Source organism: Rosa chinensis, chromosome 6, assembly GCF_002994745.2.
Source record: "Rosa chinensis cultivar Old Blush chromosome 6, RchiOBHm-V2, whole genome shotgun sequence".
NCBI lineage: Eukaryota > Viridiplantae > Streptophyta > Magnoliopsida > Rosales > Rosaceae > Rosa > Rosa chinensis.
In genome coordinates, this window is record NC_037093.1 from 35,024,202 (window position 1) to 35,095,802 (window position 71,601).

Sequence of the window (71,601 nt, forward strand, 5' to 3'; positions counted from 1 at the left end):
CTTACACTAGAAATTCCGGGCTTACAGCCTTGAGGTTGATATCCAAAGATCATTAGCATTGGGAGGTCTACAAGAGGGAGCATTCTCTACTCTTCTTAACTATTTTGTTTTTGTTGTTTTTTCTCTTTCCTTCTATACTTAACTATATTGTTGCATGATTATATCTAGATCAAACATTGAGGACAATGTTTAGTTTAAGTGTGGGGGGAAGGAATTTGAACTTTTTGTTATTTTCAATAAAAAAAATTAAAACAAGAATAAACCAAAAAAAAAAAAGAGTCTAGTTCTTAATTAGGTTTATTTTCTGTTGAGTCTTTAGGGGTCTTCCAACTCTATGATGAGCATGAACTTTCAGATTTATATTTTGGTCACAAAAGGATTGCAGGCATGTGTTAGATTCTTGATTTCAAATAATTGTTAATAGATTTTGATGATTATTGTGCTTGATTTATATACATTGATGGTTGGATTAATGTAGCACTTGAGAATTGATGGATGCATGCTATGACAGGTTAAACTTGATTTAAACCCTTGTGAGCTTTTGAGCCTGTATATGTGCTATTTATTTTCTGAGTGCTTAGTATAGAATCATCTTATTTTCTTGACGAGGATTTTGCATGATCTCATCTTTTATTCATCTTGGTTGAGACTCGGATTCGACTTGTATATTTTGTAAGGACAAATGCTAGAACTTGCCCCAAAGCCTCTTGAAGCGTATGGTTGAATTGCATGATGGATGGGAAGGGATAAAGGCACTAGGATTACCACCATAGCCAAATTAACCTGTGTCCCTTTTATGCACACAAGATGTGCAATCCCCTAGTTAACCCCCTAGAGCCTACATTAAGCCTTTTTGTTTCATTACCCACGAATTCCTTAACCCTAAGCTTAGTATAGATTTATCCTTACCCTATTCTAAGGAATTAGTGGAGCAAATATTTTTAGAGATATATGTATGTTCAAGGTACTTTTGTAAGCAAGTGTGGGGGTAAGACTTGTCCATAAAAAAAAAAAACAATATATGTATGCCGAAACAGAAAAAAATATGAAGGAAAAAAAAAAAGTATACGGCAAAAGAGAGAAAAAAAAAAAGTGTGAATGGATTTTAGTCCCCCTCTTGTGAATAAGGAGTTTATTTTGAATTGAAGGCCTGTTCAAGAAAATTTGGCCTTTGTCCTATTTCACAAGTGTTAGAAGAGAGGTTTAGAATGAAGCAAAAGCCCAAAAAGATGACATCTGACCTTGAAAAAAATTATTTGCTTCATGTTCGAAGATTGATTACCTTGAAGAGTTTCAAGATTCTTTTATCTCTTATGTTCTTCTAGTGCTCCACTAGGTTCTTTAGGATCTTTGAATTTCCTATCCTTTCTTTCTTCTAACCTTAACCCTTGGCCCTATTACAACCCTGAATAAAGACCTTGTTGATCTTTGAAGTTGTGCATTCGATTTGTGGAGACTTGTGTGGAGGGGCGAGCATATGGTGTCACTGGCCTTTCGTCCGAGTTTTGACGTTCCAATCATGGGATCATATGTAAAAAAAATTCAGAAAAAGCCTTTCTTTCTTATTATTATATGTGAGCTATTTGTTTGTCTTATTACATCATTCCTCTCACATATAACTTGAGCGAAATATATACTTATACATCAAGTCAGAAAATCATGAGTGAAAAGAAATTGAGAGTATCTTTGTGAGAAATTGAGTTGAAGCGTGTTTGACCCATGAATAAGTTGGTTCTCATTTATTGCACTAGTTTGATTGTTCATGTATTATAACTTTAGCACTATGGTTATCAAAATAAATTAGCTCTTAAGTGAAATTGTGAATTTTGATATGTGACTGCTTGAATTTTGTTGACCATAGTTGTGGGCATTATAAGTTCTCTGAGATGTTTGGAAGATATTAGGTCCGTGTCTTTGTTCTAGTGTTCTTTGTTTGCTAGGGACTAGCAAAGCTTAAGTGTGGGGGTATTTGATAGGAGCATGATTATGCGATATTAATAACGTTAATCTCTATACTTTCTTTGTTAGTTTAGTGTATTTTCTCGTTATTTACATTGTTTACTTGTTTTATAGGTATTTTGAGTAAAGAAGGAGAAAAGAAGTAAAAGAGGGATTGAAAGGCGTACAGATCAGTCAACTTCGACGGATCACTGAGACCAGTTCACAACGATCCAGAGGGTGATCTTTATATTTATGGAAAGCTTTGGATGTCTAGTTTCCGAATCTTTTTACGGCTCGTTAATATCATTTTTCTACAAGAAGTTATGGCTGATTTAGTACAGTAAGGTCGGGCAGTCCGGGAATCTGACACTTTGACGGAAATCCATGATTTGAGGCCCGAATTCCTTTTAGAAGCCCACTGACGAGTATTAACTGAATATCTCTGTTTATTAGAGATATATGACATATTTTTATGGGTGAAAATTATTAGAAATCTTAGAGGAGAAGCTACTTGAATCCTAAAAGGAAAAGAAGTGAAAATTTGCTGACCTAAGCAATAAAGAAGGGAGACGTTCATTGAGTGGTAGGTTCTGCCGCACAAGAAAAAAGGGAGAACGACATCTTCTGCATCTTCTAGCCGTGATCTGACCTCCTTCATTCATCTCTATTTTTCTTTTCAATTCTCTTGATGTATGCTTTCAACAAATTCATGACTATGTCTAGCTAAATACTTTTGTAGCTAGGGGCAATTTCAAAGCCCCAAACATGTTCAATTCATATTGATAACAATTCAGTTTTTGGTTTTCTATATTATCAATTGAGTGTTTGTTTCACCGTGTCTACAAGATGAATCTTTGCTTGTTTGATTAGGTGCGCAACTAAATGAATAGGTTAGGGTTCTAATGCTAGGAGTAACACTAGATTCGTATATGTCGTGTGTTGGCTCCAATTGAGTAGCAAAATGTTTTCTTGAATTACATGTGACTCAAACCCTAGGTTTAGCAAGACTACCAATGTACTTGTGACCCTAGATTTATCCAAACCCTTTTATTGCTTAATGATTTTGATATGCTAAACTTAGCGAGCTTGTGTCTAGGTTGCATAATCGGAAATAGATTAAGTGGTGAGCTTGTATTCACTTAACGAGGAACTAAGAAAGGGTAATGGGTTAATTCGAGCTTGTGAGTTAACTTCGGGTAAATTCAATTGAGATTTAGGATTCCATAACTGAGCTTTGATATGATTGAGTGTGTTTGGTGGTGGAGAATGAGTCCTTAGCTTTGTTTCTATCAATAGTTTAAAGTTTTTTTTTGATCAAATCGAACTTCATTGATAATAATGAACTGCATACATGAAATGATGGAACAACCGTGCAACAACCAACTAGTAGTTGTTACAACTAATTGACCATATTAGACTTCGCACTGGAAATCTATACTGACACACTGATGAAGCCAACAAGGCCCCGACTCCAGACAAAGAAACGGTTGACTAATTTTCAACGCCTCCTTTGCCAAACGATGAGCAACCTTGTTGCCTTCTCGTTTGACAAAATGGCTACTACAACTGGTAAAAGACTGAAATAAAAACTTAACTTCGTCAATTAAATGACCCTCAGCACTATAATCCTCTGAGCTTTCCTGCAAAGCGTTGATAACTGAGAGGGCATCTCCTTCAACTTCAATCCTTGTGAAGCCAACATGAAGCGCAAATCTGAGTCCGTGCAACAATGCCAAAGCTTCTATGGATCTTGGGGCGATGTTACCAATTTGTGGGACAGCCATTGCACCTTTCAAATTTCCTTGAGTATCTCTGAAGACAACCCCCAGTCCGCAAACTCCATTTTTTTCATCATGAGCCCCATCAAAGTTCATTTTAAGGTGCCCTAGCTGTGGAGGTTTCCAACAAACTTGGGCGTGGATCATATCTGGAATCGACTTATGTTTCAACCCTCCCAAATTTGCGAACTCATTCTGCCACTCCATAGCTAACCGTGCAACCTCTATAGGCTTCAAATTCTTTTCCTCGAACCTGGTTAAGTTCCTGTTTCTCCAAATCCACCAGGCCGTGAAACAAAAAGTTTCCAGTTCAGTTGCAGAGGCTGTGGGACAGATGTGATGTACCAAGTCAAGAAAAGTAGGCACCTGCCACCTTTTGCAAACTCCATTGAGAAAGGTCATTTTCCACGTTTTCTTAGCTGTCGGACAGTCCCAAAGAGCATGCATCACCGACTCACTATGCCATCCACATTGCCAACATCTAGAATCTTCCAGAACCTTCTTTTGTTTTAGGTTGGCTGCACATGGTAAGAAGCCTTTCATTGCCCTCCACATAAATACTTTAACTTTGTGTGGTGCATTAACTCCCCATATTTTCTCCCAAACCTTCTTACATTCATTGGTACTGGAACTTGCAATGTCACCACGTTGTCGAAGCATCATGTCCCTAGCAACCCAGTACCCAGACTTCACACTATACGACCCATTCTTAGAAAAGTGCCAGACAAGTTTATCCGGGACATTTCTAAGACCAAGAGGCATGCCCAGGATCATCTCGGCCTCGTGGGAAAGGAACATAGATTGGATCAATGGAACATTCCATGCTCCAGTTTCTGTGAACAAGGATTCGACCTTATGTTGCATCGTTAGAGTCGTCAGAGGAATTGGGCTCACAACTTTAAAGCTTACCGGACAAGGCAACCACTTATCAGCTAACACACTAACTCTTCTCCCATCTCCAATCCTCCATCTCGTCCCCATGTCGATCACTTGTTTTCCCCACATCAACCCTCTCCATATGGCAGAAGGAGTACGCCCTAGGCTGGCATTAAGAAAACACGTACCTGGGAAATATTTGGCCTGTAATAAAGCACTAACTAATGAATGTTGTCCCCAGAAAATCCTCCACACCGTTTTTGCCAGCATCGCTTGGTTAAAAGCTCTCAGATCACGAAAACCTAGCCCTCCATCTTCTTTCCTGTTACAGAGGTTATCCCAACTGCACCAGTGAACACCTTTCGTACCACCTCCCTTTCCCCACCAAAATTTACTTACCTTAGCTTGGAATTTCTTGCACACACCAATCGGTAACTGGAAAACACTCATGGAATAAGTGGGAATAGCTTGTGCCACAGCTTTGATTAACACAAGCTTACCCGCTTTTGAGAGGAACTTTCCTTGCCAACCTTGTAAGTGCACATCTAATCGTTCATTCAGTTTCTTGAAGACATCTGTCTTATTTCTCCCAATTTTTGTTGGTAAACCAAGGTATTTCTCATGGAGTTCAACCACTGGTACACCCAGTATCACCTTAATCTCCTCCTGCATCTGTTCAGATACATTCAGGCCAAACGAAAGAGCCGATTTCTGGAAATTAATTTGTTGTCCGGCTGCGCATTCATAAAGGAGGAGACATTGTTTCAATGAGACACATTCGTCCACTGTAGCACTAACAAATAATAGACTATCATCCGCGAACAAAAGATGTGAAATAGAAGGTGCACTAGGAGCAGCCCGAACACCATGAATCAGCTCTGTTGAATCTGCATGGTGGAGAAGACCAGATAAACCCTCTGTCACCAAAAGAAATAGATAAGGAGACAGGGGGTCTCCTTGTCGTATGCCTCTCGTAGGTCTGAAGAATCCAGCCGGTCTGCCCTTCCATAAAACCGAGAAAGAGACGGAATTCACACACCTCATAGTTAATTCCACCCAACTTTCCGAAAACCCTAGCTTCATCATAACTTTCTCCAGGAAACCCCACTCCACCCTATCATAAGCTTTACTAATGTCCAGTTTGAGTACCATCTTTGGTGACGCAGTGTGCTTCTCTACTCTAATCGTATGGATTGTCTCAAAAGCTGCAATCACGTTATCTTGGATGTTCCTCCCGGGAACGAAAGCACTTTGAGTATAGGAGATAATTTCCGGTAAATACTTCTTGAGCCGATTTGCTACGGTTTTCGAGATTAATTTATAGACAATGGAGCACAAACTTATGGGCCTAAATTCAGTCACACTCTTGGGGCATAAGCATTTCGGAATGAGAGAGATGAGAGTGTGGTTGAAAGTATCAAGACCCCTCCCCTCATTAAGTACCCCAAGGCAAAACTCACACACCGAATCCCCTACAATAGACCAATATGTTTTGAAAAAAAGTGCAGACATACCATCATGACCCGGTGATTTTTGTGCTGCCATGTGCTTCAAAGAGAGCTCGATTTCCCATCTTTCAAACTTCTTCATTAACTTAGTATTCACGTCATCCGAAACACGACAGGGAATTTTATCCAGAACTAAATCGAGGTTGTCACAGCCCCCAGTAGAATATAAGTGAGAAAAGAAAGATATAAATGCATCTTGAACTTCCTGCATATCTTCACACCATCTTCCTTGTTCATCAAAAACCCCAGCAACTTTATTTTGTCGTCCCCTACTTTTCGCATAGGCATGGAAGAACTTTGTATTCCTGTCACCCTCCTGTAACCAATTGATCCTGGATTTTTGCTTCCACATAGTTTCTTCATACCCGGCAATCTTTGCTATTTCAGATTTAATTAAGCTCCGCTTCTTTCGTTCTTCATCATTTTGAACGTCAATAGGGTATTGCTTGAGTGAATCCTTCAAGGTTGCTAATTTCTTAGGTATATGTCCAATTACATTCTTATTCCAAACGGACAACTCCTCTGCACACTTCTGTAGTTTGGTAGCCAGACTATCCACCTGGTTTGCTTCATTTTCCCATATCTCCTTCACAATATCCCCACATCGTTGTTCCTTGATCTAGAAGCCTTCAAATAGAAAACGTCGACTACCTAATTGCTGCTTTTTAATGCCGGCCCCGACCAAGTCAAAAATCAACGGCAGATGATCACTTGCACCAACCTCCACGTGATACTCATGCACTTTTGGAAAAGCCACAGCCGCGTCATTGTTCATCAATCCCCTGTCTAACCTTTCATGCACACGTCCATTACTCCATGTGAACAGAGGTCCCGTGAACTCGATTCCCTGTAGTAAGCATTCATCAATCGCTTGAGTAAATTTATCCATCTGACAAGCTGGTCTCACTCTCCCCCCACTTTTTTCTTCGATATTCATAATCTCATTAAAATCTCCGAACACAAACCATGCACCATATGGATACAATTGAGAAAGACGCTTTAGCACCTCCCACGAGTGATGTCTCTCCCCCGTTTCTGGGTGGCCATAAAACCCCGTCAATCTCACCCGTTTCCCTTCAAGGACAACCAACACATCAATGAAACCCGCAGTTGCATCAATCACATCCACCTTCCAAGAATCCTTCCAACAAAAGACCAAGCCACCCCCCTGCTTTCCAGTTCTATCCACCACCTTACACCTCCCATATCCTAGAGACTTACAGATTCGTTCCATAGCTGCCTTCTTCTTTTTTGTCTCCATTAGGAAGACAAAGTCGGGATCTTGTGCCCTTAGTAACTTCTTTAGGGCATTGAATGTGGACGGGTTCCCAAGCCCGTGCATATTCCAACTTAGTAGACTCATTGTTCGTGGTGGGCCCGAGTTTCGGGTCCCACCACTTTAGTTCCCTTCCCGGAACTAGAGGTCGTCACTGTGCTACTTCTCTTCTTCAGTTGCTTTTTCGGAGAACTGAGCACAAGCCTCTTACTTGGGGAGCAAGACAACGAAAGCCCCTTGCATTTCCTCCCTTTCCCATTGGGTAATAAAGCCTGTATAGAGCCAGTCTCCATCCCAGTAGCCTCCACCTGAACTTTTTTCCCTTTACCACGTTCCTTTTTCCTAAGGGAAGGGCCCGAAATATCTCTACTTGGAAATGTTGCATCACCAATAGGGCGTTCCCCCACTGAACCACCACCCCTGAAGTCAAAGCTACCCGTGGTCACTGGCACGTCAAATAGCAGTGGAAAAACATGAGTCTGCTCTATTCTCTGCTTAGCCTCCACACTTCCACGACCATCCTTCGTACCAACTAGATCAGCCATTGTCACTGTTTCCATCTGGTTTCCCCAATCTAGCTTTCTACGCTTCATTCCACTACAGAATTCGAACATTTTAGTTTTCCGTTCCCCCCTTTCTTCAACATCTCGCGCTAGCTCATTCTCATCCTCTCGGTCGCGTACCACCCCACATACACTGAATTCTGGAGCTTTAACCGACCACATCTTTTTGCTAGGTGATAATCCAAAGGACCTGCCTTTCAAATGTCCATGCAAATCAATCGAATAAACATCTTTAGAGAGTGTTCTCCACCTACCATATTTCTCCTCAGTTAACTTGCCCTCCATACGTGCTTGACAGTGCGACCCAACATGGTCAAGAAGTCCACAATAGAGACAAAAATGCGGTAAGTGTTCGTATTCAAACCTTAGTTTCATCAGCTGTGTGTCCCTTGGATCCAACTGCAAGCTCATCCCTTTCCTTAGAGGCTCCGCGAGTCGCAGTTTCACTCTCAACCTTAGAAAGCTGCCACTGCCATCTCCGTTCACAGTTGAATCCGTCATTATGAACTCCCCGATACTACTACCAATCTTCCGTCCCATTTTATCTGTCAGTAATGCAGGGGGCAACCCTTTCACCCTTATCCAAAACTCCTGACTCGTTAAACCAACTTCCCCTGGGTCAACCATCCCATCAGACGGAGCCAACACCAACATCGAATTATCAAAAGACCAAGGGCTCCCCTGCAGGACTCGTGATCGATCTCCTTCGGATTTAAACGAAAACACAAAACGTTCCGTGTTTTCCCATTCCAATATCGTAAACTCCTCCTTCGTCAACCATAACTTCTTGATTATACGCCGGAAAAATTCCACGTTGATCTTTTTCCCAGTGAGAACTTTCCCCACCAGCCAAAATCTCTCCATGATCAACGATCTCGGGTCCTCCACCGTTATTACTTCCAGTTCATCATCATCCTGAATAGCTAGCCGCCTCGAAAACTCTCCAACTACGTCCTCCATACTCACAATAACTTTCTCGACCACCAACCACACCTTCTGCAGAACGGACAGGAAACCCCACATGCACCTCCGTTGGTCGGAGATTCCCCGTTGCACAGTTTCGGCGGTACTACGGACCCCTAGGAGACTCTAACCCTAACTCCGAGAGAGAAGGGACTTTTTTACTTGTATCAATAGTTTAAAGTTATAAAATCTGTTTCTGCTTTGTTATCTTTCTGTGTTCAGTTTTATGTGAATTATTTAATATATCAAATCAACTCCGATTGTTTTGAAATTTTGTATACGTGTTATTCAATGTGTGATTAGTTTTCTGTAAAATTTATAGAAAATTCCATCTAGTCTAGGTTAGTTAAATAATTTATTTTCGTTAACTGTTCAGTGGCATAGTTTAGAGTAGTTTGTGACATTTGATTAGCAGTTTAGGAACAATCTTCAGCGGGTAATGACCCTTGCTTGATCACTATATTACCAACGATGATATTTGAGTGCAAGGTTTAAGTTGTGCATCTTTTAGACGTACCAACGATCATGGGGGTGCTTGGAGGTTTGACCTTGTCAAAATTCCTAAGCATCTATCAACATGATGCTCAAGTTCCAAACTGAGACATAATCATGTTCTCCCAAAATCCTTCATCTCAAACTCGGATTTCAAGTGTTTAGCGGTTTCCCTTAACTCTTTAAGGGCTTCCAATGAAGATCATGTCCAATATGAACCGCGATAGAATCCGAAACTTGTTATGGAAACGCGTGGGCATATCCCTTCCCAATCAAGTAGTCATCTTAGTGAGCGTTTTAACCTTATTGTAAACGCACTCCGTGGTCTAGAGCCACTTGACTTGGATAAATGAAGTTCACCATGAACCTTCATGTATATTCCTTATCTAGATTCCTATAGAGATACGTAGTGACCACATTCGTAAGTTGCATGTTCAGTTATTCGGAAACTACCAAACTGACAGAGTAGTGGAGTGCAATGACATCCATTACAAGAGAATATGTCTCATCGTAGTCGATTCCATGGCGTTTTGTGAGAAGCCTTACGCCATAAGGCGAGATTGCCATATCCTTTTCTCATCACGCTTTCTAACGAAGACCCATTAATCAATAAGTTTTAAGTTAGGAGGTATTGGTATCATTAGCTCGGAAACCTTCCTCTTCGTTAGAGAATCCAACTTAACCTGGATCGTATCTTTCATTTAGGCCAAATTTCTCAACGTTGGTATTCATTCATCAACGAAGCGTGGTTCAATATCATCAAAGTCAACAAACTCATGCGCAACTACATCATCAATTATGATGGAGTTTCTATCCCACGTCTCATGTACACTAGTGTAATTTTCATAGAGCTTTATATTCTTAGGAATAGGTTCTGACGTTGAGGCGTCCCCCAATGATAACCATAATCCGGAAGATTCTCATGAGACGGATTTTCAGTCTTGATGATCAAAGGATTGGAAGTGCCAAAATATCCTTCGAACTCACGGTCCTCCCAAGCATCCTAGCTGGGGCCATGGCCTATAACGCCAGAGTGCCACTCTCTTTGGCGTTGGCACCATGCCTACCTCCGTGTTGGGTAGCGCTACGTCCTCTCTTAGGGGCGTCCATCCTTGTAGGCATGTTTGCAGCATATTTGTGTGATCTCGTCACTTTAACGAGAATCTAGATGAGACATAGTGGGGACAGACCACGACAATTCCTGTCGTTCCTGCTGAATATTCGTGTTCTTATCTCCCCCTAACAATGGGAAGACTGTCTCATCAAAGTGACAACCCGCAAATCTAGCAGTAAGGAGATCGCCTTGCAAGGGCATTAAGTGGCGGATGATTATTGGAGTCTCAAATCCAACGTAGTTGGCCATTTGTCAGTAAAGACCAAGGTTCTAAAAAACGCTAGGCGCTAGTCAGGCGGTGACCCAGGGACTAGCACCTAGGGGCCTAGGCGGGTTTTTTTTTTAATTTTTTAATTATTTTAATGACATATAATAATATAAATGACAATATTTAAAGTCTAAAAATTAATTATAAATATAAAAATAGTCAAAATATAGAATAAATTAGGGTTTATGACCGCCTAGGCTCCGCCTAGAACAGCCTAGCCCGCCTAGTCCCCGCCTAGCCAGCCTAGGCGGCCTCCTAATAGCCCAGCGCCTAAGGGAAACGCCTAGGCCAAAATCAGAGCGGTTCCTTGCCGCCTAGGCCGTTTTTTAGAACATTGGTAAAGACCCTTCACAAGGCGCTGTGGCGGCCCAATTGGCACATAAATGACACACTCAAATATGCGTGAGTACGATACTTGTACCTAGTCACTAGCTGTAACGCAAAGGTAGATTGAGCGACAGTGGGTTGTAGACTAATTAACATAGCTGCATGCGATATTGCATCACCCCAAGCGGATATAAGGAGATTGGTGCTCATTACCAAAGTCCGGACTACCATCGTAGTCGTTTCTGCGAGACCATTTGGGTATGTTCAATGGAATATGATGTCCAACATCAGTCCTATTGCAATAATCAAAGTCTTCGATGTAAACTCTCTACCATAGTCAAATCCAATTGACTGAATATGATGATTCAGGGAGTGAGCCCGTTGTCATATGATATGTGTTAGGAGTGTAGCATAAGCAACATTACAAGTGGACAATGGCACAACATGTGACCAGCGTGTTTGCATGTCAACCAACATCATAAGATATTTAAACGTCTGCAAGTTGGTTGAATCAGTCCATAGATTCCCCATGGATTCTATATAAGAACAGAATGAGTATTTTTATATCCTTCGCATAAGACGGTCTCAGTCTTAATTTCCCTAAGGAACATGCTTTGTAAAACGAGCGAGAGACTTGAGGAGCAACCAATGAGGATTTTGGTTGGACCTAAGCATCTGAAACGCTATTTGAAGCAAAGTGGGTGATTACAGCATCACCTAGGGCGTCATCACCATGATGTACGCTATCCATGGCGTAATGGATAAGGACTATGCCGGTCACACTTAGTCCAAGAATTAACTTTTGATTCATGCTTCATTTTGCTTGAGAGAAATGATGTCCATGTGAAGTCTTTAGTAGACGGATCATCATATCATGACTAGGATGACCTATCCTATCGTGACAAAGCCAATATGTGTCTAAATCCAAGAGATATTCTCTCATAACTTTATTGGATTTAATAGGTCGAATAGTGACATAGAGCCCACTAGAGAGACACATAAACTTCTCTAATATGTGCCTTTGTTCGCAATCATTAGAGGTATTGCAAAGGAACTCATTTCCGTTCTCTACATGCATTTTCGCATGAAATCCATTGGCTATTCATAGGTGAGATTTGCCCTAGGAGCGTAGAGAGTTTTTGTGACAGTAATCAAGGTGCCATTTGGCAAGGGGAACTTGGGCTATTCCATGTCCTTGAATTAATACTCATGATCCAGCCATCGTAGTCACAAAGTAATATGCTCAGAATCAAAATTGAGTCATAATGAAAAGAACTCGAAAATTTATTCATAAGTCAATGAGATACATCACTATCTCTTAACCATTAGGAGAATCTAATCCAAATGCTAGCTAAAGCAAAATAAAGGTAGTTGTTTGACTTCTTTCGGTAACTCCAAAATAAATATGATCAGGTGAGTAGAGAGATGTCGGTGGAGCAAAGCTCGCTTAAGTACTACTTATCTCAAAACCTTCCTAGACATCACACTCATTTTGGATGAGCCTATGTGAAGAAAAACTAAACCAATGGCATTTACTATAAAGTATATGACAATTGCCTATTACATCTCTTGGAAAAATGAAGACTTAAACAGAATTGACGATCTATTGATCCCAACCAGATTTGTAGTCTTCAACCCTTCACTCTAGATCATCTTCTTGATCTTCTTGTTCCACATAGTGAACTTCTCTTGCTTCACAATATGCTTTGTAAGCGGTGACAATTTCTTCACGAGCTCTACAAATGTGTGCCGAATGACCGGATACTCCACATCGAGAACATACATCTCTTTGCTCAGACTCCATTGATTGAGGTGCTTTGAAAAGCGTCATTTAGATGGCTCTTAGTGTTAGTGGCGCCACCAACATGGCCAGAGGCGTTGCCTCCCTCTCTCTTTACACATTGACCTCTTCGGTTCCGTGTTGGCATATTTTGGCAGTTACCTTCCCAAGTAGAGCGATTATATGGATCAGAACGTCCAGAAGTATCCCTAAGATTAGGGTTTCGCTCTTGGCGTCCTCTCTTTAGGGCGCGACTATAATTGGATTCCGGAATATGCTCTGTTTCCACGGATCTCGAATTATAGTTCTTCATAAGGATGTTGTCATGCTTTTTAGCAACATTCATAGCTCCAATGAGCTCATGAAACCTTGTGATCCGTCCTGCAGTAACATCGATTCGATAGTTCTTAGCAACGATCAATGCAGAGATGGGGAAGGTAGAGAGAGTCTTCTTAATCAACATCGCATTGTGATCTCTTTACCACAAAATTTCATTAAGAATTTAATGTGAAGTGCTTCCGGGTTGTAGTCAAGAACTGACTTGAAATCACAGAAGCAGAGGCTATGCCATCTCACTTCTATGTCAGGAAGCAGGGAGTCACAGATGTTGCCAAATCTTTCTTCGAGTGAGACCCACAGCCTTCTGGGGTCTTCTTCATTCATACACTCGTACTGGAGCGAATCATCCATATGATGTGTCATTAGGATGATGGCTTTCGCCTTATTTGCCTCTAAGGCTGCTCTATTTGCGTCCAAAGCTTGAGTTTGCTCAACAGTTAGCACGTCCTGGCTAGGCTCGAGAATCGTATCCAGGATTCCATCGGCCTTGAGATGCTGGCCGACATCACAAACCCACCTGTGTATTCCCAATGGAGGAAAGTCCAATTTGTTCAAGTTACTCATCCTGAAAAAGAACAAGAAAAAGGGTTAGTTTCGGAGCATAAAAGGCTACCACGAAAACATATAAAATTTCTGAGCGTAATCGCTTCCAAGAAATTCAATTCCAAGAGGTATTGGATTAGATCGAAACAATGACGTAAGTGGTGGATCATAAATTCTCTACAAACTCTAAGTTTGGAGATCTCAACAAGCTCCGAGCTTGGAGTGAGCACGAACCCCCACAGTTCGGCTTAATGATGAAGAAAGGGGGGCAGAAGAAGGGAGCTTGCAAGTTCTTGAGAAAAAGAAGAGAAAATAAATAAAAACTTCAAAAACGGGAACTTTTAGTAAAAAAATACCTAGAAATAGGTCGCTGGAAAAGTGCCCGGAAAAGTCGCTAGAAAGTTGACCGGAAACAGTCAACCAACATTGACCGCTGCTGACGTGGCAGTGGGTCCCTACTACTGACGTGGTGGTGCTGACGTGTCAGTGGGCCTCTGGGCTTCTGGGCTTCCTTATTTTCTTTTCTTTTTTCTTTCTTCTGCCGGTTTTTCTGTAGGCCGGTTCAGCAACTTTTAGACCGGTTTTTAGAGTTCTATTTCCGGTTCTGGGATCCTGGGATCGAGACGCTGTTGTTGGAAAAATTTGGTAGCAATCGGAGGTCCGGAAGGTGGTGAACCGGTGCAGGGATCCTTTTTTTTCTTCTTGGAGGGCTAGTTTGATATTTCCGGTGGCCGGTTCGTTGGTTTTCCGGCCAGTTTTGGACTCCTGGGATTGAGGGCTTCAATATATGGTGCGGTGGTGGCTAGGGTTTAAAGGCTACAAATTTAGGGTTTCTGGGTTAGGGTTTCGTGCTGATAACGTGTTTAAGGAAAACAGAATTGGGAGAGAATTGAGTTGTGCTTTCATTGATAATAGGGGCCTTTTTATATAGAGGATTACAAGACATAGATACAGAGTTGTACAAGGAAAGATAGTCGCACAATTAATCGGATATCTATGAATATTTCCGAGAATATATCTAATTCTAAATCCTCTTACAACTAGGTTAAGTAATCTAAAATTTGGACTAGATACATATTCTGAATTTACTTGAACAAGAAAAAAGATATAGATGGTCTCTATGCATTAATAGACAAAATAGATAGGTCTAATGAAACTCCATGTTTGGGTCGACAGAACTGCGGGGCACAGGGCTTTATCCCAAACCTCAACTCAGGCACTCAAATGATAAATCAGTGTACACGATACGGCAGATAAAGCATCATCCCATCATTTCTGACGAAACCAAAAGAAGCCATGGGAGGAGCAGCAAAGACCCTCCTCACTCTATCTCTCTCCTCAAATCTCTTCACTCTCTCACGTCTCCCAGGACCAGCCACACGCTTCTCTCTCACAAAACTACCAAAACCCACCAGGGTTTTAACAGGGTTTAGGCCTCTTTGCACTGCCACAGCCACCGTTAGTCCCATTCAAGTTGAAGACCAAGACGGACTTCAACCCTTGAAGCATTCCGTGCTTCTTGAGAGGCTTAGGCTCAGGCACCTCAAGAACTCTACTAAACCACAAAACCCAACGAGCACAAAGTCGGTTGGGTATGGGGAGAGGCAGAGTGAGGATAGGTCAGGGAATAAGAAGAAGATTGAGGTTGAGAGTTTTGAGGAATTGGGTGTGAGTGAGGAGGTGTTGGAGGCTTTGAGAGAGATGGGTATTCAAGTTCCTACTGAAATTCAGTGCATTGGAATCCCAGCAGTGTTGGAAGGCAAGACTGTGGTCTTGGGTTCTCATACTGGGTCTGGCAAGACTCTGGCTTACATGTTGCCTCTTGCACAGGTGCTTTTGTTTTCAACAAAATCATTTAACCTATGTGGGTCAGTTAGTTTTTTTTTTTAATATTGTGTTTTGTTAAGATGCAAAGCTCTAAAATTTGGATGAGTTATTCTGGAACTTAGATTCCACTGTTCTCGTTTTATTATATATTTTTGAAATGTGATGCACTCATTGATTTATTGTGTTTTCTTCACGTCTACCTCTGCCAAAATCCATTTCTGGTATTGGGTTGATTGAGTTTCTTTACATTGTGATAACTTGTGTATTCTTCTCTGCTTGCTCATGGTTTCACCAATTGTAGAAACTTTTATGTTTGATCTTATTGATGTTGCTGACACTTATTTATAAGAAAACGGAAATCGTGCCCATGTTACATCAGGATCAATCTCAGTAATGCTGTTAATCTGTTGATTTTTGTAGCTGCTGAGAAGGGATGAGGCCCAAAATGGTATTATAATGAAGCCCAGGCGTCCCCGAGCTGTTGTGCTATGCCCCACTAGAGAGCTGTCTGAGCAGGTTGCTTTTTTACTTGGGAATTTAGAACCACTCCCTCTGGAATCTGCAATTTCTATTGACTGACATCAGGTCTGTGTTCTAGGTGTTTCGTGTTGCCAAGTTCATCAGCCATCATGCAAGATTCAGGTCCACTATGGTAAGTGGTGGTGGTAGGTTGAGACCTCAGGAGGATTCATTGAATAACCCAATTGACATGGTAGTTGGGACCCCTGGAAGGATTCTTCAACATATTGAGGATGGCAACTTGGTTTATGGTGACATCAAATACTTGGTACTAGATTTACTTCTTCATTTAGGACTCTTATTAGATAATATGATAATTTCAAATTTGCACCATCTTCAATAAATGAACTCAGTCTGATGAGTTGTTCGTGCACTTAGTGATATTGTTGATCTCTTAGGTGTTGGACGAGGCAGATACTATGTTTGATCGTGGCTTTGGTCCAGACATTCGCAAGTTTCTTGCCCCATTAAAGAATCGTGCTTCGAAACCTGATGGCCAAGGATTCCAAACTGTTTTGGTCTCTGCCACAATGACAAAGGTGTGATATTGCATTGCCATCTTATTTTGTTCAATTTGGTATGGCATTATCATCTTTTTCAAAGAACCTCAATCTAATATTTGGGCCTATCAACACCAATTGGAAGTCAATTGTTCCTTACCACTTGTCACCAAATGGGACTATTTTGCTTCATAAATCAGCCTAATATACTTTTCTTTTGCTGGACATGTAATGAGTTCTTTTTCATTTTAATCATTCGTGATTACAAATTTGACTTTTAGCAATGGAATTAAAGTTGAGATATTCAGATCTAGTGCTCAGTATTCACTGAGATCATAGTGTTTTTTTAGTGTAGAAGACCGTGAAAATGGGTTGGTTTCTTTTACATATATATGTAAGCATTTCTCTTTTGGGCTTGCTGGGCAGGGAGATATTTTCTTCAACATTTACAATAAATGTGATGGAGGAAGTTTTAATTTCCTTTTCATGAATGTGCAGCCATATCTTTTCAGGTCTTGCTTCTGCAGGGACAGATATATGAGCTGTTTCTGGAAATACCAAGAACCTACCTTTTAGTTTTCTTTTTATATGACTTTTGCATAGTTCTAATACTCTTCCACTTTCAGATATAACTGGCAAAAAGAACTATTAGGTTTACTGGGTTCATTTTCAGATACAAATCCACAAGTCTAACTTGTGCAACTTGCTTTTAGCAAAAAAAAAAAAAAATAATAATAATAATAAATAAATAAATTTAGCAGTGAAGTTTCTTTACGCAAAGAAAATAATGAAAGTTTCAGAGTCAAGCTAATGATGAGTCATTACTAATGTCTGTAACTGCACAGACCTTTAGACTTATAGCTGTGTTGAAAGAGAATCCTTATGGTACTATTCTTGCATTCAATATGTTAATAATATCAGGTTCAATATCCTTTTAAGTGCGGCAAATGTGGAGAGAGATAAACTTGTGTTGTGGATCCAAGGAGAAAACTGTGAAAGACAGTATTAATAGATCTTTAATTAATTAATTACAAATTACATATTGATGCATCATTCAGAAGTAATCATAGCTGCATATGTGGGAAGGGGGTTGGAAATTGAGAAGATACTTGACCGAGACATGCAATGTTTGGACGAAAAAAATGGTTTTCTTCTGACATATCTCTTAGATGTGGTGCCGGACATCCCGGAACCTGTTTATGAATTATGTTAACTACCTGTGACAATTGTAATCTAGCTAACTTCTTCTGCAAAAATTGTTTCTTCAATGGAATAAGTAGTTGACAATTGCGGATTTGGCAGGGAGTGCAAACTCTGATTGATGAGGAGTTCCAAGGAATACTACATTTGCGCACATCCTCACTGCATAAGAAGATTGCATCTGCTCGTCATGATTTCATTAAGCTTTCTGGTTCTGAGAACAAGATGGAAGCATTGCTGCAGGTCCAATTCTACGATACCCTTTTCTCTTTTCCATTCTCTACTTATCTCTACTGCTTATTATTTTCTTTTTCTTTTTCTTTTGGAGAATTATCTCTAGTGTTTATATTCTTGATCTGGATAGGTCATAAAGATTATTAATACCTTTGTTAAGCTAGTGAATTCTTAAGTATTGAGGGGGAGAAGGTATAGTTATTAACTATTTAAGTCATAAAATTGGTTATCTTTTGATGCCATGTATAAAAAGTAATTAAAAAAAGGAACCTGAGATTTTGATTTTGATGCGGACTCTCAATATTTTGATAGTTACTAGTAGTGTTTTGTATGTAACTTGCTCAATGAACATGTTGATGGAATTTCAGTTGTTTTTAAAAATTGAAGGTGTTGATGGAACTTGCCCAGCTATTAGAAAGTTCATTGAAAAACTGAATTGTATATCTTTATAAGAATATTGACACCTTTGGTAAGCTAGTCGGTTGTAGGGGAAATACCATAGCTGACTAGCTTACCAACCGTTATAAGTAAGCCAGTAAGTTTTTAAGAATATCCCAAATGTATGAATCCCTAGAAACTGGACCCCAAAAACTTATACCTTCTTCTCAACCCTAAAATCCAAAATTGAAGCCCCCGAACCCGATTCAAAATACCATAACCTCAATTCGAAATCCCAGAGTCGCTAATTGGAACCCAAAATCCCAAATGAAAACCCAAGACTTCAAATTGAAACCCCACATGTAGCACAATTTGATAACTAGAACCGGCAGAAACAAAGAGGGAGAGGTTATTTGAATTGCCGAAGCCATAAGCCTACTTATTTTCACATATCTATATGCATGCTTGAGTCGATAGACCTTTTCTGTGTAAGGGTCACCAATGGCTCTGATGGATCAGTATGGGTCCTTGACATTGGAAGACAATTGTATCAACCCATATCCATTTCAGTGGGTGTCTTTTAATGGTGGTCGGAATTAATTTTGTTATTTTGACTAAATTCAGTCATATTGCTCATTTTTACGTAACTGTTATTATGAGTGTTATTTTTTTTTTTCCCTTGTGTTCCTGGCCTGGTATCCATGACTTCAGGCAACTTTACCTGATGAATTTAGCATGGCTCATATCAACCGTGTGCCAACAAAATTTTTTGTGCTTTTATGGTGAATCAGGTTCTCGAGCCAAGTTTAGCAAAGGGAAACAGAGTAATGGTGTTCTGCAACACTTTAAATTCCAGCCGTGCTGTGGATCACTTTCTCAATGAAAATCAGATCTCAACTGCCAATTACCACGGTGAGGTGCCAGCAGAACAAAGGTGAGAGGGTAAAAGATTTTACCTCGTATAGCCTTCCACTTATAATGTCTGCTCATTTTATGTGGTATTGATCTCATAGTGAAGATTGTACAAACAGACATTTAGAGAACTAAATACACTTCACCACCGGCCTGGTTCGGCAGTTCGTTTTGAAATTAAAAAAGATGATGGTTTTGATTCCGTGAACTTTTGGATTCTATTATTAGGCAAAGTCAGATGACTGTGGACACAGTAGCATTTAGTTTCCTCATTTTTTTTCTTCCCAAACAAACATGCTGTACTTTCTGGACTTGGAGTCTCTTTTACACCTTTGGCTGAAATTGTTGGCTACATAAGTGGTTGAAATTAAAATTAGTAATTTTGAATCTAAAGCCATATGGAAGATGCTTCCTCTTAACCTTTAGTCAGTTACTCTATTTGCATGAATTCATCATTTCATGGTTTACATCCTTTGCCTTTGCATTAAACTGCCTTATAGATTTCTATTCCATCAGGAGTCTGCTTAGTCTCTACTGTCAACATGCACAAGCTAAAATTTGAATCAATCTACATGTCGGGCATTCAGTTTTCAGTATTTGCCTAACTACATTCTTGTAACACTGTAAAACAGGGTTGAAAACCTCAAAAAGTTCAAGAGTGATGATGGAGATTGCCCAACATTGGTCTGCACAGACCTAGCTGCAAGGGGACTAGACTTGGATGTAGACCATGTTATCATGTTTGATTTTCCCTTGAATTCTGTAAGCATCAGAAAGCCAATCATTTTCAGCGTGCACTAATTTGCTAATGTGAATAAGACTCCCATTTGTTTCCTTTTCTTTTTACGAACCATAATATTTCCCCTCTCTGATTATTTAGATCGACTACCTTCATCGTACCGGAAGAACAGCTCGCATGGGTGCAAAAGGTATACTTTTATTTCCACTAGCATTTTCTTTTAATATTTTTCTCTTTGGTGTAATTGTCATCATCACTACTAGACTTACCAATCCATTTGTAATGTTTTTAAATTTTATTTTTTGTTTCATCTACAAAATTTTACAGAGTATTGCACTGAAGATACAACGTTCTTAAACGTCATTTGCATCACAGTAACGATGAAATTGTAAACCATTGGGTGAGCAAATTGGTTGCAGAATGATAGATTAAGGGTTGGATCTCATTTAATATAATTTAAAATAAAGGCATAATAAGGAAAAGGAAAGAAAAAAAGGTAACACATCTTATGTAAAATGAACTTGGCCCTTATTGTAAGGTCGTGTTTCTCTGTATCATGTCCTTTATCTGTTGGCCATCCGAATGGGACGGTTCTTTGGAGTTTTTTGTTTTTTTCTTCAGTTTGACTGCCAAATGTTCTTCCTTTTCTCTGGTATTGTGCAGCAGTGTTAATTTCTGGTTAGTTATATTCTCATATAATCTTGTGAGTCATTAATTCTTTCTAATACAGGGAAAGTGACGAGTTTGGTTGCTAAGAAGAACCTCATGTTAGCCACTCGTATTGAGGAGGCGATAAAGAAGAATGAGAGCTTAGAATCGCTGAGTGTAGATAGTGTCAAGAGGGATGTTGCCCGTGCCCGCATTACTCCACAAAAAGCAAGCAATCCAAAATTTACAAGAGTCTCAAATCAGAAATCCAAGAGCAGACCATCGGGAACAAAATATGCAAAGACATCTGTTCAGTCATCAAAATCGGTAAAGGCTGTAAAGCCTTCCAACACAAATAACCCTAAGAAACCTTTTTCTTCGGGAAGGAGGCCATCAGAAAGCAGAAGGTCAGCTGCAGTTAAATCATCAGCTTCAAAGTTGAGTGTTGTTGGGTTTAGGGGACGGACTTCTTGGTCTAATAAGAAAGAATCATCAGTGTCCAACTGATTGATCAATTTTGCACTGAAATCCGCTTCAAGTATAGACTGATCATATCAAAATATTGTGATATTAATGTTATTTACTAACAGAACATTGGTAGTATTGTGCTGGCTCTTGACTGGCATTTTTTATTTCCTTTTCCACTAATTCCATTAGGTTACATACTCGATGCATAGTCTACAGTACTATTATCAAATATTCAAATTACATAGGATGCTATTTATCTTGTCAAACATGATACATATCAGTTCGTACTGTTCTTTCAAATTAGTAATTATCTTGAGGAAAACAGAACAAAACAAAACAAAAACAAGAAATCTTGTGAAAGGAGGCATCGCGGTTGTTCTTATTGAAACGGGTCCACAAGGCAGGGTAGTGTTGAAGCATTGCAGCAGTACCTGTAAGCTGTCGTTGGCATTTTGTTCTTCCTTACTTCCAGGTTAAACGAGGAGTTTTGTCAGGCTTGGTGACGTTCCCCTCGGAGTCATAGATTATGACTCCTGAAAAATCTGGTAGCTGGCACTTACCTCCCATGAGTATGTTTTTCTGCCAGATTGGGTCTTCTTGATCACCACTATCATCCATGCTTTCATCATTGTCACCTGGCTGCATATGTTGTATAACTGGACTATCATCGACCAAAAAGTTGGTGCAAGAATTCCACCGACGCCGCCATTTGTGGGAATAAGAAGCACACATGAACAATGACAGGGCACAACATAGAAGGGTCAGAGCAGCCAGGCCGACTTGAAGTGTGCTTGGTAGGGGCTGTGATAGATGAAGCTGGCGAGCCATGAGGAATTTGAAGATATAGTATGAAAGTTCGGAACCAGGGTTTATCTATATAGTTTCAAAATTTCCTGTAGGAGTAGTTGAAATTGGAGGATTTGTTACGGTTTATATACTGTGGTTTTGGTAAAGCTTTGACCTCCATCCTTCCATTATGTTAATGTGCATTTCCCTCCTTGGTTGTTGCTTTTGGTGAGTTTAGGTACTAAACTCATCCACCAAAGGTTTATGAGAGCTGAGTTGGTGTACTGAATATTTTCTTGTTTTCCCGCAATGCTCATTGTAATTTCCGACCCCCTGAATCGACGACAAATAGAACACTAAAACAGTAGACTGAAAGTGAAAGGTATTGCTGAAAAATGCTGCTAAAATGTTCATGGCAACCTTTTTCAGCAAAACATAGCTACTAATGAGGATTCACTCAAGTGAAAGAAGATTCCATTTGCAATTGCTAATTGGTTGCACATGGTATCGTTTTATTGAATAGTTCTAGGAAACTGTTTTGCAAAACGAAAACGAGAAATTGAAGATTTCATTTGCAGTTGCTTATTGGTTGCGTATGGTATCGTTTTATGAGAGACTATTCAGTGTACCGACGTGCATTTGCACCAATATCAATGGATGGTTGGGTAATATTAAGTACATTTTTTTGTTATTAAAAAAAAAAGTTTGCCTATAAATATCAATGGTTGAGATCTGCTGGTTCATTTGCACCGCCAGTGCATGGAAAAATTTTCCTCGTTTTATAGAATTTTTTTTTTGAAACTGTTTTGCAAAACAAAAAAGGAGAAATTGAATTTTTACATTTTCAAGATTTAAAAACACTTTTGGAATTAATTTTTTTTAATGAAAACAATAAAAACGCATTTGCTACAAAAATATACAAAACACAATAAATAACAAGAAAAAGAAAAGACAACCACTAGGGATAGTGGGGTGGTAGAAGGTCCCAGTCTGGAACCCCCAGGTCTGGCTTTCGAATCCCCATGAGGCCTTGGTGGCCAGCTAATGGGTGCTTAATGCACCATGGCGTTCGGAAGGGATTAGTCCGGCTTTGCTGGGATACCCCCCGAAGGGTGTGTGTGTGTGTGTGTTGCTAACTATCTAACGCTAACCTCCTCCAATAAAAAAAAAAGGTACAAATAGAGCAGCAACTGCGCTGGCCTTACAATTGTTAATGAGGTCGGTGAGGTCACCAATTGGTCATTGAGGTCGCCGTATGGTGGATGAAGTCGCTTGTGGATCTGTCGGTGAGATTGCCAGTCAGTTGTTGAGATTCTTGTTTGGGCGGTGAGATCGCCGATGGATCAGCCAGTCGTTGAGGTTGCTGGTGGATCTATTGATAGGAGCATTTTAATGCAACATTTTAATATTTAACTCCCCATATTTTGCTTAGTTATTTCCTTACTAAATCAATTTTAATTTAGTTTCTATTTTCTAGGTACATCGGAGAAAATGACAAGGAAATGAGCTTAAAGACACATGAGAAGGATGTGAGACGTTGGAGATGACAAAGGCAAGGCACAAGGGATGCAAAAATGAGTTGAAATTAAGAAATGGAGTATTCCTGGTCCGACTAGGAATCCCAGTCAAAGTAGGAAACCTCAGAGCACTAGGAGACCATGTGGCTTTAAGATAGCTCAAGAATGTTCTAGAAAACTTGGGATATTGCGGCAAATAAAGAGACCTAAGTATACTAGGGTTTCTGGGATGCAAAAGGAAGGAATTCTAAGTGAAATAAGTGTGTTTGCCATGAGATATTCAAGGGATTCTGGAAAGTGACGTTTTTGGAAATTTGAAGTTATCATGGAGAGTTTTAAGGGATTTACAATATTCAGGAAGGTTGAAAACAGGTCCAGATACATTCCTTGAGCTATACACTCCATCCTTGGCCAAAATTGAGGAGATAAATCAGAAAATAATCATGAAATTAATTCAAAAATAATCTCCCTAAAATCAAGGAGATGATTTGAAGACTTCTAATTGGTTGGATAACATAGCAGAGCTGACGTGGCATTATTTGATTGGTTGAAGCTGTGTGGCATGAGTAGATAATTCCTAGGAAATTAATAGAAGATTCATGAAGACTTGGAGACCAAGTTGCCATCCTCCTATAAATAGGAGTATCATTGACACCACTTCACACACCTCTCCCCCCTCAGAAAATTCCAATGAAAATTCTCTCCATTCTCTAGTGTTCAGAAGCTCTGCGTCTCAACCAAGGAGGAGAAGAAGTCATGCAATACATCAAGATTCTAGCTGCCATCCACCCTTGCATGTGTCGTCCCTAGAAGATTGCTTGCTTTCAAGGATCTTCAAGTTCTTCGTCTCAAGGTTTTGTCATTCATCTTTAATAGTGTATTTCATACTTTCTTTTGTTTTCCTTTGTTTGATTCGTAGAGTTATGAATTCTAGTTAACATGACGTTAAGGGAAAAGTTTAAAGCCCATTTATATGTTTTGAAATAAAGTTGTGATTTCTTTATGTTGATTTATATGTTGCTTATGTGAGATTGCTTAATTGATTTTGGATTACAGAAAACTTTTATATGTATGTGTTCTTTAGTGGCCAACTTAGGATATATGCATGTAATTGGTGCTAGATTTAGGTTAACAATTCACCTAATAGTTTTGTGACCCTAAATCATAAGTAGTAAAGGCTTTGTACAAAAGTCGAAATCAATTAAGGAGGATTGCAAATAGATGAACTTTTTTATACTGGGTTGTGCACTTTGGTTGATATCCTTATTTCTTTGTTCTTCATGCATTGAATGTGTTCTTGAGTAGCTAGCTTTCTAGACTATGATTGCATGTTCAATAGGTTTAATTTAGGTGCTTTCACCTAGATTAAACATTCAAGGAAAGTAAAATATGAGAAATCGTTTGCTTACTAACATTTCACATGGTCAACTTCTTTCTCATGACATAGAGAATCAACTATAAAAATTGTAATTGGATTTCATTCATATGGATGTGGTTTTGATCTTTGTTCCTTGCGTTCCACCCTTGTATATGTGTTTTTACATTTTCTTTATTTTCTTTATTTAATTTTTGATTTAATAATCCTAAACCCCCGTTATTTGTGTTTACTTGTATATATTTTCATTTTTTGTTTTATTTTTGTAAATAATAATTTATACTTGTATTAATTCTTTATTTGTTTATGCAATTACAGGTGTACCCTCAATCCCCGGCTAGAACGATCCCTACTTATTCTATACTAACAACTACATTTTGTAGGGTTAAAGTGCACGCTTGTCCTTAGCGTATCATCTATCTATGCAGTCGCTGATCAGTCGATGAGGTTGCCAGTGGATCAGTGAGATGAGGTTGCCAATAAGTCAGTGAGATTGTCAATAGGTCGGTGAGGTCACGGGTCAGTTAGTGAGGTGGGGTTATTGTATGAAAAATATGAGTTTTTAATTTTTGTATCTTATTTTCCAAAAACACCCTTTTTTTTTTAACAAACCCAAATAGGGCAATTATCATTCATCTAAAGCTAGAAAGGGCCATTACATATCCTCCCACTACCATCATAGGGTAGACAAAGAGTTTGTGGTAGTAGCACAGTGATACATAGATTAGGTCCAATCATTTGACGGTTCCATGCTAAGAATGGGAGCCTATAGACTATTGACTACTACATAGTAAATAGGCAGAGTAAACTAGACTCGATGACGCTATTAAAAAAGAAGCATAGCTCCTTAATCATGTAGGGAATTATTTTAATCAATAGACTAAACTAACATGCAAGCTAAAGGCCCAAACCCCTAGCCCAACTGAAAGTGATAAGACCTGCCCCGGATTTCACCTTGAAATCCGAAGTGGCCATGTGGGGCCTATCTTAGAAGAAATTTTACTAAAAATTTGGCAAAACTTCCCCTAAAAATGGACTACCCAAAACCTGTAGAAAGACATTTACACTTCTAACTTTCTAAGCAATCCATCCTTATTCTCCTGAAGCCACCCTGCTTCCCAAATCACAACATCTTCCAATTCACATTACACAAATCTCAACTTAATAACATTAATTCCACAGGTTATCAGAGCAATTCTAAAACAAAAGGTATAATAGAAATAAAAGTAAAGAGGGTGAAGGATCGATAAAGCCTATAATGCGGAAGCAGCGACAACTATGCCTCAACCCGTGTACGCCCGACCTCAACTAATTTCTCCAGCAAACTGGGCATTTAAAACCGAAGGGCCCAGGGGAAAGTATTGAAAAACACGTTAGTGTGAGTGGACAAAAATAAATAATCAAGATAATTCAAAACAAGCAAACTTGAATACTTTCCCACGTGTTTAAACTTATAAAGCCTCGATGCATGCAACGTTTATAAAACGTATTTCTTTAAACTCAAAATCTCGTGAAAACATACCAGCCCCGCTGGTTAAGAGAAATTGGACTAGCCCCGCTAGTCAAGTAATAATAGGATATGGGGAAGAAATATCACCATACGGGTAAAAGAGCCCATTAGGCTCTACCTACCCTCGACTGCCACTCACACATAGATTGTGTGAGGAGGAGAACTAATAACCTCAACTACCACTCACGTTAGGAGGAGAATAAATCACCTCGACTGTCACTCACAAACACAAAGTAAGTGAGGAGGAGACACAATCCGAACGACCCGAGTATGGTGAGGAAAATAATCGAAAACCAGTAAATCCATAAATCCATAAAGCTTTCCCAATATCTCACGAGAAAAAATAAGTATATTCCAATGACGTGGCCCCGCACGCCAAAATATTATCAAAATCATAACAAATAGGCGAGATCAAATTATAAATCGTAACTCAGAAACAAAACTAAATCCACAATCATCAATAAGGCATTCCCAATGCCAAAACCGAAAGTCGATGAGTAAATAAGAAAAATATCTCCATCGAAATCCCATTTCAAAAATCTTTTAAAAATCTCAAATTGGCAAATAGAAATATAATATATAATTCCAGAAATCACATCGGAAAATAATTCGTCGAAAAATCATTATAAATCGTAAATTCAAATTCGAGCGTAGAAAACTCTCGTTCTAAAATCATGATGGAAAATCCGATCAATATTCCAAATATATATTCCAAAACCAAATAATATATGAAACTAAAAATAATATGCTCGACAAAATATTATGATAATTAAATAAAGCATTAATTCAAGAAACAACGCATGCATCAACATTTAAAACAAAAGTCCACTCACAGTACTATCTAGGTGACCATACATCTTCGCCGAGCGGCAACTCGGTATAGCGCCCTGTACACAATTATATTCCGTGAACAACAATTCGACAATAAAATACGATTCCAAAATCAATCCTCTTAAATCAACATCTCCATTTCCTTCAATTCAACCCAAACTTTACCACCAACACCATTTCATTAATTTACAAGTTCTAGGGCAGATTCGAGAGAATCCGACGGTTGGATTCTCATAAATCGATAATCAAAATTCTAAATCTTCGAAAAATTAGAAATCGATTCAAAACTTCTCCAATCTTCACCAAATTCGCATATATAAGCTCTAGATCAAAAATAGGGTTTATCTAGCTAAAACAGAACCCATAACATTGCCATACGCGCGACCTATAGCCCACGCGCCGCCAACCAACTTTACTACCAAATTTCAGCTATAACATCTACTCAACAAGCCTAACACTTTTCTCAACTACAACAAGTTTCAATTTTACCTTGAAGTGCTAGAATTTGGCCGGTGAAAATTTTTCAGAAATTTCAAAACCCTAGAATAGGGTTTTTGCTTGATTCTTCCTCTACAATGCAAATCGATGCTTAAAGCTTAAGGGGAAATGTCAAATGGCTCGAGGTGCTCCTATTGGACTTGGTTTGGTGACCGGAGATGGCCGGAATTGGAAGAATTGCCCGAAAAGCCTCCAACTGCTACAGTAAACTTCAAGTCGTCGATCCTCACTTCTCCAGCCAAATCGCCGTGACCCATTACCACTGGAGTGTGCAGCGGAAGGAGGCGGTCCTATACTGACCGGCGGCAAGCCGTCAGGTGGTCGGACGACTGCGAATCGAAAGGAAGAAAATGGAGACCGAAAAGGAAAGAGAGAGAGCTTGGGGGAGAGGAGAGAGAAAGGTGGGTTTCCGGATTTGGAAACCTACCATAGTAAAATTCTAATATTTATACCAAATTTACCATGAACAGTAACTTCCGTATTTCACTTATAACTTTAGCATACGAACTCCGATTTTTGACGTCCTACATATACACACACTCGGTTTAACGTCCTCTACAACTTTCATGAGGAACATTTTATCCAATTTTGACCTGAACAAAAAGTCAACTTTTAGGGCCACTAAAAGTATCGAAACATAGTAAAAAGTGAAAATAATTGTCGTTTGCCGTCCAAATGACTAATAAACCGGTAAATTGAGATATGGGACGTAACAGAAAGGCCCATCAGGGAAGCTCAAGGAGAAAGCCCAAACCCCAAGGCCCAAACAGGAGTTGGAATAGGCCCAAAACTGCATCTCCTCATGCATCCGTGCAGCGCCGTCCGCTCTCACATCTGTCCGCCAGAGCTTGTCACTCCGACCACACGTAAGCCGCTCCGGCCCGACCCAGCATACAAGCACCCACCGCTTGACCTCGTCGCGCACTCCTTTAGAATCCCAAGCTGCCTGGACGCATCCTCTAGATCCATCATTGCTGCACAGTTCCACAGAACTTCGCCGCCGCTCAAAACCCTCAGACCCACGCCGCCGTCCGAATCTGCGAAGCCCACGCCGGACTTCCCATCCCTGCACAACTCGAACACACCCAGAGATGTCATTTGGAACCTCACCCAGTCCTGCCCACCCCCTTGAGCCCGACACCTCTCCCTCTGACCTCCCGAGCAAATAGCGTTCAACACCCGTCCGGCAGCGGCCCAACAGCGGCGAGGCGAAACCTCACCTGCCCCGAGAGCCGTTGGACGAGCAGAAGTTCTCAAAACCGCGGTCTAGGGATTCTGGGTTTGTTGGAGCTCATAGGTTTTTGTCTCTGAGATTAAAGTTTTTCCTTAATGTGTGGTATTTTCCAAAAACACCTAAAACTTACAGAATACATATCTGATCTTTTTTATTTTCTAAATTAATTTTTTCTAAACCAACTTACCAAATGAGTTTTACATCTATTTTTGTATTTGAAAAACGAAAAATTGTTTCACAAAACAATACCAAACATGCATTTGTCAAATTTCTCACTTATCTATAGGGTTAACTAAGTTAGTAAAATAGAGAACATTATATAATATGGGAAAATACTTCGGCCAATTTCATCTATTAATTTATTGAAAAGTTCGACAAAACATTTTCAATTAATTAGTTAATTTCAAATTCTAAATATTGATTTATATTTGATCCAAAAAAAAATATTGATTTATATTAATTTTTGCTTAATAATGTGTATAATATAGGAAAAAAAAAACCATGAAAAGTCTTGTATTATATAACTTTGAGCGGACATATTAATGTACTGATTGAAGCAAAACTACACATTATGACCCATCCTTTAGAGACATGATAAAAAAGAGTCAAAACCAAGTAATTCACATATCAATGATGAATTTTTGCTAGTTAGTGGCCTTGTTTTTGCGAGGTCATCAATTGTCATGTAATGAGTAGTGTGGGTGAACGTAACATGAAACCTCTTAGTCCGAAAACACCTTGTAGAGTAACAAAAGTCTACATACCATCTAATTGACACAAAAAATAATCTCCTTGTGCGCCATGACTAAACATTTATATTTAAATGCACAACAACTAATTTTTTGTGAGTGAAACTCACAACCTCTTACTTACGAAGAGAAAACTTTTGCCAGTAGATGAAATTATTTTACGATAATTGATTTATTATTATTATATCTTTTTGTGATGTAACTGTTAGTTTGATAAGTTCTAAGCGTAGTAGAGTTTTTCTTCTACTGCAGTTGTAACTCGGTTTCGAGAGAGCAAAACGGAACAATGCATCGACGATCGATTTGCAAATTGCTTCTGAGGCATCAAGGCTTCTCCAAGCTCTCTACCCTCAACTTCTCGACTCAGCGCGTTTTGCAGTCCACTCCATTTCCAAAACCCACCACAAGTTTCCAGCCTACTCTCTCAAACTCACCGACCCAGTTCATAACTCGCCGCCAATTCAGCGGTTCAGGTGATTTCGATCAGAATAAAGAGGTGGACATGATCAATCTCAAGTTTGCAGAGGCAAGGGAGGAGATAGAGATGGCCATGGAGTCCAAAGAGACCGTCTATTTTGATGAGGAGGCTGCTTGTGCTCGGACTGCTGTCAATGAAGTTCTCGATAGCTATGAAGCTTTGTTGGCGAAGTTGACGGAAGACAAAAGGGCTGCACTGCAGAGGTCTATGGGCCTCAAGATTGAGCAGTTGAAGGCTGAAATCGAACAGCTGAATGAATGATAATGAGGTTGGTCCGTATCGGCATTGATGAACTTTCAATTTGTATTTCGGATTTTTTGTTCACAATTTAGGTCAAGTGCTTAGGGATGAACTTTTGAACCATGGGTGTTTTCTGTTTTTCCATGAAATAGATGACTACACATGTTGCTAATTAATTCTGGAAATTGGTGTAGCTTATATTGTCAATTGCATTTTTGGGATTAAAGAAATTGCTGATTGTCCTGTGAATTGTTCAGTAACATTGTCTATGATGCTTTTTGTTTGTTTGGCGATTATTGTTTTGTCTAGAAATACTTGAAACCTGTAAGTGAATGGTGGTTTGGTTCTTAACTATTGGACTCATTTGTGTTATGGTACTTGGCATGGTTGTGGATGTGTCATTTTTGTATCTAAAAGCGAAATCGATGAGACCGGAGCTTTCAATGTTATCTTACCAGTAAGGTTAGTTTCTGTCAGTCTTATGTAAGAAGCAAAAACAAAAAAAGAGAAAAAAGAATCATATATAAGACACAAGGCTAGAAGGAGGGCATGAGAGGAAGGTAGAAAAGTAGTCGACTAATGCACAAATCAGCCCTAAAGGAAAAGTACAGAATAGAAGGAACTTTTTCAGGCTAAAATGGAACATTGATTTATCTGGAGATAGTTCCTACCTTATTTGTTGTATAAATTTTTTTGAGAACTGACCTTGTACAGTGCAGAAGACCCTAAAGCTCTGCAACCTCACAGGTTCACAATAGTACCACTGCTTAAGCTGCCACTCTATGGAGAATTGGAGATACATTGTCTTAGCATCAGCCACTACATTTGTCAGTAGAATATCTTCTGAGAATTGGAAATAGTTAAGTTCTTGCATTTCTTTTCATAATTCAATGGCAAAACTTATATGTTCGTTAAGAGAGTTCAGCAATCTTTAAGTGGTACATGGAGGTTGAGGATAGTAACCTAAGACTCTTAAGTTATCTTTTCCTTCATGTTTAGGGGATTTAGTGAATGAAAGAATATGCTTCAAGTTAAGATCCTCCAAATTTCTAAATTCCAACTCCAGCATGGTAGGCACGATCTCCAAAAAGATTCCATGGACCTCTTTCTTCAAAATGGGCTAAGCACATCCCCTGAACTTCTCACTTAATGTAGGTTATCCCAATTTCAAGTCTTTTGTACTGCCAGAACAAGTGTTAATTCTTCTAGCTTTCCTGTAGCTTGAGATTTTGCATTTCAGATGAACTTGAATGGTTGAGAATTCAAGGATCTGTCAATCTGATGTCTTTATTAGCTAAATTAGATGGTGTGGTGCTGGTCTTTTCTAGGCCAGATAGGAGAAGATTGTTGCTGGAATCTGCACGGAATTTTTGTTGCACCTCTTATTCTAGATACTTGAATGAACAACCCTTGTTTTACTAAATTATCCCCTCTACTGCAATCTGGAAAGCCATAGTACCCCTTAAAGTATGAGAGGTAGCATGCAAAGACCTAGCTGCGATATTGTTCAGAGGAGAAGACCTTATCTTTGTTTTTCTCCCCACTAGTGTGTGATGTGAGCTGCAGCCGAGAGTGGAAATCACCTGTTTTTACACTGCCCAATTGATTTAGTCTCTTGAACAAGACTATTTTGGTAAGCGATGGTGAATTGGGATAATCCAGCTCTTTAGAGCGTCAGGCACAAGGTTTGTTTGTGGGAGGAAGAGGGGAAGAGAACTGGAAAGATGGTGCTTTTATGGCCATTTTTGGGTTCATTGGATGGAAAGAAACAGAAGAGTCTTTGAGGACGGGAGGGTGGAAGAGCTGGATAGGCTTCGCTTCTCAGCCTCCATGGGTGGAGTTTAGGAATAGTGTCTTCCTTTTTTTGAGGCAGAGGGGTAGCTGCTGTTGTGTAGTTTATTAGAGTATCGGTTGTTTAGCCTTCTTTATTTGTTTGATGGATTTCTAATCCACTGCTACGCTATCATTTAAAGAGGATGATTGTATTACATAAGTTTAGACCTCCAGTAAACATAGCTAGTCAAGTAAGGTCATCTACAGTTGCTAGTGGATCTTAACAACCAGATAAGGAGTAAAATTTTGGAAGAAAGAAACGCAGGAACTAATGATCTAGTACAGAGATGGAAAAGAAAGAGTTTTGTTAAGAACTAACAACATATTTAGCTAAAGTTGACAAATGTATATTGGAAAAATGTTGCCAGAATTTATCTGATGCTGGAGGTGCGGGTTACAAAGTACTCATTTTTCACCCTTTCTTCAGAAGCATGTTTTGAGTTTAGTTTGTTAATAGCTGTTTCTTTTTCATGAATAGGTTCCTTTCTCATTTGGTATTATGCTCCAAAATATTTTCATGTAAGCTTTATTGAATAAAATAACAAAAGGGGCTCAGCCCAAGTATACAGTTCTACTATGCTTCTAGTTTTTCATATGCTTTATTCAACTCACCTAGATGGTAACATTGATCAATATAAGCATAGCTATAAACGGGGATTCCTTTACGTCTAGCCCTCAAGGTGAAGTCCATAATTGAGTTATCTATCCAAACCTGTTTGGTAGTTATTATGAGCATTCATACTTTAGACAGAGCCATATTAAGTGAAGAAATTGCTGTTAAACTAACTGTAATGTCTCGGATAGTTCTGCCAAAAACTTCCATCTGATTTATTGATTACAATGCAGTGAGGAGTTTCTATATGCAAGTTTTTGCGTTTAACTTAGAATCTCAAAATTTGATTTTACTTACTGCTGCATTATTTCATTATCTTCAGGTTTTTAATTTATATTGGGCTTTGCTATAGTCGTTATTGTGATCTGATGGAGTATATGGATGTGTGTGTGTGTGTTCCTATATTATATATATAGGACTCTTCCATTAAGGGATCCATTTTTTTGGTTATTGCAAGGGATTCCTTGTGGGATCTACTTTTTTTTATCACATTTTGGCTTCTCAGCTGTTCAGTTTTTAGGTCCCAATATGTAGATTACTTATGTAATTTTTCAGCTAAATTGATGTTCGTTAAGATATTCATAATCGTGATTTATGTTTTTAAACATGAACAGTTTAGGTTGAATAGATTCTGTTTGTCCATTGATTTGATTTAGTTCAGTACCTTAACGATTATCGGCTGAAAAATCGCATAAGTGATATATTCATGGAGACCTAAAAACTGAACGGTCGAGATGCCGATATGTTATCGAAAAACGGGTCTCATAAGCAATCCCTTAACCAACAAAAAAAAAGAAAAAAAAGCAATCCCTCATTAGAAAACCAAGCCTAAAAACTAACATTAATCGGGTTTTCTAATGAGGGATCCCTTAATATAACCAACAAAACAAAAAAAAAAAAGGAATCCCTCATTAGATAGGCTACCTTTGACATTAAATGGGTTTTTTTTCTCTCTCTTTTTACGTTTTTTGAATAGGAAGACAAGAATGTAAAAGTTAGTGTTTTAAAAAGGGTTTTTGTCCATTTATCCAATTTCTAGGGATTTTTTTCCCACTTACCCCATTAAGTTTTTTAATTCTTTCTTACCCAAAACACTCTAAGGAGGTCTTCCCTAATACCTCATTAAGGTATTTTTTTTTAATACCATTTTACCCTCAGAGAGAGAGAAAATGGAAGAGAGAGAAACCATAGGAGACTTTGCCGGAGCTGGTCACCGGCCGCCGGATTCCTGTCACAGGCCGCCGCCCACCGGATTTTTCTGAAAACCTCGCTGGAGATCCCCAAAGAGGTGGTCGAAGGTTTCATAGGTCGCCGGAAAGATTTATTGGCCCAATAGACGTCTATTGCTCCCTATTGCCCCCAAATAGACGTCTATTGCTCCCTATTGCCCCCAAATAGACGTCTATTGCCCTCCAATAGAACTTTCGGTAGCCGGAATGGAAACTAATATTCCTAAAATTAGACAAATAAAACTTTGATTAAAGAAAAAACGAAGAGATTATATCAATTTTAAAACATCTATTGCCCCCCAATAGACATTCAAAACTTTTTTTTCTTTCCTTCTATCCTGAACCTTCAGCCGGTTTCTGAGAATTTTTGGTGACTGACGACGACAATCATTGGCGAGCACCGAGAGAGAGAGAGAGAGAGAGGAGGGAGGGAGGGGGAGAGGGAGAGGGAGAGGGAGAGAGAGAGAGAGAGAGAGAGAGAGAGAGAAAGAGAGAGAGAGAGAGAGAGAGAGAGAGAGAGCTGGGGTAAGTGGGATAATTTTGTCTAATTTTGGTGCTTTGGGTCAAGGACCCTTTTAAAAATCCCTCAGGAAGGCAAATATAATGATAGATATGCTTAACCCACCCCGGGGAGGGGGGGAGGGCTATTCTAGGCACAAATAAGACCCTGCTTCTATCGTGGGAAATTTTGTTATTGCTTTCATTGCCTAACTAATACGGATAGGTTGGTCTATTGGTCTCTATTTTTTGCTGGTTATGAAATCGCTTAGCCGTTATCTGTGTCACTATGTGGCATCGGATCTAACATGTCCGACCTTCCCCAGCTTGAAGTAAAATGTTAGTTCCTTTAAGCTCTTCTTGAACAACATATTCCTATAGTGTATTATGATTTCCTTACACTCTAGCTGAGGGAGAGATTGTACTATCAAGAACGAAAAGAAGGATGGGAAGGAGCAGGAATTAGATCGCCTAGGCGTTAGAAGGTGGCTAACTGCCTCGACTAGTTTAGGCGACGCCTAGGCAATGTTGGGTCTAAGAAAAATATTCATAATTTTTATTATTTGGAATAAATTCAGTTTAGTCCCTCAAACTTTAGGCCAAACATAAGTTTGGTCCCTTATCTTTTTTTTTTAATCAAACTCATCCCTGATCTCCCCAACAACCTCGTCCAAAATTTGAATTTGACTTCGAAGATAACGTCATGCGCTGAGTTGGAACTGACAAGGAGGTCCCACATTTCTGATTTTGAACCCACAAGAAGGGCAAAATGGACATTTCAAATTTAATCTAATTTCTAATTTTTTTTTCTTCTCTTATTTTCTCTTTCTTCTACCTCGCACTCAAATCTGAAACCTCCACTCTCTCTCTCTCTCTCTCTCTCTCTCATTCATGGTGGCTGGCCGGTGTTCATGGTGGCTTGGAATGAGAGAGAGAGAGAGTAGAGAGAGAGAGAGAGTGGAGGTTTCAGATTTGAGTGCGAGGTAGAAGAAAGAGAAAATAAGAGAAAATCTGAAACCTCCACTCTCTCTCTCTCTCTCTCTCTCTATTCTCTCTCTCATTCATGGTGGCTGGTTGGTGTTCATGGTGGCTTGGAATGAGAGAGAGAGAGTGGAGGTTTCAGATTTGAGTGCGAGGCAGAAGAAAGAGAAAATAAGAGAAGAAAAAAAAATTAGAAATTAGATTAAATTTGAAATGTCCATTTTGCCCTTCTTGTGGGTTCAAAATCAGAAATGTGGGACCTCCTTGTCGGTTCCAACTCAGCGCATGACGTGATTTTCGAAGTCAAATTCAAATTTTGGACGAGGTTGATGCAATTTGGGAGATCAAGGATGAGTTTGATTAAAAAAAAATGAGGGACCAAACTGATATTTGGCCTAAAGTTTGAGGGACTAAACTGAATTTAGTCCTTTTTTTTTTTGGATCAAATACTTAAAAGCTAACTTTTGATTTGTAAGTACTCATTATATATATAAATTTTTCTCCATGTTTATAATCAATTATTGCTAACTATAGTTTTTTGTTTTAATTAAACACCTATTTATATGTTTTTTTTTTATTGGAGGAGGTCAGCGTTAATAAGTTTGCGACACACGCACCCATGCAGGGTATCCCAGCAGAGCCAGACTAATCCACTGCACCGTCTGTTGAGAAAAATTCAGTCACCGTCCCCAAACTATGCTGTCAAGGCCAATTTGATACCTGAACTCTCAAAAGTACCAATGTGATACCCAAACACGTATTTTGACATCAAGGTGATACTTCCGTCAAAAATTCCTAACGGGGCCGTATGTTTGCTGACGTGGCAAGCACGTGGGGTCCTATGTGATATTTTTATCAAGGGCAGAATAGTCTTTTACTACTAACTAATTTAAAAAATAATAAAAATAAAAAAAACGAAGCACAGAGCTCCATCTCTCCCCCCCCACTCGATTCTGGTTTTCAGGTTTCTGGGTTTTTATGGCTTTGGAGGCTATCAGTCTCTCGCTCTCTCTCTTTCTTTCGACCCCCATCTCATCTCTCTCACCAACTTCATCCTTGATTTCTTCACTATCCACCATGCCTCCATATCCATAGTACCTATTGGTACTCCTCCACGACCAGCCGATCCGAACACCAACATCGACGACGACGATACCGCCGCAGCCTTCGATTTCGAAGATGACAAGGATCACCATCCCCAAAACAACGCCATTGTTTTCCCACTCGCAACTGCTCCCCAATGGCGAATTGTGAACCAGGGGCAGAGGGGAGTGTCGTCACTCAGATTAAACGACGACGACGAGGGTTATGAGCGGCTACTGGCGGAGGTGGCGTCGGAGTCGTGGTGGCGGAAGTGGTCGAGCGGCCTTGATGGTGGCGGTGGCCGTGCGTTCATCGACGACTTGGGTAAAGATTAGATTTTTTTTTGGTGGTAAATTCTGGGTGTGTGATATTGAGGATGGTTGATGTTATGGTTATTGGGTTTGTGATTGTGATTGGGTGTGTTCACATTGAAGAGAAGCAAAACGGCTAGCTTGTGGAGGGAGGACCAGCCGCTGGGAGGCTCGGATAAGGCGGCGGAGACAAGATCGGAGACGACGAAGCAATGTTCTAATCAATCTGTCTGGGCTTTTACTTTCTAGGTTTTCAATCAATCTCTCTCATGAACATCTCCATTACTTTCTGGGTTTTCAATCGAAGAACCTCAAACTCTTGGTTGCTCTCTTCCTCAAGCAGCAAAGCAGAAACTCATGGTTATTTTCTGGTTCGATTTCTGATTCTTCAAGGTTAAAGTCTCTCTCTGAAACTCTTGGTGAGTTACTGAGTTGAAATTGGAAGTATGTAGCTTCATACTATGCCTCAATTTATATTTAGGGATCAGATTTTAAAATGGCTTTGTTTTCGATTCGAGTCATGCAAAAATCATGTATGTAATCTAGCCGAAATTATTTTTGTTTATGTTGTTTGTCTGGAAATTGAATTGCAAAGGTTATGGGGTGAGGCAAGAGGTTGTGGTGGCATACGGTGCTCTTTGTGCTATGGTTTGTTCAATTCCTATAACTTCAAATGGAAGACAGAACCATGTTATGCTTGGGAGCTTGGTTGACCAATTCGTTGGTTGGGCGCTGCTGTTGCTTAGCAATTTCACCATGATTAGATTTATCGAGCTATCGAATTGTATTGGCTTGTATTGTACTATTGTATGATTAAAATCATTAAATTGGGGTGGGTGGCTGGTGGCTGATGACGTTGTCAGGTAAGTAAGGAAATGTGGTGGCGGAGCTTGCAGCGGAAGTTGCGGCGGTTTGGCTAGAGGAAAATCCCAGAAGAAGAAGAAGAAGAAGAGAAAGAAGAAAAAGAAATGAAAAGATGAAGAAGAAGAAGAAGAAGAAGAAGAAGAGAAAGAAGAAAAAGAAATGAAAAGAAGAAAAAAGAATTAAAAAGGGTAAATTGGTCATTTTACTTTTTTTTTGGGCCCACGTGCTTGCCACGTCAGCAAACAGACGGTCCCGTTAGGAATTTTTGACGGAAGTATCACCTTGATGTCAAAATACGTGTTTGGGTATCACATTGATACTTTTGAGAGTTCATGTATCAAATTGGCCTTGGCAGCATAGTTTGAGGACGGTGACTGAATTTTTCTCTTATATGTTTTATAATAAAATTAAAACAAACTTAATATCCCCCTAAGCACTAAGCTTATCCTTGCCTAAGCAATTAGGCCCCACCGCTCACCTACTGCCAATTGCTATTTATAACATTGACTAAAACTAAATTACACATAAGAGCAAGTTCACCCGTTGGGTCACTTGGTCAGTTACTATTCATTATTTTTAGTGTTTATTTCCACCATTTGGGTCACGGGCATAGTTTTCAAACTGACATGGGTCATCGAGTCAGTTTGCAGGTCACGAAATTGACCCAAAAAGTGACCCAGGTCAGTTTGGAAATTGTGCCCGTGACCCAGAGGGTGGAAATAAACATAAAAAGTAGTGAATAGTAAGTGACCCGGTGACCCAACATGTGGACTTACTCTAATATTATATCTTTTTCAGGACACAAGAATAACAAATATCACCTAAGTAACTCTAGTTTACTAATCATATACAATAATAAATAGTACAAAATTCTGAAACTAAATAAAAAAAATCATGAACTTAGGACCCGAAGCTTTCCCTGTCGTTTCACTTATAAAATAATAAATAAAAAAAATTAAAAAAGCATAGAACTAGAACTACAGAGCAAGTCTAAAAGTCCCATATCTTCAGGTTTATACTGCCCCCAAGAGCCTTGAGATGGTACAAGGGCTATCCAGTCCCAGCTCAAGTGGAATGTAGGGTCTGAGAATAGTACCTAGAAACTATGCTAGATAATAGACACAGCCAAGTCCATCGAGGAAAAACCTTGTATTGAGACGCACTGCATTGGGTCATGAAATAGCCATCAGCCCATCAGAGATGATGGAAGATGTTAGGGAAATCTGTAAAACTTTGATGTCTTTTAATAAAGCCTCCCAGTTAGGCTGAGTTCCAAACCCCTTAAATAAAAAAAAAAAAAAATAATAATAATAATAATAAAAGCCTCCAACACCAATAGTACAATTGTGGGCAACTTCAGTCGTCATAGTCCACACCCAAGATTCAAGTGAATAGAGAATGGCCCATAAAATCGAAAGACCCGATGATTGACCAAAAAACGTAGATCCATCATCAAGTTTATACTCATACCAGGAAGAGAGTGTTGTGCCGCCACCATCAAGACAAAAGAACTTGCTGCTGCCAAGGCGACATCACCGCCAAAAGTTTGAACGTCAATATGATACATCATACATGTAATGGGAGATTAGAAAATGAAATCCCATGAAAATCAGTCATTTGCTTCACCATTAGAGGCCTAGGGAGAGTCAAAGGATTGGAGAGTTTTCAGCTTCCTTGAATCATAAAATTTGGCAGGAAGCTGAAAACTGCTGATCTTTACAATAACATGAAATTCTAGCTACCATTAGAACAGATTTCACATGCACAAAATCACAAGTTCTTAAATCCTAATATCCACCTAACAAAAAATAAATAAATATATATATAGAGGCCGGTTCTGAAGAGGACGTCCGCAACCCAGAAAAAGTGCGGACATCCCTACTCCGGCTTAGAGAATGCGACGATGGCTGTGCTGCGGTTGCCGGACGAACACTCTGGACATCCCGAACCAGTTTGTAGTCGGGTGGACTCGCCGGCTACCACTTTCCAATCGACCTTGATCGAAGTAGTACTTCTTTTTAAATTTCTCCAAAACTGCCGAAATTTCCGTCGAAATTTCCGTAATTTTGAAGTACCGAAACGAAATTCATATGCTATATCATTTCCGTCAGAAGTTTCCCGAAATTTTCCGTACATTTCCACGAAATTCTTAATTTCCGAAATATCTACACACACAATATATATTTAAAAATTCATACCGAAATTTTGTCCGAAATTTCTCTAAAATTTCTGTTAAATTTTTATGTCACCTACAATGAATTTTTACTTCATACTTTTTTTTTTTTGAGAAGATAATTTTTACTTCATACTTTTATAGAGAAAATATGAAATTTTGATTTTTTTATTATTATTATTTTTTTGCAATCAAGTTGAATACAATAAAAAATCTTTTTGTTTTTATCTGGTACAAAGTTGAATGCTCCAACCATAACATGATTTCCTTTTTGCTTCGTCTCAAATATTGTATGCTTCATACGCTGTAACATCATATTAGGTAATTCCACAATATCTGATATATGGATTGCATGTGGAAATGGAACAACACATACACATACAATAACCATGTGATGAAGCACGAAAATCATTTCCAAAATTCATGTACTTGGGAGCAGTATTATATGATACTAAATGAAAGTAGTTCAACTAGCTACATCGAACCACATCATAGTAGCTTTTATATTCCTTTTGTTGTACTTGTTCATTTTCATTCACGGGGTTTTGGTTTTACGTGTCCCGCCCCACCCCCTTGTAATTTTCTAATTATTAAAAAAAGTAAATCATATTTACATTATCAATATACAACACATTATCAATACACATAGATAAAAACAGTAGTTTAGCAATCTACTACAGTACTAGTTAATTACTCGTCCATATAAAATATCATAATTCTATTATAAATGTATAATTTTAGAGATGTTACATTGTAAATAGGTTTATTATAAGTTAGTTTAGTCTATGTAAAAGTTTCATTCAAAAATATCATTTTATAAATGAAATTAATTTGATTTCTTTATTTTTAACCGAAATTTCCACCGAAATTGAAACTTTCTCCAAAATTTCCTTGAATTTGAAGTATCAAAATCGAAACCGAAACCGAAACCGAAATTTGAAACCTTGGATCGAACTACCATTTTGCAGTCGACCACGCTGCCCAGACCTCCGACCTCGATCTCTTGGCCTTCGTTTTCACTACAAACTGGTCTGGGATTCCCTTGGCCTCCGTCCGGCAAGAGACGAGCAAGAGGACGTTCGCAACCCAGAAAAAGCGCGGACATTCAAAAAAAAAAAAACTCACTTTTTAAAATAAATTAGGTCAATTTTTTTCTCTTTTTTCTCTCACCGTTTCTCCAAACTCAATCAATCCCAGACGTCAGACGAAAAGCTTTCGTTGCAGCCGTTCTCCTCTTCAACTCTCCACTCCAGGTACGAGCCCATCCTCTATTCCTCTGAGTCTTTGTTATTTGGTCTTTTGCACCTCTTCATTTTTAATTCATATGCTTTTTGTTTTTAGTTCATAATTGCTTAATCAAATCCATGAGTTCCATGCACTATTGCTGCTTTATTTATATATACTATATTAGCTTTCTGACATTGTTTGAAAGGCATAGATGATAGATGTGTTGCTATGTTAGGTGTATATACATATATAATTAACCCCAGCGGCATCTTCAAAGAAAGGCTTTGAATCAAAGCCACTTGCTTGCTCTCACCGAAAACCATAAAAGATTCAATCTAGGTATATATATATATAAAATTTTAATTGACCAAGTGGCCAACATTTGACCGGGATCATTATTATTGGATTCTTTGTCAGTTTCTTAAATTGTATTTTTCTTTTCCAACTAAGGTTTGAGATTATGGGTTTGCTTGTTTTTGCTGATCAATTGGCTCTTTGTTTTATTGTTTAATGCATTGTTAAAGTAGTGTTTGTGTGCTACTTGATTTTATAATAGATAGTTGCTTACTTGATTTTATTGTTGCATTTATCAACCGGTGATGGTTAGGTATTTAAATATAATGTCTGATCATAATCGACCAACCAAGAAAGCAAAAACTCTTGATTCTTGGCTCAAGAAAATAAGAGAAGATCAGAATAGCAGTACACCCTTTGCATCTAATGAGCATCATCATGTCACTTCTCCTATACTCGAGCCTAGAGAGTTTGCTTCTACTGCTCCTGCATCCAATACTGATAATACAATACTCAATGATCATCATCATGTCACTTCTCCTATACTCGAGCCTAGAGAGTTTGTTCCTACCGCTTCTGCATCCAATACTGAAAGTACAATACTCAATGAGCATCATCATGTCACATCTCCAATACCAGAGCCTAGAGAGTCTATTCCTACTCCTCTCGCATCCAGTACTGATAGTGCAATACTCAATGAGCAACCTCACGTCACATCTCTGACACTTGAAGATATAGATTTTGTTGTTGGTGATTTGGAATGAGATCCAGGGAAACAAATTCAGATATATGAATATCCTGTTAATCAGCGTGACCACATTCGATGTGGGTATATAAAGTTGGGGTCATATCAACCTAAACTTTTTGAGTATCCAAGAGTTCGGTCAGGAACCCAATATCGTCGGTTCAATTATTCATGGTTCACAGATTGGCCATGGTTAGAGTATTCTCCTTCTAAGAATAAAACATTCTGCTTTCCGTGCTTTCTTTTTGCAAAAGGTCCAAAAGTGAATCCTACACTAACTACTGATGGGTTTAATGACTGGAAAAGAGTTAAAGATGGAAGGAATTGTGTATTCTTAAATCACATTGGAGGTCCATGCTCATTACATAATAATTGTGTGAGATGCGTTGAGGATTCTAGTTTTTGTATTCTTGTTGATGAAGCACGAGACAACCATTGAATCTGTTCGTTTTCTTGCAAATCAAGGGTGTGCTTTTCGGGGTCATGACGAATCTATAGATTCAAGAAACTGTGGCAATTGTGTTGAACTTATAAAGCATACTGCGAAGTTCAGTGAGGAAATTGCTACAGTTGTGTTAGAAAATGCCCCCAGAAATGCTACATACACCTCACCCACAATCCAAAAGCAGATTTTAAATGTTCTTGCAAACAAAGTGAGAAAGCATATTTGTGGAGAAGTTGGGGATTCTAGTTTTTGTATTCTTGTTGATGAAGCACGAGACTCATCTCATAAAGAACAAATGGCTATTATTTTAAGATTTGTTGACAAAGAGGGTTTTCTAAGAGAACGGTTTTTTGATATTGTGATGGTTGAAGACACTACTGCAGAGACACTTCATCAAGAGATATCTAAAGTTCTTCTACATCATAATTTGCAAGTTGAGAGAATGCGAGGTCAAGGGTATGACGGTGCTAGTAACATGAGAGGGGAATGGAATGGGCTACAAGCATTATTTTTGAGGGATTGCTCATATGCATATTACGTACACTGTTTTGCTCATCAGTTACAATTAGCCCTGGTTGCAGCTTCAAAAAAAGTTGATCCTATTTGGGTATTCTTTTCTTCCTTGAGTACGATTGTCAATGTTATTTGTGCTTCTCCAAAACGTCTCAATGAATTTCATGTTGCTCAAGTAATGCATATTACAGAATTGGTAGTAGCAGGTGAGTGTGAAACCAGTAGAGGACTTAACCAAATTGGTACCTTGCATCGACCTGGAGCTACTCGTTGGGGTTCTCATTTTACTTCTGTTTGTGACTTGATTGATAAGTATGATGTGACATGTACAGTTCTTGAATTTATTATGGATGATAAGTCCATAGAGTCTTTACGTGCGGAAGCTAGTGGTGCTTACAATGCAATTAGGTCATTTCAATTCATATTCATCTTGCATTTGTTGAAAGAAATTATGGGACTTACTGATGTCTTATGTCGAGAACTGCAACATAAATCTCAAGATATCTTGAATGCTATGAATCTATGGAAGTTACAATGAACTCTCTTCAGAAATTGAGAGAAAATGGTTGGGAAGATTTTCTTGAAAAAGTGGAATCTTTTTGCAAGCAACATGATATTGATATACCTACTATGGATGGTCAACACAGTGTGAGTACACGTCGCCGTTATTGTCAGCAAAGAAGCATAACAACTGAGCATCATTATCGTGTTGACATATTCTATGCTGCAATAGATTTTGAGTTGGTGGAGTTAAATGGCAGGTTTAGTGAAAGAGCAAAGGAACTTCTTATTCTTAGCTCATCTTTGGACCCTGTAGATGGTTTTAAGGCATTTAACATTGATAATATTTGCACTCTTGCAGAAAAATTTTATCCTCAAGATTTCACAAGACAAGAGTTGCATATTTTGAGAAGCGAGCTGATCATTTATGAGTCTGATGTACCTCATCATGATGTGCTAAAGAATGTGACTACTCTTTCTAAGTTATGCAGAGGATTTTTTGAGACAAAAAGATCGCAGAGATATCAAATGATTGATCGGTTGATTCGTCTTGTTTTGACTTTGCCAGTTTCTACAGCAACTACAGAAAGAGCATTTTCAGATATGAAACGTGTCAAAACAATATTGAGCAACAAGATGGAGAATGACTTTTTGGCTGATAACTTGATTGTCCACATTGAAAAAGAGTTGGCTGAGAATTATGATACAGATTCAATAATTAAAGATTTTGCTTCTATTCAAGAGCGTAGGGTGCAGTTTGAGTAGGTATGTTCTTTTGTCTTAAACTTTTGTTATCGAACTTCTATCAAATGTTATAATGTTGATTTCTTTTAATCAGTTAACTATTTGATTGTTTGATATGTGTTTAATCTAAGATGTGGTTTGTAAAACTTAAAAAAAAAAAAAAAATAGTAAACTTTTATTAAAATTTTTTTAGCCCTCCCCATTCTAAAATCCTAGCTCCGCCATTGTATACAACCTTTCTCGACTGCGGACGTCCCTTCCTAAGCTAAGGAACGGATTTCCAGTTTTGACCCACTTTTCCATTTTCACATCTTAACCATTAAGTTTTTAAGTATATATGAGTAGATCACTTCTGCAAATTTTCAGCCAAATTGATGACCGTTAAGACATCCAAAACTGCAATTTACCATTATAAACACAAACGGTTCCGGTTCGACAGATTCGGTTCGTTCGTGTAAATTGCAGTTTTGGATGCCTTAACGGTCATCAATTTGGCTGAAAATTTGTATAAATGATCTATACATTAGGACCTAAAAACTGAACGGTTAAGATATGAAAATATGATCGAAAAGTGGGTCAAATATGGAAATCCGTACCTTTTGCTTAGGTACGGATATCCGCACCTGAGCAAAGTTGTATGTGTGTGTGTATATATATATATATAGACACACACACACACAAATACAAATTGCACATGTCTGACTTCTTTATCAAATAAGATATAATCTAAGAATTCAATTGGATTATAGATTCATGCTAGTCTGAGTTTTGAGTTTGATCTTGATGATGGTAAAATGAGTAATCACCAACTAAATGATTAAACGAGTAAATGAGGTGTGAGAGTTGAAATTCCAAATGAAAATATTACTTTTGGGTTCTTTAAAATTAAAGAAAGTAACTTCATTCAGGATCGGTTTAGTGCCGAAATGGTACATCTAGATAACCCAATTCACTAGGGTTTATTGTTAGTAGCTCTCAGAAATGTAAAAGTTTCACATATTTTTCGGGAAGGTAATAGTGTCGCTGATTGCTTAGCTAATTTTGGTGTGGATAACGTGGGAGTTCATTGGTGGGATTCGTGTCCTCCTTGTGCAATTGCAGCCTATTCCCGTGATTTAACTGGTTTTCCCAACTATCTCTTCAGTTTTTGAATGATCAGTGGCTATCTCCAGGTTTTGAATCTATGGACCAACGTCAACGGTAGCTTTCCCTGCTATTCTCTCAATTTGAAAGCTGTTGTTCTAGTTTTGGCTCAATTTGTGGAGCTACTTTGCTGCGGGTGGTATACCTTATCTTGACTTATTCTTCTCGTATTGCTTTGTTCATATGTTATTGCTTTCTTCATATGAGCTGGTCAATGGAGTCTATGGCTACTGTTTGTTCGGCCATTTAATTATGTATCATCAGTGCCTTGACTTTGTGGGACATGGAGTTGATAAAGCAATTTGGCTTGCTATGCACTTTAGTAATTGATGCTACCTCTGCAGAAGCACTGGTTTCTGTCATTGGTTTCTGGTTTGTTGCTTTTTGGCCTCCAAAGACTGTTTTTTGTTGGTCCTTAGAGCAAGTCCACCTGTTGAGCTTCTTGACTACGGAAGTGACCATTCTTGACATTTTGTGAACAGTGTCTGACCAGCCAACCTCAATAGTGGAAATACAAGGCAAAAAAGCAGTGAATAGTCTTGACCAGTCAAGCTCAACGGGTGGACTTGCTCTAATTTTAGGGTGTCCTTAGTAGCTCCCAAATTTTGTTTCGGGTTGTGCTTTTTTGTTTTTGAGAGGGGTTTTGGTTTATGTCCCCTCTCCCCTATTGTACTTTTTTTTGTTTTTTATTTAATAAAACTAAAATAGAGGGACATGCAGTGAATTTCCAGGTGTAGTGGCCCCTTCCCTTTTACGAGGAGGGTAGACGCTTCGCGCAAAGACCGCTAACGAGATGCTAATATTGCCTAATCCTCTATTTTAAATTCCGAAAAAAAAAAAAAAAAAAAAAAAAAAAAAAAAGTAAAAGTAGCTCACAGGAAGAGTAAATGAATATGATCAGTTCCACGAGTGACAACTTACAATAATATAAGAAATGCTAGCAACTCATACAAAAAGAAAGAAACAAAAATGTAAAAAACAAGAACTTATATGATTTACAAAATTCGGTAGTATGCTCAAAGGGATAATCAGGTTTCATGCTGTGACTCTTATGCATTTTGCTTCTGTACCTTTTCCAATTGGTCACGAGCTAAACGAAGTAAATGGCCCTTTAATGACTAATTTCACAACAAAATCTTCTACCCTTCCTCTTAAGGGATGTGAGAAGCATGGTGGGCAGTCAAACAGTCCTCTTCATATTTCAGATACCATAGGGCAACCTTAAGCCTTGGCTTCGTTTTCATTACTTTTCAAATTTGAACCACTTCCAATTTGCATACATGTTTAGTCTATCAAAAGGTAGAGAATTGCCTTGAGGGGATTCTGACCTACGAGATAGAACAGCAGGCAGCTTTTGCCTATACTTTTTTGCCATCAATTCAGCCTCTGAAAAAAATTTCTGCCAAAATGAAGAAATATTAATAAGGCACATAAAAGCCAAATGAGTGATTTCAATTGTGAGGAAAGAGATGATATGCATACCTCTTTGTTTGATACAAAGAGGCCAGGCTCGCTCTCAAGGTCTGCAATGCTGTTTGAGAAAAGCAAAGTTGAATTCCAGATTAGTTAGGGGTTTCCAACCAAAATGAATTACATTAAGAAAATAAATAAATAAATAAATAAAACAGTAACGACAATAACTAGCTCATAGAACACCATTACCTGCACTCTACAGTCCAATTCAATTGAATAATCTCAAACAATTTGGATTGGACAATAAGGTTAAGTTAAAAAAACAACAAACAAAATAAGATAGAATGTATTTGAAATAACTGTGTACAGGAATCATTTGAAATCCGTGTGTTTTCCTCCTTTTCCTTCTAATTCAAAACCTATGGGGTATATGGATTGCTATAGTCTAGTCAGGCAATTGAACCAAGGGCTGAACTAAATCCTGGGTCTGAAATTATATTTCCAGAGTGACCTAAATCCTTTGCAGCGTATAACAGAGATGTACCTTTGTCATAGTCACAATCACAAAGGAAACTCAAGAAACATAAGGTAAATTTTATATAATTACAGAAAGTACAAATCACATCTGAGATGAAGTTTAATTATACACACCACTGAAACCGCTCATCTACAAGTGTTTTTCTAGTGCAGAACCAGTCTGAACTACCTTTATAGCGGTTACAAGTTATAGCAAGGGCACAAATAAAACTAAGTGGCAAACAGAAGACTGCCAATCCAGGCAGTCATGATACGTACTTCCTGCAAGGGCAAGAACGAAATAGAAATCCTTTGGTCTAGTGGCAAGTGTCCTCATTATAAGTGGGAGGTCCCCAGTTTGACAAAAGGACTACCAATTGTTATGTTATATTACCTAACTTGTGCAGTTATGATGGACAAAATTCAACAGATCCATTTCTGAACAACTTACCTAAAGGATCAAAGTTGGTTAATATGCAGGTTCCATACTTTACACCTAAGAAAACATAGAATTAATTATGGCCAACAATATAGAGGCCAGAAACAATTGCAATATTATGATTCTCTTGGCAAATGAAAATGATATACCTTTAACTGATTTTATCTTAAGAGACAGGCAATTACATGATAACCCTTACATTGGGCCAGCTCATATATCAAATCCCTAGAAGAACTCCTTTGTCCAATTAAATCTAGTAAAATTCCTAAACTAGGATCTTCATCAGAGATGGATTTTGTAGCCCTTCCTTAAATTGGCTAATATTGTAAAGTGATTCCTGCCATTCTTGTATATCTTTTCAAGGGTACCACAACATGTATAATATCTAGTACTGTTTGGATTGACTGGAACTAAATGATGTCTGACATTTGATATATGATATGTCAATCTTGGAACAATATCTACTACTGATTGGATTGACTGAAATTAAATGTTGTCTAACATTTGATATAAATGACTTCTAATGGTCAACTTTATCCATGAGATCAAGTATGATCTTCATATCCGAGGACATAGCCATTAAACAAAATAATTATAGAACATTTTTTCACATAATAAATTGTTTGTACAAAACAAGAAATGGAGTTCTGGCAATAATCATGGTATATCCAAGACCATTTGGTCACCAATCAGAACACGACACCAGTTTAATGGTCAAACTGTTGGTCAATCCACTTGACCAAAAGGTGTTTGTAGGTTAGAACTAGAAGTGTGGTAAGTACTGAGTTTAATAGATTGGACCAGTTATTTAGGTCTGGGATTCATATAATCACTCAAGAATAGAGAGAACAATGATGACTTCACTAGGTCTGAAAAAAAAATAGTGATAATAATAAGAAAATAATAATCCCAATTCTTACATACCTGAGAGATATTTTATCAGGAAACATCGACTTCACCACTAGAACTTTGATCTTCTCATTAACAGAAAGTAGGTCACCAACAGAAGTAATTCGAGCACGAGTGATGTTTGAGATATGCAGCAGGCCACTGAGAAGAAATAAGAAGGGTTCAAAGCAATTACTATCCACTGGTTACAAACATGACAAAATTTAATGTACACATTTTACTTGTTTAATCCATCTAGAGTCTTAGATACAAAATACTGGGATCAGGAATGTAAGATATAGTATAATCGATACTATTCAACAAAGAACAATTTTCAGCACCATTATACATTGTCATGACAACGTGAAAGCAAATAGATGTGAGTGAAAGGGTTCTTTTTTTGTTTAATTTCATTCTTTTATATATATATTCTCAAATTGGGTCAAAACTTTTCCTACATATAACTTCTATACTGATTCAAAAAAATTCCTAAGCAAAAAGGTAACCTAGCAGCCAAACATGTATGAAAAAAAAACATAGTGAATGTTAAGATTATCCATTTTCATCATTGAATGTCTAAGACCATACATTCTAGTATTCTACTATCACAGGACCATAAAAATCATAACTGATACTCTTTTTTATATCTCAATTGATACATTACTAAGTGATTAATTTACAAGAATATCAGTTATCATTTTCAGCAATCAGGAAAATCCTGAAAATTTCAGAAGGATGCAGTCTTGTATGGGCAGTAGTAATCTTGCTAGGTATAAGTTGCATAATTACATTCCTTTTTTCAGTTTGAAGCCTTGGAATCTGTATTTTATTTCTTTGGGTCAATTGTCACTTTTTCATGCATTAGGGCCCATCCCTTAGAGGAAGATCAATAAAAGAATTATTTTCATCCTGGGGTTCAAATTTTGGGAAAGTACTCCACACATATAGCATTTACTTCTTTGCAAAGAGGCAAAATCAGGGAAACTATGTGCCACAGTCTAATATCGACACAAGTATCAAATTCTGTACCTTCTGTTAGTTTCACCTATCCTGACTTGGGCTCCATAAGGAAAAATTTTCTTAACAGTCCCTTCTAATAGTGTTCCCTCTCTAAGGTTTAACATTTCCTGCACAATTATATGGCAAACTGAGATCAAGTTTCAAAAGTCATAAAAACGGTTTAAAATTACGAGGAAGCAGATTCCAGGTAACAAAAGAGCATGAATCAAATAAAATTCACTATAGAACTGACCCAAGCTTCCCTTTCACTCAATACTAAGTCATTCTTGGCTTCGTCTATTCGAGTGATCTGCACATACATCTGGCATCCCACCTATACCGAGAAACATAATTTGTAACTAGAAAACAAACAATAAACCTCTTCAATTATATAAAGAATAATTCGTGTTCCAATTATTAGTATAGTCAAAGTATCAAGTAGATAATGACTCTTAAAACTCACAACCTTCTCTATTGGAGAAGGAAACAAGGGCAAAGAAGATAGAAGAGAGGGACAACAAAATTAATCTTTCAAAGGGAAAACGATTAGTTTATAAAGAGAAGAATGGGGAACATGGCCGCACCCCTTCTTGTCGCCATTCCTATTCACAGTACCTGTTCTGCAACCAGATGCTTTTCAAAACTGAATAGCAGAATCGTACTTAAGTTTTACCAACAAGAAAGATTAAATGGTCATATCCTATTCTACTGAAAAGACATGAAAGAAAACTTATTATAAAACTTAGTTATTTATTTTGCATCTACGAAGGTGAGAATATGATTTGTACATGAGTTCCAACAACATAGAGGCTTAATTTACATTAAATAAATTAAATATTAAATTGCAAAAGGCCAGATCTATAGTTCTGTTTAAGGCCTCAATTTGTATAAGTACACCCCTGAACCTGGGATTTCCAGCATCCTCAATGCCCCAGCCCATACCCTTTTATGAAACACTTTTTTTTAAGAATGTAAAACCGCTCGAGTCTGTAATTACATGTGCTTCGAGTAAGACCTGAGCTCGCCATACACCATTTTTCTAAATATATAGAACATCTTTTAAGTTCGGATATGCAACTTATATTTAACTCTCTTGATAACACTGTTGGCAACTCAATGTAATTCACGTGTTTGACATATCTTAAAATTGTTGTAGTAAGAAATACACCATTAACATGACATCAGCATTGACTGAGGGATCAGATGCATCAGCATAAAGAAGTACAAATCAGTCCTGAGTAGCTAAATGAAAATTATATGAAGACTCACAAAAAGAAAAGGAAGATAGGAAATTCCATGGAAAAGAAAATCCAAAAAACATTCAACATACGTTCTCTTTCAGCTCCGTAAAGTTGTTCACTCTGCTCATTAACTCAGCTTTTGGAAGGAAAGCTCGCAAACCCTGAAAATCCAAGTCATATAACTGGCATTTCTGAGACAAGTGCATGTTCCTATGAACTAAAGTCAGAGACACGAACCTCAACTCTCGTAAGAAGGCCTCCAGTATTCCATTCTGTAATTCTAACGCTGATAGGTTCATTGAGTTGCTTTATCTGTACAGCACATAGCAAAAGCTTCAGATAAAGCGTGGATTTCATTCTTACCAAACTTCATCAATTACAGATTAATGAGATAAATGCTTACTCCCACAAATAATGAGGAGAAAATCAAGTATCACAAATCACAGTAATAATACACTTCCTGACAATTTATAAAGAGAAGCATCTTACTGATAAGAAGCCATGCAACAAGCACATAGATATATCATGTAAGTTTCCATATCACCAAACAGAAAAAAGCAAAAAAGCAAGAAAAGAACCTGCCTCACTCGGTGCCAAGCAATCCTGCGGAAGAGCCGCCTTGTCGAAAGCAAGGGCCGACCGCTGAGCGTTCTCCCAAGAACCTCAGCAAACAAAATAGTTCCAGTTTCCACAACAGGCTTCCCCGGCATTGGTGCCCCTCTCACAGCTTCACTCTTGACAATTCCCATCTTCCCTCGAACCATAAATTCCTCGGCACCATAACTTGTATCACAAAGCAAGTATTCCATCTCCTTGTCATACAAAGGTAACACCTCCTTAGTCAACATTGTACCTAGTAAGTCTGCCCCAACATTCACATCAAGCTTATTCTCATTACCCGACACAACAACACCAACCACAAAATCACCCGGTTTCGGTTCATAGTACTCGACACTAACCTTCTCAACCTCCTCATTTTCATCATCCACTTCACTTTTCTCCTCAAACACTTGTACTTCATCACCTCCCTTTTCTTCTACTTCCTCCACAGAATCTCTTGGCGTGAAAAACTTCAAAAACGGCGCTAAAGCCTCGTTTTTTACCGATTCTTTATCTACTTCTGAAGCAGACCCATTATCCATAGGAACTGGGGAAGGCTTGTTTAGCAACTCAAGCTCCTCGTTTTCTTCCATTTCCACCCCGTTCGCCTTATGGGTACTCGGAAAAACATCGAAAACATCATTCCTAGAGCAAAACGTGATGGCCGAACTTCTCCGAAGTGGAAAAATCTTGGAAATTACGAGTCTTGTAGGAAACCCAAATGAGGTATGAATTGGAGGTTTTGGAGTTGAGTAATTTGGGATGGTTGGTCTTAGTGTGTGGAAGGTGTTAAGCGGTGGTGGTGAGTCGGGAAAAGAGAGAGACTTACAGGGGTGGACAAGGAGTAGCATAGCTTTTTGTTTATGTTGGTCACCTCATTAGCTCTAACCAACCTTGGAATCGACCATTCTGTGTAGCGTGGCCTCCCCGCAGCCAGTTTTATCCCTTCAGCTTCAGTGTGATATTTTTCTTTTTAACCGAAGCGTTTATATATCACCGCTCATTATCAAAAGAAATGGATTTGGTCCCAAAAAAAAGGAAAAAAAAATGTACATCTGAATAATATTGAATGAAATTCAGTTTAATCTCTCGGCTCGAAAATCAGTTTTTTTTTTTTAATCACAATGGTTTCTGATCTTTCAAATTGCATCAATCGCGTTTAAATTTCAAATTCTCCTTCAAATATGATGTCACGTGCTGAGTTGGAACCGACATGGAGCCCCACTTTTTAGCCTTGGACCCTCTAAGAAGAGTAAAATGAACATTTTGAGCCTTTGACCCTCTCGATATAACTTTTTCTCAATTCGATCAAAAACCATAACTCTCAATCAGACTCCCAAAATCCAACTCAATTCCCTCGACCTAACTTGCAATCTGCCTTCCGAATCAGACCCAGAGTGTCAAAATCGAACCTTTCCTCTATTGATGGGCCAATCAAGGTCTGCAAGGACAAATCAAGACCCTCACCGTCGCCTATGCCGACTACGTGCTCGATGTCGTGCACTAAAACCATCAATGGCTACCATGACTTCAAGATCAGCAAGTTTAACAAAGACGAAATCTTACCATTGAGGTGCAAGAAATCGAGCCCTCTCTACCTTGAGGTTCGCTGGAGCTTCTTCTCGCCTCGGCAGACTCTTCCCTCACCTTCTTTGCTCCGCCACGGAGGCTCTGAGGAGCAAAATGTTAAATTCCAAATTCCGACGAACCACCACAAATTGCGGCTTACCACCACTCACGGTGGTGCCATATATTTTCCCGTCATATTCATGGAAGAGCAAAAAGGAGAGGGATTCACCACCAAGACGTGAGCTTGGGGACCATCCGACACACCACTAAGCCAACTCTATCCCTTTTACTCTAGATTATATTTTGGTGTTTAATTTGATTATGAAGTTAGTATATGTAATTATGATTGAGTAGTACTTTGTTGGGGTTAGGGTTGAAGCCCTAGCTAATCTTGTATTAATTGATGTTATAATATGATGTGATAAATTTTCTTTAATATGCATACATGCTGGTTCAAGAGTTGCATCCATATGCTTAGACTTTACCACTTTGAGTATGTGTGTTTGCTATGTCATGATATAATGTTTAGGGACTGGTAACCTTTGAATGTTAAAGCATGAAAGCACACTAGGTATGCATGTAGGGGTTGTGAATTACAATCACTTAGAGATAAGTTTGGTTGGTTTGCATGATTTCTTCATATCCAAACTTTATGCACTTAGGGTAATGCACTAGATACCTAACCAGATTGAAATGCATGACTTAAATAGTTAAGTACTACACCCGAGAGGGATTGCTTGATATCACAAAAGGAGCATGTTCCTTGTTATATTCGAGAGGGATGCAAGGAGAGAAATTGGTTAATTAATTTAGCATTGTTCATATTGAAATGCATCAGTACTTACAAGGGAGGTTAGTGGTAGACAATCTAACTCCTAACGACTTTCATCCTTTTGATCACTAGTTTAGTTTACATTTGAGCATCTAGTTGTTTTCAATTCAAAACTATCTTCAAAAACCAAAATCAAATCACTACTTCATCTTGCACATACTTATTATGAGCCTAGATTTCCTTGTGAATTTAGGTTTGTGATTGTACATTTGCATATTCTAGCTCTCCTTAGGTTCACACCCAAGCTAGTGAAAGGAATCCAATCCTAGTGGGTTTGACAACCTTTCTTAAATCCTTATACTATTACTTGTACCCCTTATACTTGAGGGTGGCCATTTTGCTAACAAAGGACCTGGGTTGAGACATGGTAGAGGTGAGGAGAGAGAGACAGAGAGGAGCTCTCAGGTTTTATTGCTTCGACTAAGGTTTAGGTTCATAGTGAAATTGAGATGTGAAGAAGGAAATTAGCTCGGAGAGTTGAGTTGAGTTGAGAAGAAGAAAAGAGGAAGATAGATGAGGAAACGAGTATGGGGTAATAAGAGGCAGTTTGAACATTTCGTCCAAACTAAGAGTCAAAAGCTGAAAAGTGGGGCTCTATGTTGGCTCCAACTTAGCAGGTCACATTTGGAGGGGAATTTGAAATTTGGATGAAGCTGATGCAATTTGGAAGATTAGGGACCATCGTGATTAAAAAAAAAGCATCAAATTGCTCGATGCCCATCTTCTTTGGTTTCACCGCCTATTAGAACTACCTCGAGGCCTGTCATGGACTTTCTTCTTACCTGCAGCAAGCATGACTTGCACCTCTACCAGAGCATTCTCTTACACAATCAAACCCAAGTTTTCTACCTCTAAAGATGTTGGAACAATTTCTAGCCTGAAACAACTACTTTTTAGTGTCTCCTCAATATCCTCGTCTTTGCTTCGCAGCACGCCGGTGATGCGCAGCAAATCCTCTGCCACCAAAACTCGATCCTCTAGCTGTTTGAGGATCACCGTCCTCTTTGGCCCTCATACTCCCAATATGGAGGGAGACCAGCTGTCATCCGTGCCTCCGCCGTTGACCTAGTCGCATCCAGTGCAGCCGCTGACTCCGATACCTATTGTTGCCTCATACTGTGATACCCCGGAATTTGTTATTATTTTTCGAGGATTTTTTCAAAATTTATTTAGTGGTTGTTGGTATGATTTCATGATTCGGGGATGAAGTAGAAGTCTTTTGGACGAATAATTACTCGAAACGTTTTATTTTCGAGGGATCAAGGGGTTGACATTTTCTTTGTTGAGTTACTCCAAAAATTTCATTCATGAAAGTTGTAGAGTGTATCGATACGAGTTCGTGGACATGAGGCACGTGTAAATCGGAGTTCATACGAGAAAGTTATGGTCAACGAAAGTTATTCATTTTCAGAAATTTTAGTATAAATTGAAAATTTCCAGAAATATTTCACAATCCGAAACATTCCTTTTTGGTACTGTTCCAGAAAGTTTCAGAAAACCTATTCTCTCTCTATTTTCCGGTTGACCTGACCCAAACCCAATTGTGAGACCCGATTTTTCCTGCCGATTCCGGCGTCCTCCAACGACAACGTTTGCCCAGTTCTGTTCGCTTCCTCCTTCTGATCCTCCCTAATCCCTAATGTGGTGGCTTACATCGATTCTTATCCACTGCAGTGGATCGAAGCTCCAAAGTCAGGCGGCGACTGACCATGACAGGACCCGACCCAGGAATCACCCCAATTACCTGGATACGAGCCTGCGGGGCCCACGTTAAGCGAAATCCTATCGAAAATTCGGCAGAACCTCCCCTAAATATGGGCTACCCAAAAATTTCACAAACCTAGATATGATTACAACATTAACTTCTACTCAACCTACGATATCATATTTACAATCCAAGCACATATATTACATCCGGAAAGTTCAAAACCCAACATAATCTTCCGTAAGCAACAACATCCATCAAACTTAAAAGAAAAGGTTTATCAGAGCAACACTAAACTAAGCCGATATCATACAAGGTAGGTTAAGTAATAACCTACGGACAAAAACGGAAGCGCTGATTCCCAAAGTCCTTGAGCCTGGACGCAATCTCTGCTAATCTGAAATCTGGGCATTTGAAAACGAAGGGCCCAGGGGAAAACATATAAAATCCATTAGAGTGAGTGGACAAAACCGAAACTAGAATCAAAATAATTTATGGTATGCTTCCCCATTTCTCTTTTTAACACCATCATGCAGCTGAACCCTATGAAGTTCCAACTCAATCCTTTTTCCATGAAACTCATTTGATGGCTAGGAATGACTGCTTCCTAGGCATCTCATGCCATCGGGGAGGGACTGCCACCCGATGACGCATCGGAAGGGACTGCCAACCGGAGTAGGAGGCGGTGATTAGTTGGGACTGCCAACTAGCCACATGTAGTAGACGGGACTGCCGACTAACTACCTCAAGTCATCTGGAAGGGACTGCCAACCAGATGACGCATCGGATGGGACTGCCAACCGAGCTGTAGTCTGGAAGGGACTGCCAACCAGACTATTACCTAGAAGGGTCTGCCAACTAGGTAAGATACGCATGCGCCAAACTAGCCTCCTTGTCAACTGTTTCCTTTTTTAATCCTTTTCTTTCCATAAAATCACATTTCAAAACTTAATACCATGCTGCATGAATTATTTAAATAAAAATAAAGGTCCACTCACAAGTGAATCCCGCAGCTAACCCTGCTGCCTACCTGTGTCCTCCTCGCTCGAGGGCTCAGTACGTCCTGTCACAATTGCATGGATATAATTAACCATAATAAGGAAATACTCTCAAAAACAACTCATTTCCCTCGGAATAAGCATCCGTTATTCACAAATTGTTATAAAACTCCCACACTTTAATTTGGGATTAATTCTATAATTCCTTAAAATCTCAATGCCCTCTAACTCAAACTACTCAACCGATTTTTAATTCGATTCTCAATCGATCAAGGACTTCACTTAATTTAAATCTTCACAAGAACCTTTCGATAACTAAATCAATTTAATCTCACCTCCTTCATCACAAATTACCACCAATCGATAATATAAATCCTTCCAAAAATTTCCACAATCATTCTTAATTTTTCCCTTTTTCTAATTCACGATTCCAACTCCACCTTCTCAAATTCACTCTACTACCTAACAAATAATTCACAATAGTCCTTTAACAAGAGAATTCACCCAACACTACCAACATGACAAATCCAACAACCATGTTCAACAATCCAAATCCAACAAAACCTCAATATCCAACAATTTCAAATTTAACACAAAACTCAGAGATTAAAATCGATACCAAACAACCTATCTATTCCAAAATCAACACCACAACACACCCAACCAATTCTAAACCTACAACAGTCAACAATTTCCAACAAAACAACCCTCACAAACAGTTAACTAGCTTAAAAACAACTCAACAATCTTCAACCCTGCAACAATAGCTGAAACTAGGCAGAAAGGGGTCGAAAATTCAACCCAAAAATCTGGAAATTCGGTGTTTACTGTTCATCACCACACTTCAACATCAATCTCACTTCCACAAGCTAAAATGAGGTTGGAAACATATCTAGCACTTCACAGGAAACCAAAACCATGAAGATTTCCGGCCGAAACAGCCGGAAATCGAAGACCTAGTTGGAAATTCCCAATCCCCCGATCGGCAATCCACCCGAAATAGCTCCAAACATGAGTACCCAACGAAAAACTCTTACCTGAGGTGACAGAGGATGAGGAGAGGAGGCTGTGGTGGCCGGAGGCGAGCTCAACGACGTCCGGAGGTGGGGAAATCGGCCAGAATTCGGCTCCGGTGCGCAGAAACGGAAAGAAGAAAAAGAGAAAGAGAAGGGGAGGGGGGTCGGTATCGGGTTCTCCCGATTCACTCTCTCTCTCTCTCCTTTTAATTATTCTATTTCCTCTTTAAAAAAAAAACAAAACTAATAAATTTAAAAGGAAAAAAAAATACCTTAAGCACTTTAATCACAACTTCCCTATAAAAACTCCAATCGAAACAAACTTCGTATCTACGAACCCGATTTTTTTCGTATTCTACGACAATCTCAATGAAATTTTCTAATTTACCGGACTAAAGAAAAAGTCACTCCTCGGTCAACCACGGTAAAAAGTAACTAGTAAAGACTTTAAGGTACGGGGCATTACAGACCAGGCTAGAATTCTCTCCTCCTTCGGTGGCTGAGCATGAAATTGGTCGTGTTTTGCTCCTGATAACATCCTCTGTCGATCCTAGGTGGTGGTGTTGATCGATTTGCATCGGAGGAGCTTCAACTCACGATGAACAGTGGTTTTCGACTTGCAGCTGAGATCAGCAACGATCTAGGCCAAACTGGCCGAAACCCCAGGTATTAAAGTTGATCCTTGTGTTGAGCTCTCCAAGTTGGATGGTCAGATTGAGCTGAAGTGATGTTTGGCACTGCAGCACATGGGGTTCACGTGTAGCGGCGCATCCAGCCATGGTTGGGACAAGTTCTTTCACCAATATCATCTACTTGTCGATATGGGCGTTTTGATATATAGTTTGTAGCATTTAGAAATCATATGAGCATGTTAGGATTTTTAGCAGTTTCTATTATCTCGGTTTTCAATCCTGGAGGATACGACCGTCGAATCGACTTGTCATTTTGACATATTGACCGTAGGAGTGTTTCGGAGACTTTGGATGGTTTTGGACGAAGTTTCATCTTGATTGGCATTACTTTCGGGTTTTAGTTCAAATGGGAGTTTCGAACTTTAATCGCTTCATGATTTGTGTAATAAGATGAAACCGTTTGTGATTAAGTACTTGACGAAGTTGTCTTGGATGGATATTTTGTGAGTGTGTTATCTCGGTTCTGTATAGAAGACGCAAAGGGATTCTGAGGTGAGTAATTTCACAATGTTCATTTATGAACAGAGTTACCTTATTGTTTTGGAAGTTATTTATTTAATTACAAACTATAGTTTGTATTAGTGGCATTCGATTCCGAAGTGAATGACTCGTGTGTGTGTGTGTGTGTCTATATATATATATATATATGTATATTTATTTAAGTGAAATATATATGTATTGGTGGATTTTGTTGTGATGCAAACAATATTTGTGAGTGGTTTCATTTATTGTTTTGCAATTTGACTTTTCGGAAAACAATTATTGTGGAAATGGTATTTTCTATTGTGTTTTAAAAGTGTTTGAGATTTGGGAGTCACAAGTTCTGATTTCTCCTTTTGAGATTTGAGTAACATTTTCAGGTTCGGGGTGACCATTTTAATGTTTTGATCTGACGACCGGGGTCTGAGGATTTGGGAGTCACAGTGTCACGCCCCGAATTTCAATCACAATAATAATACAAATCAATCAACATATGAACTTGGGGCGTGATGGTTGAGACATCAAACAAAATAGCTAAGAAAATTTTCCTTTAAACAAAGGCAACCAACTATGTCCCGAACCCACAATGTGAATGCAGACTCGTTCTTTAGAGTCACATATTACATCACATAGAGTTTACAAATTAAATTGTGTTAACAAAATAATAAGTAACCACTCCTCAGAACTTACTACGCAGAAGAAGTCTTAACAACACTAAAGCCACAAAATTAGCTTCCTACCTGGTCAGCTGCTACAAGGTCACAGCTTCAGCCACGATTTTCCTAACCTGTAGGATTAACCCCTACACCATCAAATAGTGCATTAGGTTGCCACACAACAAACCCGATAAGCTTATGAAAGCTTGTATGAGTAAACTCAAAACCACAAAGCAGAAGCACATTCTTAAGTCACGTCAACCTAAAAAACGATAAACAAATAACTCAACAGTAAAACCGGCCAAGAAGAAAGCAAGGCAATCACAAATCAAACAAAGGTAAAACAATTCATAGTAGTGCATATAGTTTAATTCAGGAGGCTACATTATACAATCAATTCAAATCATACAAATCATTACAACTCCAACTCTCACATCTATCGGTAGCTCCAACCTTCACACACAATTACCATTCCATTAGTTGTTAACTTAATAACAAACATACCTCTTTCACAGAGAAATTACCGCAACAACCCTCCTGATCGTTGTTAACTTAATAGCAAACATACATCCTTCACAGAGAAATCATCACCACAGATCATCATCACACAAATCATCATCACACAGATATTCCCGCATCTTTCACACAACAATCATCACAAAGATCATCACATAGATTTTCACTGATCATCACACATATATCCCTACACATGCTTTACATGACAATCATCACAAAGATCAATCACACTAATTTCACTGATCATTACACAGATATTCCTACTAGGGCTGGGCATTTAAGCCCGAAAACCCGCAAACCCGGACTGGCCTATCAAAGCCAGACCTGTACGAGCCGGGCCCAATTATTTTTTTGTCGAAACGGTTCAGGCCGGGCCTTGTGTTTGAAAATAGAAAAAGCCATTCAGGCCCGTATTAGACATCAAAAGACAGATGGCCATGTATTATTGGTCCTAATATAGAGAGTAAAATCCTTATCATAGGATTGAACACACAAGATTCTACTCTTCTCTCAAAAACCTAAACCTAATCTTCATCTTCCATTTCTAATTTTCTACCCGATTTGAACGCACAAGAGGTGCCTCCATCTCCAAAGTCGAAACTGAGCTCATTCTCCTCATCCATAGCTGTGAGTCCGAGACACCAAACGGGCTCCGATCGAGACGCCGCCCAGGATCGAGACACCGATCCTTCTCTTTCTCTCTTCACTGCACCTGCACGATGAGGCCAATGCCTCCTTCTTTCTCCCTCATAGATCGATGCACCGAGTAAGACGGCGCCCGAGATGGCGCCCAGCTTTGTCCCCCCTCCCTCTCTCTCTCTCTCTCTCTCTCTCTCTCTCTCTCTCTCTCTCTCTCTCTCTCTCTCTTCAATTCACCTGCACGATGCCTCCTCTCTCCCTCATAGATCGAGATGCTGCCCAGGACTGCTCTGTCCTTCTCTCTTTCTCTCTTCACTTCATCTGCCAACTCGAAGCCAGAGAATAGGAGATCGTTGTTCTTCATGTCTGCCACTCGTTTTAGCTTCATGGGTTCCTCAGTTTATTGATAAATTTGATCTCTTTTTGTGCTTATTTGGTTTGTAGCTAAACTGGGATTTGGGTTTTTGTTGAGTTCATTGCTTTTTGTATTTTGCAAAAAAGGCTGCTTGTCGAGCTAAAAAATCAAAGATGGCTGCTGGTATTTGATTTACTGCCTACTGCATTAATTTTTGCTAGCTTGCTGCATATTGCTATTTTATTTGCTACCTGCAGTTTCTGAAATGAATGAGTAAAGTTGATTATGTTGAGTTGCAGTTTTTGGTATTTGTTTATATATTAAGAGATCTGCAGTTTCTGGTATTTTTGTATATTGACTTGTTGATAATCTTGAATATTGGTATTGAAGTAGCACTTAGGAGTTAGGACAGTGAGAGTCTCAGGAGTTTGAATCTCATCAACCCAAACTTTTGCCTCCAACAATCATTACATGCAGTCCCCATCACTCACTACCTCACGCCCACCATCTTCCACCCCCGCCATCAGTCTTATCATCCTCAGCAACTCAATCAGGTATGTGTATGTTTCTACACTGGGGATATGATGTTGAAAATTTGAGTTTTGTGTGTATATCTGTGGATTCTTGATGAGACTGATTGTTAGTCTTGGTTTTGAGAACAAGCATTGCATCTTCATTTTAGGTAAAGTTAGTGGCTTTCTGTATGTTTATTTTTATTTTTTTTAACACAAATGCTTCTAGGAGTGGGCCGACTGAATAACCAAGTTTGGGATTACCCAGCTAAGTTATCTCTATATTTCATCTCTGATTTGTTGATTAATAGTTTTAGCTTCGCATTATAGTTTGTAGTGCACGTAGTATTTTTGACCAAATTGCATTTAGTACTGCCATACTCCTAGTTGAGTAAAGTTTTGGCTCTTGAATGGTTCTTTGTTATTGAAGTAGGTTCTCTATGTAGTGCTATTAATGGTAAAGTTGCAACTTGAATGGTTCTTTGTTATCTAAATCTATTTATGATGGCTATTGTAGGGAAAACTGTGGAAGCCAATTGATGGATGGCTGCATTGCTAGTTGCTGAATAGGAGACTGGAAAAATGGCTTGCTAAATTGCTGCATCTGAATTAGGACTTTATATTTCATTGGATATTTGTATTTGAATTTGGACACTTTGAATTCGAATTTGCAGCTTGAACTTTGTATCTTGATATTGTGTTTTGATTCAAATCTTCAACAGCTTGAAATTTGCAGCTATATATGAATGAAATCTGGATATATATATATATATATATATATATATATATAGGCATAAGCAAATGGTCAAATACAAGTTTTTGGGCCCGAAAGCCCACAAGCCCGGCCTAAAATGAAACGGGCCGGTTCCAGGTCGGTCCCTGTTTTTGTTAAAACGGGTTGGGTCCGGGCTCAAGGAAAAACAGGCCCGGTCCGGGCCCAGTGAAATTATAGTTGGGCCCGGCCTGTGGCCAGCCCTAATTCCTACACAAGATTTACATGGCAAAGATCAATCACACTGATTTCACCGATCATTACACAGATATTCTTACACAAGCTACCATATCTTAAATCCCGATTAAGATGGTCATACTAGACCCATGGTATCTCAACAAATGAAATTCTACAATCACTACTCAATACACAATTTCACTATTTTCAAACAATAATGAACTCAATTCCAATCTTTGTTTGCAACCTCAACAATTGATATTCTATAACAGCAGTAGATACACAAAATAGGTTCTACACCTAACATTGCTGCAACAACAAGCCATGATCTCAACCCTGATCGCCCTGACCTGCAGGAATAACCCCTACACCATGGAATAGTGCACCGGGTAGCAACAACAAAACCGGTAAGCTTTTTAATCTCATATCAGTAAACTCAACTGAAATAACTCAAATAAAAACATGCTTATAATTTCTCAACTTATGAGATAAATTAAAGAAACAACATTTTACTCCACAATACCCAACCGAATTTACAATCACACAAGGTAAAAATCAGTAATCCCTGCATAGAAAATTAGTTCAGGAGATCACCTAAAATCACACAAATCAAATCATAGCAATTCCTGCATATAGTGTAGTTCAAGAGATTACATTAACATCGCACAATTCATCTCATAGTAACTCCTGCATAAAGTTTAGTTCAAGAGATTACGTAAAAGCCAAACAATTCAAATGAAAAAAGAAGATAAATAAGAAAATCAAACAACTCAAGCTAAAGCCAATAAATGACCCTTTCAACTCAAGTGAATACTCACACATTTAAAATACAACACCCTTGTCCCTCTTGGATAATAAAAGAAAGAACACACCCAAAACTCTATTTTTAAAAACATGTACACATGAGTGCAATAACACACTGTTACCACCATGACAGTATATTGGTAGACAGACTAAGGGTCTAACTGAATAGTAACCAATCACTCTGCCAAAGGCTTGGTATCCCGATATACTTGCCTCAGTCACTACTGTGACACTAGATCCTCAGACCGAAAACATTTATAAAGTCCCACATGACTCAAAATGTTGCCCCAAAATTCAAATTACTCTTTACAATAATCGGTCTTTCAATTTAAAACCAAATCAAAACAATATAATTGACTGCACCAAAATATTGTTTTCATAACTCAATTCTAGTCTAAAAAACAATATAGAAATCAATTTCATAATATTGTTTTCAAAGCTTAATACTCAGCACAAATTTACACATATAACCGTCATATATGAAAAGTCAATAAAATAATTATTGGCATCCAAAACTCATTTATTTCCTTAGAACATGAAATCATAAACAATAGCATGATCGAAATCACAAAACATACTAATTCTACCTCACTACACATCTGCACCAATACACACACACACACACACACACGTAGTCATCCGCTTAGAAATGCTACAAATACCAACTATAGTTCACAAATCATAAAACTCGAGAAAATCATTTTTACAAATTAAACTTCATTTTACTTACCTATGACCGTAGACGATTAAGTTCATATAATTTAAAACAAATATTTATTTCTAAAACAGATTTTATAGTTTAGCAAATAATTCCGAAACAATAAGTGAACTCCATTCATAAATGAACCTTGTGAGATTTACTCACCTCTAAATCTCGCTGCATCTTTTCTCACCGCTGAGATAAAGTACAGAACACTCTCCGTCAATCACCTAAGTAAAATAAGGTCTCAACCTAGTACACGATTAAAACAAAATCAGTTACAGTTCTAACCGAGTACTTAAACAAAAAACCGAAGATTTTTTCAATCGAGACAAAACTTTCTCAGAGACCTCCCAAAGTCTCTGGAACACTTTTAGGATCAATTTCTCATAATTATATGATGATCCAACGGTCGGATCCTCACAGATCGCAAACCGAGTATACAGAAACGACATTAAACCTAACATGCTTTAATTTATCACAACATGACCCCATAATATATCAACATGCTCGTATCGATGAGAAGAGACAACAATGAAAACAGAAAACCAAAAAATGGCCGGACACACCGCCACAAGCGGTTGCGCGTAGGCTTCACGCGCCGCCGACAACCCCCGAATTGGGTCATGAAACCTATGCCAAAATCTTCACAACAACAAGCCCAACAATAGTCTCAACTATCACAAAGTTAGGTTCTAAGCCATTTGGCGGGAATGTGCCTCGAAATTTCAAGAATTCAGAGAAAACCCTAAAATCCGATTTTGTTCGATTCTCCTTCCTCGATGCAAATCGGTTCAAGTTACTTGGAGGGATTTATTAGCATCTCATGTGCTTCAAACTTCAACAAGAATCACCACCGAAGGTGGTCGGAAACGTGAGTTCCGACGGTGAAGCCAAAACAGTGCCGCCATTGCCTTCTCCACCTTGCTGTACCTTTTACGGCTCAAATCGAGCCACCAAACCGCCATAGACTTGAAGAGGGGGAGGAGAGCTTTCCAACGGCACAAATGGAGCTTAAATCCATGGCCGGATGACGAAGAAAACGCCGAATAACCAATCCTGGTTGGGTCAAGATCGCAGGTCGGAGAGAGAGAAATTAGGGTTTACGATTTTGGAAACTTTCCAAAAAGGATTTATGAAAATAATTTCCAGAGTTATTCTATTTATAAGATTTTTCCAAAATAGTAAAACTCTTTGCTGACCATATATTCGTCATACAATCTCCGATTTACATGTGCCACATGTCCACTAACTCGTATCGACGCTTTCTATGACTTTCATGAAGGAAGTTTCCGGAGAAACCCATCAATTAAAAAGTCATCCTTTTGACCCTCAAAAATAAAACATTTTGAGAAATTATTCGTCCGAAACCCTTCTACTCCACCCCAAAGCCAACGAAAGACACCAAAAACTAATAATCGCACGAATCGACAACTTATTAATTTTCGGACCTCATCCAAATTTAATAATGGAAATTCAGGGTATTACACTTTTCATCATGCATTGACTTCTGTAATTGTTCTAATAGCTATAACATTATCGATTGAACCTGAAGCGAATTGACACTATTTTATAATTGTTTGTGCTTAAAATATGATAAAAGTGTTATATATATAATGAGACACTATATAAGATAGTTGAATATATAACATGGCAGCATAACCCATCATCTAACTTAACAATATAATCATTCAATTTGTAAAGCACATGTACAATTACCTGAAATTCACCCTTCTGGATTTTTAGATCAACTACCATGGGACCAATATGCTCAGCCTTCTTAGTAGCATTCAAGTTTACACCACTAATGGGATTCACATATTTCACAAGCTCCTCATGAAGTTCTAAATCCAAAGACTTTCTGATAGTGGAGGGAATCAATTTTTTAATTTCCTTGGCAGCTTTCTCATGCATATTTGAACAACTTCCTTGTCTAGAACCAACTTGCCTGTCAATGATGGAAACTTTGGGGAGTTAGAAACCACAACCTTCCCATCCAGCCTTTCTTCTAACCTCTTAAACCTCTCCTCCCAAATTGCTCATTCTTCTGCCAGTATCTTCTCCATCTCTTGTTCCATTATCTTCTGAACACTCAACCTAACGGTCTGTTTTACACTTTAGTTTTGGCGTTTTAGGAGGTTAAAATATGCAGCTTGCCTCACATGGCGTTTTAGGATTTCCTAATGCTAAGGTGTTTCTACAACATATGTGTTTAATTAACTTTCCCTTAACCTCATTTTTCTTCAAATCAGCCTGAAAAATATACGTGATTTAGGGTGAGATATAAGCAGGTAGTGGTGTTTTAACATTACATTCAATATTGCATTTTCACAAACCAAATAGAAACTTACAATTTTTTTGGCCTTCTCCTCTACTAAAGGATCTTTAAACCCACAATTCTTATCATGATGTGCTTTGATCCACATTGTTGCATGGTCAAGTTCAGATTTAGCCATAGTTGCAGACAACATAAATTGATTAAGTCAATATCTATACCATTATACATAAACATTAAATGAATCAATATGCAAAAACCATGAAACTAAAAATTGATTAATGAGCAGTTCTTCCTCCAATCCATTGTATCTTTTATGTGACATCCAATGAAGATACTTACTTAAAGCTGATAGGAGAATAAAATGCAATGATTATATTGTTTAACCCTTTACATTTTGTTGAGCTATTTCTCTTATTTTATACTTTTTTATTTAGTTTTATTCTTAGGTGTCGTTTGGAGAAAATTAGAGAATTAAAGGATAAAAGGAGCAAGGAAGGCACCTTGAGACGCAATTCATGGAGCATCACAACCCAAGGGCACATCCTAGGCATTGGAGATGCAAAATAAGGCTTTTCTAGAAGGATTTCGAAGAGGAAAACTGAAATCTGGGAGTGCAATATCAGCACCAATCCTATCACCAGGGAGCCTTTTAGTCATGAAAATTAGTTCTACTGATTGCAACGCCAGCAGTAATCCTAAAGCTAGCAGGAAAGATTTTGCGAGAACAATTAGGAGACCTTATGACGTGATATTCATGAAGATTCTTGGAGATTCTGGACATCACAGGGTAGCAACAATCCTACAAGAATATACCGCTTGATTTGGTGACTCATCTTTAACGATGTGGAAGCAATTTATTAGTCAAAAGGTTATTCATCTAATCAGAAAATTCAAGAAAGGTTAACCTGATTTTACTTGGATTCGAAGACAAATATATTGAACTATAATTCATGGGATTTAACCACTATATATAGGGCTTATTTAAGACCTCTAAACCATCAATAAACTCCCTTAGTTCCTAATTTCTGTATTTTCACATCAAAGCAAAGGAGGATAACCGTTGTCCTTTCCATCCCTACCACCGTGAGGACATCCTTGAAGCCACCTTGCATTCTTGGAAGCTCAACATATTGCTCCCATGACACTTTCTTCACTATCTTCATCATTCTTTTCTTACCCTTGTAATCAAATACTTTAATATGTTTTTGATTGTGAACATCATAGTCATATTTTTTATGTTATTCTCTCTACATTTGACTTAGTTATTCCCTTAACATTATCATTTCTAACTTATTTTGTTGTAATTTGGTTCAAATGAGCTCCAAATGTAGAAAATGAGCTAACAAGAGATGGAAATGAAAGAAATGAAGGCAAGGAAGAAATGATGCGCATAAATGATAAAGAAATGGAGAAATAAATTATTCCCAATCCTAGCTACTAGGAAGAGGAATCCCAGTTGAAGAAGAAATCCTGAGTCAACTAGGAGTCAAGCTCGTAAAAATAATGACAGAAATGACAAATGACAGAATCCCAGTTGGACACGGAAATCCATTCTTGCAAAGAAAATGAAACCTAACATGACTAGGAATCCCTGTCACACAAGAAGAGCTTCGGAAGGTTCTTGGACATTTAGGAAATGAAGAGTCCTAATTGGACTAGGAAACATGTTGGCATTAGGAGTCCTTATGATACTATGATACCTGGGAAAGCTAGGAGATGACATGGCTTCAAGATAACTTAAGAATGTACAAAAATGTTCTAGAAGACATAAGATGGCGTCACAATAGAAGATTTGGCTTTAAAACATTCAAGTGGAAAAGCCTGGTCCAAAGATTGAAGCATGTCTCGTCCACATGATGTTCTAGAAAGATCAAGACGTCATGGAGAAGTTTTAATCCCAATTTAATTCCTTTATGCCGTGCAAAATAAAGAGAAGACTCTAGAAAATATTCTTGACATCAATTTGGGAGTGTTTCAAGGAAAATCTACTTCGTGTGCAATCAGAAAAATAAAATAAAAAATAATATTTATCAATAAAGGTTTCCTGATTACATACTACCTACATAGAGGCCGAACTAAGGACTAGGTGCATTGAGGATTTCTGCAATCTTCACATTAGATTTCTACTTCTCATGGAATATTTTGATTGGTAGAATGTGCAGAATACTTAGAGAAAACCCTAAACTCTAGCCCTAGTCGTGCATTATAAGGAGGGGAGGGGAGGTAGATGTTAAAATCATCATCAAAACTTAGAATAAAAAGCGCAATACCTCTCATTTTACTCTCAAATTTTTGGCATCTCTCCATTGTTCAAGCCATGAAGTCGTGAAGCAAGTTCCATCATCTCTGTTCCATCCTTGCTGTGCGCCTCATCATCTCCAGAATAAAAAATGTAATACGCTCCCTTTACTGTCTAAGTTTCGGCACCTCCCCATTGTTCAAGCCATGAAGTCGTGAAGCAAGCTCTATCATCTCCATTTCATCCTTGCCCTGAGCCTCATCATCCTCTACCACATTTGAAGACCATTTTGTGTTCTTGAAGCTTCTTTAAAAGTGTAACCATGACCTTGTCTATATTGTTTTCGGTTTCTTTGCTTTGTAACGTTAAAGATAATTTCACTACTGTTCTAGGATTTGGTTTTAAATGGATGTTTCGAAACTATTGAGAATAAAGAGTATGTTTTGAGGTTTAGTTTTCTATAGCCTTAAAGCATGAAAACATTTTAGGATTTTCAGATTGTTAAATAGCGATTTATTTATATGCTCTTGATTGTTTGTTGATTTTGTTCTTTAATCCCACCTTTCATGTTTTCATGTTCTTTGATGGCCAACTTAGGATTCGAATTGCATGATTAATTCCAAATTAAGATATGCTAGCGTTCAATGTCTTAATTGGTAAGTGGAAAACCTATAGTGCCTTAGGTAAATCAATCAACAATGAGATTTGCATGCTGGATTAGCGTTCTAACTTTTGTGTTCTTTTTAAATCAATCAAACCTTCTCAATGCTGATTGCGTTAACTATGTATTGGTAGGGAATTAATCTCTCACTAGCATTGCTTGATTAATAAGGTTAATTATGGTGCATTCATTTAGTTAATTTACTTAAGAAAAGTAAAAAGAACTTTGTATGCGTTCATCTATGTTCTTGATTGATTTCTTTCATCTATATGTTTTGATTGTGGATTTGCAATCTGATATTCTGTTTTCGTGTTAATGGTTGATAACTACATCTTACATCTATGTCGTCCATCTCATCTTTTCCTTGATTCATGGTTTGATTGATCACTTAGGTTAATTAGTTAGATTAAAAAACAAACACTTTTCAAAACCTCTTTTACTTTGTAATTTTCATAAATAATATATATTTGTTTATAATAATCCTTACTCATGACCTTTATTTGACAGGAGCACCCTCAATCCCCGAATAGAATGATCCCTACTTGCTATATACTAATAATTGTCAACAGTGTTAATTTTGAGCACTCACTCTGAGCGTGTTAAACTTTCTTTATAGTTAGGGGCTATTTTGAAGCCCCAATTATATGCAATATATGATTACTTTTCTCTTTAATTTTGATGCCATGCTATGTGATTGGCCTTATTGGATTGTCTCATAAAAAACTCTTACATGTTTATGTTTTTTGAGTGCACGCTTAGAATATTTTGCATGTATCTGTAGCTAGAATTAAGAGAGCATCTTTCTACATCTTATTTCAGAAGTAGCAACTACTATAGGACAATAGTAAATCAATATGTGCTTAAATTATTAACTAGACATGCCTTTTGTATTAAGATGAACTAATCAACAATCAAACTTTCATTGTTCTTAATGATCTATGCATCCATTGAATAAACATGTTATGCTTTCCGGACAAATTTTTTTTTTTTTTTTTGCTTTTTCAAAGAACATCAACTGTTGTAACTGTTGTTTGGAATTTTGCTAATTTCAGTATTTGCCTATGTGTTGGCTAAGGGGAAGACACACAACAGGTTTAAAAAATATGTCTTCTGATTAACTCAGGCAACAGCAAAGTCCAATGTGTTGTCTGAAACATGTCATGTGATTCACTTATTTTAGTAGTTAGTTTCTTGGGTTTGGTTCTGTTGGTGGTTTTGGGCTTGGATGTGGGAAACGGCGTCAGTGGCCAGTGCTTTTGTGGTCACGGAAATGTGGAGCAATGGTGGTTTCCTTGGTGGTGTGACGTCTTTTTCGGGGGCGACGACGGCTACTTAGGAGAGGAGTCAGTACCAATCAAGGTGAAGGTAGTGGTTGGCTAGCTAAGATTTCTCCAATTTGGGCTTCTTGAGCTCCAAGCTAGAACTGGGGCTAATTTGTAATGGGTTTTAGGTCCATGTAGTCCTTTTTTTTTTATTTCTTCTTTTAGTTTTAGATCTTCATCTTTTTGTAAAAAAGGATGATGGACTCGTTTTTTTTTTTTTATAGTTTTTTTTTAAAATTTTTATTTAGGGGGATAGATCGATATGATACTAGTAGCTTCGTAGGCAGTTTCTTTAAATTCGAAGTTATTTAGTATATGTATACTTTCTACTACATAGAGGAATCCCTATGAGATCGGTGTACAAGAGGCATAGTTCCTGAAGAACAACCAACTGAACATGTACCTTAGACACTTGACGAGTACATCAGCATCAAAGAGTAAATGATGGGGAGCCACTGCAGTCAGGCCATCACTCGAGAGGTACTGAGTAACATCAAGCATATAAGGTAACAAGATCGGAAAATGTCTACAAAATCTAACAACCAAATGCTCCGATACCAAGTTGACAAGACTTGCCCCGAAATTCACCCTGAAATCCGAGGTGGCCCTACGGGGCCCATCTTAGGAATAACTCTATCAAAAATTTAGCAGAATCACCCTTAAGAATGGACTACCCAAAACCTGCAGAAAACACATTTACACTTCTAAACAAACCACCCTCATTCTCCTGGAGCCACCCAGCTCCCCAAGTCGCAGCATCCCCCATTTCACAAGTACAAGTCCCAACTTAAAAACATCAATCCCACAGGTTATCAGAGCAATTCTAATACAAAAGGTATACAAGAAAATAAAAGTAGGACTAATTTCAGTTTACCCCCCTGAGGTTAGGGGGTCGTCATCATGTTAGTCCCTCTAGTTTCAATTTAATCATTAACACCCTTGTACTCTCCAAATTCATCAGCCGTGTCCAATTT

The 71,601-nt window shown here is 38.4% G+C and overlaps 6 protein-coding genes and 1 long non-coding RNA gene across 9 annotated transcripts; 4 read left to right on the top strand and 3 right to left on the bottom strand.

Annotated features, from left to right (window-relative positions):
* Positions 1-3,353: 3,353 nt before the first annotated feature.
* On the bottom strand, positions 3,354-7,466 carry LOC112171231. The gene is made up of 2 exons (XM_024308442.1): positions 6,825-7,466; positions 3,354-6,722 (listed from the first exon to the last, which is right to left on the bottom strand). The coding sequence occupies exons 1-2, from the start codon at positions 7,464-7,466 to the stop codon at positions 3,354-3,356; spliced, it is 4,011 nt and encodes a 1,336-aa protein (XP_024164210.1).
* Positions 7,467-14,932: 7,466 nt separating this feature from the next.
* Positions 14,933-21,357, top strand: LOC112172987 (DEAD-box ATP-dependent RNA helicase 39). Of its 2 annotated transcripts, none has more exons than XM_040509371.1 (9): positions 14,933-15,598; positions 16,016-16,111; positions 16,194-16,382; positions 16,513-16,653; positions 17,917-18,057; positions 19,218-19,360; positions 19,971-20,100; positions 20,219-20,267; positions 20,405-20,496. In XM_040509371.1, exons 1-9 carry the CDS (start codon positions 15,065-15,067, stop codon positions 20,467-20,469), a joined length of 1,488 nt encoding a protein of 495 aa, XP_040365305.1. In that variant the 5' UTR covers positions 14,933-15,064; the 3' UTR covers positions 20,470-20,496. The 2 variants fall into 2 exon arrangements, with proteins under 2 accessions (XP_040365305.1, XP_024166291.1); XM_024310523.2 differs by lacking the exon at positions 20,405-20,496 and adding an exon at positions 20,808-21,357 and having other exon boundaries at positions 14,934-15,598.
* A 35-nt stretch (positions 21,358-21,392) lies between these two features.
* LOC112172988 lies at positions 21,393-22,023 on the bottom strand. The gene has a single exon (XM_024310524.2). The coding sequence runs from the start codon at positions 22,019-22,021 to the stop codon at positions 21,656-21,658; it is 366 nt and encodes a 121-aa protein (XP_024166292.1). The 5' UTR covers positions 22,022-22,023; the 3' UTR covers positions 21,393-21,655.
* A 2,139-nt stretch (positions 22,024-24,162) lies between these two features.
* LOC121049682 lies at positions 24,163-25,488 on the top strand. The gene is made up of 2 exons (XR_005801047.1): positions 24,163-24,349; positions 25,190-25,488. It is a non-coding gene; the product is annotated as an uncharacterized LOC121049682 (long non-coding RNA).
* A 4,348-nt stretch (positions 25,489-29,836) lies between these two features.
* LOC112172908 lies at positions 29,837-30,707 on the top strand. The gene has a single exon (XM_024310412.2). It carries the CDS (start codon positions 29,980-29,982, stop codon positions 30,430-30,432), a length of 453 nt encoding a protein of 150 aa, XP_024166180.1. The 5' UTR covers positions 29,837-29,979; the 3' UTR covers positions 30,433-30,707.
* Positions 30,708-43,786: 13,079 nt separating this feature from the next.
* Positions 43,787-44,577, top strand: LOC112171232. The gene is made up of 2 exons (XM_040507966.1): positions 43,787-43,981; positions 44,083-44,577. The coding sequence occupies exons 1-2, from the start codon at positions 43,975-43,977 to the stop codon at positions 44,484-44,486; spliced, it is 411 nt and encodes a 136-aa protein (XP_040363900.1). The 5' UTR covers positions 43,787-43,974; the 3' UTR covers positions 44,487-44,577.
* A 1,899-nt stretch (positions 44,578-46,476) lies between these two features.
* Positions 46,477-52,651, bottom strand: LOC112173743 (protein PIGMENT DEFECTIVE 338, chloroplastic). Of its 2 annotated transcripts, XM_024311427.2 has the most exons (8): positions 51,683-52,651; positions 51,342-51,416; positions 51,194-51,265; positions 50,117-50,197; positions 49,894-49,991; positions 48,901-49,026; positions 47,091-47,139; positions 46,477-47,007 (listed from the first exon to the last, which is right to left on the bottom strand). In XM_024311427.2, exons 1-8 carry the CDS (start codon positions 52,553-52,555, stop codon positions 46,852-46,854), a joined length of 1,530 nt encoding a protein of 509 aa, XP_024167195.1. In that variant the 5' UTR covers positions 52,556-52,651; the 3' UTR covers positions 46,477-46,851. The 2 variants fall into 2 exon arrangements, with proteins under 2 accessions (XP_024167195.1, XP_040365107.1); XM_040509173.1 differs by lacking the exons at positions 46,477-47,007; positions 47,091-47,139 and adding an exon at positions 47,161-48,033.
* Between the last annotated feature and the right edge of the window lie 18,950 nt (positions 52,652-71,601).

Coding starts and splice junctions, on each gene's coding strand:
- LOC112171231 (XM_024308442.1), bottom strand. CDS start 7,466: ATGAGTCTACTAAGTTGGAATATGCACGGGCTTGGGAACCCGTCCACA. Junction 6,723..6,824: donor TGCATGAGTATCACGTGGAG/GTTGGTGCAAGT, acceptor GAAGGCTTCTAG/ATCAAGGAACAACGATGTGG.
- LOC112172987 (XM_024310523.2), top strand. CDS start 15,065: ATGGGAGGAGCAGCAAAGACCCTCCTCACTCTATCTCTCTCCTCAAAT. Junction 15,599..16,015: donor ACATGTTGCCTCTTGCACAG/GTGCTTTTGTTT, acceptor TGATTTTTGTAG/CTGCTGAGAAGGGATGAGGC. Junction 18,058..19,217: donor AGATGGAAGCATTGCTGCAG/GTCCAATTCTAC, acceptor ATGGTGAATCAG/GTTCTCGAGCCAAGTTTAGC.
- LOC112172988 (XM_024310524.2), bottom strand. CDS start 22,021: ATGGCTCGCCAGCTTCATCTATCACAGCCCCTACCAAGCACACTTCAA.
- LOC112172908 (XM_024310412.2), top strand. CDS start 29,980: ATGCATCGACGATCGATTTGCAAATTGCTTCTGAGGCATCAAGGCTTC.
- LOC112173743 (XM_024311427.2), bottom strand. CDS start 52,555: ATGCTACTCCTTGTCCACCCCTGTAAGTCTCTCTCTTTTCCCGACTCA. Junction 50,198..51,193: donor TTACGGAGCTGAAAGAGAAC/GTATGTTGAATG, acceptor TTCTCGGTATAG/GTGGGATGCCAGATGTATGT. Junction 49,992..50,116: donor TGAGTGAAAGGGAAGCTTGG/GTCAGTTCTATA, acceptor ATAATTGTGCAG/GAAATGTTAAACCTTAGAGA.